At 40.4% G+C, this 72,089-nt stretch overlaps 2 protein-coding genes across 4 annotated transcripts; one reads left to right on the top strand and one right to left on the bottom strand.

The window, feature by feature from the left end:
• The first annotated feature begins 29,263 nt into the window (after nt 1–29,263).
• On the top strand, nt 29,264–33,681 carry LOC128453164 (cytochrome P450 1B1). The gene is made up of 3 exons (XM_053435891.1): nt 29,264–29,600; nt 29,711–30,715; nt 31,288–33,681. Exons 2-3 carry the CDS (start codon nt 29,721–29,723, stop codon nt 31,910–31,912), a joined length of 1,620 nt encoding a protein of 539 aa, XP_053291866.1. The 5' UTR covers nt 29,264–29,600; nt 29,711–29,720; the 3' UTR covers nt 31,913–33,681.
• A 3,001-nt stretch (nt 33,682–36,682) lies between these two features.
• Nucleotides 36,683–69,921, bottom strand: LOC128453165 (regulator of microtubule dynamics protein 2). 3 transcript variants are annotated; one of them, XM_053435892.1, is made up of 11 exons: nt 69,765–69,921; nt 65,557–65,960; nt 56,193–56,373; nt 56,013–56,115; nt 54,584–54,644; nt 45,664–45,739; nt 43,372–43,449; nt 41,511–41,609; nt 40,124–40,177; nt 39,956–40,036; nt 36,683–39,503 (listed from the first exon to the last, which is right to left on the bottom strand). In XM_053435892.1, exons 2-11 carry the CDS (start codon nt 65,949–65,951, stop codon nt 39,450–39,452), a joined length of 1,182 nt encoding a protein of 393 aa, XP_053291867.1. In that variant the 5' UTR covers nt 65,952–65,960; nt 69,765–69,921; the 3' UTR covers nt 36,683–39,449. The 3 variants fall into 3 exon arrangements, with proteins under 3 accessions (XP_053291867.1, XP_053291868.1, XP_053291869.1); XM_053435893.1 differs by lacking the exon at nt 69,765–69,921 and adding an exon at nt 68,639–68,789; XM_053435894.1 differs by lacking the exon at nt 69,765–69,921 and adding an exon at nt 68,744–68,768.
• Between the last annotated feature and the right edge of the window lie 2,168 nt (nt 69,922–72,089).

Below are 72,089 nucleotides of genomic sequence, written 5' to 3'. Positions count from 1 at the left end.
CATGAGGTTAGCATCAGGAGCGGAGGCTGCAGGAGGGACCGTGGAGCTGAGGCACACCTGTACTGCTTCTCTTGAGAAGAACTGAAGGACACAAACAAACCATAGTGTTAAATTATGAAGATGGTTCCCTCTGATTTTTTTTTTTTAAACATAAACGTCAGACAGGCCACTAAAAACTAAAAATGCTGAAGCTAACAGCTACCCAACAGCAAGCTAATGCCTTCCTAAGGCTGCCAGGGAGTAGCAAGAGTAGCATTGTAGCAAGAGAGTGTAGCTAATCACAGCCCTCACAGTTCTTCATCAATGGAGAAGTACCTCGCCATGTTTTCATCTTCAGAGGAGTCATCCAAAGACTGTGCTGCTGTTCCAGAATATGTCAGGCCCGCTGCAGCCTGCTGGGCTTGAACTCTGAGCATGCAGAGTAGGCCCTCACGTCCCCTCTCAGTAAATGCATCAGTACTGCCTGAGAATATATGATAAAAGACAAAAACATCTCAATTGTGCGTTTGTGTGTATGTATACATACACACATACAAGGCTTTCTTTTCTACAGAAATATTTTTCCTGAGTTGATGACTCTGCTTATTGCCATCTAGAATGTGAAACCAAATATATGTTTTGGTGTACCCATACAAGATGTCCAATGTAACACCAATAAAATCCAATCTACTACACTACGGTTTTAATGCCTCTGCAATAGCGAGTCGCCGGAGGCATAACTGCATGTTTTCGGATTGTCTAACTTTGTATTTCTCTTAAAGTAAAAAGGTCAAGGCCACACTGACCTCATCTTATGGTTTCAGTTGTCAAGAGATACAGTGTCATTTATATGAGAGAAAATATGTAGACGGACACTGCACTGGTTAGCGGAGTCATACAACGCAGTGCGGTAATTCTAGTGTAGTTTACCTGTCGTTCACTACTGAACTTCTGACACCCATTACTGGACTGTGTCTTCCTGTAGAGTGGTGATGTTCTCAACGTTCTTTTCACAGTCTGTCAAAACAAAATTAGAGTTACAAATGTTAATGCCCCACAACCCATTGCAGATACGGTTGTATTTGCACACCACATCGGATCAAAACAAAACTGCAGTCTGTGAAACAAGCAGTTTTGGTAGATATAAGGGAAATGCTAATATTTCTGCATGAAACATATTCAGTCCCTTAAGCAAAATAACAATGATGGCAGGCCGCAACCTCGATGCCTTCGTCTGCTTTGCTTACAGACTAGTTTGCGGAGTCTCGTGCAGCCGCCCACTGACCGATACATCATCGCTCTTTTCTGAAACTAATGAAGGCAAATTCACACATGTAGACAGAAATAAACAGTATAAATTAAAAGGTGTAAATATTGCTAACATTATGTTTGATGGGGGTCATCATTATACATAACAGAGGAAAACTTTGCACATGTATTCCTTAAATTTACTTGCCTTCCTGTGGAAAAAGTTGTTTTCCCAGTTAAACAATCACAGCAGGGAAGCATGATTGATCAAAATTCTTTCAGTGTGGTTTTTCTGGTATATAACTTAAAAGTACCTCTTTAATGGTAGGATCATTTCTCTCCCTCATCTTCCTCGTGGTACGTGGATGATGGTAGTGGGCTCAGCCCGGCTTCTCTTTCTCTCCAGGCTGCCCTTCCTGCTCTTCATCAAGCAAAACAAAGTGTTCGGTCCAAGTTGTTGACGTTAATGAAACTCCTGTAGCTTCACTTGGATCCTCCTTGATTAAAAAACAGAACATAGCAATCGTTTTATAAAATGAATCGCAACTCCATAACATGAAAACATTATTGTCATATTGCATACTATACATTAAACCAAATTGATCTGATATTGTGGAGTAATGGTAGACAAATACACTCCTTATCAATCTAAAGCATTCATAAATCAAATTCATGTTTATATTTATATTGTAGCATCCCTCAATGATGAGCTAAGCGTCTTGAACTGGTTTCCACAACCATGTATTCACCTCCCAGGTAGCACAGGCTACGGTGGGCTGAAGCATGTGGCTAACAATGGCGTATTAGCTGATGAACAGCGTCCATAGTGTGGATTGACGGACTCTCTCCGCACTCGGACTGTAAACCTAGATCGTAACGATCTTTAAAAACAATAAACTACTTACCTGACAGAAGGAAGATGACGTCGTGGTCTTCCAAGCGCTCCGTGTTTATGACGCAGCCCCGAGTTAAAGGACTGGTTGTTTACAAATAAGGTTTTTACGACAGCCACACGTCATGTCCGCTCGCGCACTCGGTCCGGTCGCGCACTCGGGCCGGCCTCGGTATGAACAGACTCGCAGGATCCTTCTCATTAGAGATGTAATCTAGCCTCAAATATTACTATTATATAACATGAATAACATTCACGATCACTGAAGGACACCACGCAGGGACTATGATTTAAACACCAAGCTGCGCCGTGGTGGCATGGCAACCATCATAGCAACGATAAAAACATGCGTGATAACTATTAAAATATTTATCATAAGCACGAACTGGCTGAAGACTGTGGAAGCAAAGAGCACATTTCTAGCTAGAAATGGTTTCAGAATGTATTTTTATGCCCAAACTAAGTTACAAAATTATATTTTTATCTGAAAAAACAGGGAATCTCCGCCATGTTTTCCTCTCCGCAGACGGGAGCTTGAGAGTCACGTGACGTGAGAACACGCCAATGCAAAACAATGGGAGGACTAAATGTTACCATCTCACAATCTGAGAGGCCAGATTGTGAGATGGTAACGTTGTTCCAAGTGGACCAACGTTGCCATTGAACGTTTTCTGATGAGACTGGGTTGGCCAGACGACTACAACCCAGTCTCATCAGAAAACGCTGGCACATTGCCCGAGCTTCCTGAGGCCCCCGTCTGTGCACTGATACACCTGAGTTCTGCTGACCGGCCACTGAACCGCTGCAGCAGCAGGGAGGGAGACAAAGTATGTGTGGTCACTGGAGTTTGGCCCTGAGAGCCTGCACTCTGGGAGCTCATCCTGTCTGTTCCAATACACTCCTACAATCCTGTCAGTATCCAGGGGAGGGGGTGTGAATTTGTACTACTCGCACTGTAAGGAAAATCAGTTTATACAGTCACATTAGGGAATTTGTTCAGTTCACTTTTATTGGACCAGCACCAAATGAGGGTGATTCATTCCCTTGTGTTCAGTGTGTGAGCCATAAATGGGTTTTCATGTAGAGAAGAAAAAACCTGTGTTGACTGTGTAGATCCCCTCAATGAACTGAAACACATCTGAACGATTGATATTACCCCTGATCCTCGGCTTCCTAAATCAGAAGAGCTGCCGCTGTAACAAAGACACCAAACTCGTGAAACAAATGTATTTATTTTTTCATATGTTAAGGCTGTACAGAAAAACAAAAACCAGAACGATTTATGACCCTCAAACTGATAACATGTTGATCACCGCCTTCACTGTGATCCTAATTTCTATTTCAGAGAGACATAAATCACGAAAATAAATCAGGGTTTACACTGTACCAACAAAATCCTGTGTAATGTAGACTTTAGGTGATCTATGAGTCTAGCTCTGGCACATCACTGACACTAATTACAATGTCACATGAGAGAGACGTTAACAACAGTGTAGTCTGACAGAAGTACCGGTTAAACATACAACAAATTACTTTTTAAAATACGTTACCACTGTTAATAATTTTGCAGTCTGTTGTCTATTGAGATGAGTTTCCAATGTCAGAAATCTTTTCTGTCATTACTTTTACAGCACTGACACTTATTCACTCTGCATTTTAGGTCATTTTGGTTAAAGGGGTAGTCATAATGTAACTACTTGCCCTTCTTATTATTATTTATGTTCTTTGTTCGGAATGATTTAGTGGTCGGACTCATTGTAACTACATGTTGTAAAGCTCATAAGGAAACTGGAAGCATCAGCAACACCCAACACACTGAGTCTTCGGTGGTCCTGAGCAGAGATGGAGCTCGAGCCCAGAGTAGCTGAACTCCAGATTCATAACGTCACTGTATCCTAAAGGTACAGTTTTCAGGCTGAGTGGACGAGCACAAGATGGGACAGGCTGAGACAGGTGAGTGGAGGAGGCTTTGATGCTTCTCTCTGATACACACAAGGGCAAACCACAACACAGACACAACTTGCTGTTACCATGTTGGTAATAGTGCAGACTGGGAAAAGCAATGTAATCTCCTATCAAAACATATCACGTGTCAGGCTTTTGAGATCCAACATGTATTAATACAAATAGCAAAAGGTAAATTTAAAGGAAGCGTTTTATAGTTTTGAAGAACAAACATTATGTATGAGAATATGAGAATATCTTAACACACCTGGTGTTGTTACACAGGGTCTGAGGCTGAGAGAAAAGGTCAGAAATTATGAAACAGATTTGAATTTAGGAAAAAGACAATTTGTAGCCAACAAGCCTTCAACTTAATTCTGTAGAAAATGATCTACAACTCCTCGTCATTGTGAAGTGACATCATGACTTTGCACAAAACATTTGTCTTCATAAAAGCCTGGAGGGACTTTTTAAAAAGTTGAGAAGCATCAATCATGTGACAGTATCGAGTGTCAGATGATTACTCATACACGGATGCAATCACAGAGCAAAGCTCTTCTTTCAAGTTGTGTTATCTGAAAATATAATGTAATGGTGATTAACAATGTGTCAGCTTATTAAATCATACTACAGAGTGGTTGTTGCCATCCTTAGAGTCATGAATCCTAAAGACGTCGCAATGTATTTTATTGTCAATATCATATTACATGTGATATAAAGTATTTTTTATATGTCTTCAACATTTCCATTTGTTTTTCTTGATTTAAACCAAATTAAATTTTTCTGCCATTCATCTTTACTATTCATATAAGTTATTTTCTCCTATATAGCATTCTTTTTTTGTTCACCTAATCTGACAGAATGTTTTATCATTTTGGGAAACAAGCTTCCTGTGTTCTTGCCAATAGTTTGGAGAGATGATTGATGCACCTTCATGTCTCTGAAGCTAATGTACCATTGCTCAGCAAGTAGACTTGAGACAGAGGGAAGCTTGGCTCTGTCTGAAAAATACCACCTACTCACATTTAACATGTTGTAGCCTGTTTGTTTATTCTGTACGAAGCCAACATGATAAAGCAACGTAATCTCCTATCAAAAATATAGAACATGTCAGACCTTTGAGATCCAACATGGCTGTAATTATAAATAATAAATAATACCAGTAGCAAAATGTTTATGAAGGGTCAACATAGATGATTGCTGAAACTATAAAAACACTGTAACACACCCTGGTGTAGCAACACAGGGACTGTTGGTGAAAGAAAAGGTCAAAAATGACAAAACATCAAGTTGTGATTTATTGGCCATATTGATGGAGGAACATAATAATGACTTATTGACTCTGGTTAAGTTACCAGGCGGCCAACAGAGACTCCAGGACTATTGTATGCCAAGCCAAGCAATAAACCAGTACAATACCAAAACACTTCGATATGTACTCTTTACACTTTTGTCTTTGTATGAATTAGATTAAAACATATATTATGTGTTAACTCTTTAAGCCTGCATGTGTGTCTTTTATTATTATTATTTTATTTTTTTTATCTCTGGTAAAAAAGAGTTGTTTGCTGCTGTTGTCAGTATTGACACCAAGTTTTGCCGGAGCTGCACATTAACTGATTATCATATTATTGATGTGATTGATAACAATTGTAATTTTCTCATAATTTGAAGAGTAATGCATAAGAAATGTAACCATTTGATTTACTTGGTTTAGTAGTTCCATATGATTGGGGTCTTCACAGGGAAGTGAAGTAGCCAAAAACTGAGTAGGAAGTATCGCTAAAAGTTTGTATGGCCAATGCCCAACAAAAATGAATGTGCTGCAGGGTTTCTCACTAATTCAGCTTTAAAATACTCCAAAGGTTTTCCATTGGATTCAACTCAGAGGATGTTCTTGGCCAGGTCACAGTTTCCACTTTTACATATGCTTGTGTGAGTATTGTTTGGGATCATTGCCATGTTGGAAAAAATCCTCTCCTGCCAAGCTTCGTGAGACTGGGAGTCACCTTTTTATTAAATATTTGGATGACAAACTGGTACTCATTGTGCCAGTTATAAATGTCACCTCCCTCCAACACATCAGCAAACTACTCCACCTCCATGTTTCTGGGGTTATACGGTCACTGTGGCGGTCCTGGGCTAGTTTGCACCAAACACTTTTAGTTTTGGTTAAATCTGTGCTCTCAGCACAGCATAAGTCACCAGCAGTCTCTGAAACATCAATTACCACAGACGATCCTTGTGCCATTGCATAAGCTCTTACTTTTAAACTTGCATTTTATGTTCGAGAAACACTGCAGCCATATGGCCATAGGGCTCTTCCTTTTCTCCTACTGCTGCCACTGTGTATCCGCTTGTGTTCAGAAGCCTACTGATGCTCTTGTTCCCTCCCTAGTTGGTGAAGTCTAATAAGGTGGTTTCTTTCTTTGTCAGGCGGTTACTTTCATACAATATGTAGATACGTCTTCATTCAAGAGCGTGTTCTTTTTGTTTGAGAGCAGGACTGATTTCACGTTCAGATTTTGCAATGTTTTACTCAAAACCCTGCGCTTGCACTCAAATATCCCCTGCCTGTGCTCAGATTTGTTCTGCTTGTTGCACTTACATATTTTGTTGCCTGGATAGATTCCTGCCATCCAGCTTTAGGTCTCCCTGCGCTCATGCTGCTTCTGTGCACACAATAATGTTTTTATTTTTCAGCAATGAGTCCATTAAAAAAATATAGTAAGAAAATACAGTATCTGAGTGCTAGCATACAGTTTAAACACAGGCAGGGGATATTTGAGTGCAAGCGCATGGTTTTCAGTGATAGCATTAGAAAAAAGGAATGTGAAATCCTGCTTTCAAAATGAAAGACCACGCTGTTCAATAGAGATAGGAAAAAAAAACATAGGTAGTCCACTAATGAGAAGGTTGGTGGTTTGATCCCCGGTTTCTCCAGCCGACGTTTCCCCTTTGGCAAGACGCTGAATGATTACGTTATGTTGTGTGTGTAGAAGGGCTGTATAAATGTTTGTGTGAATGGGTGGATGTGACTTGTAGTGCAAAGTGCTTTCAGTGGTAAATAAATCACAATATAAATGTAGTCTATCTACCATTTAAACTAGTGATAATGGTTCACAAGTAAACATTTCTTTGTCGTAAGGGGACTGGAAATGTCCCAGAAATGGTAGCCACCAGTCATTTTTAAACTCTGCCCCCGGCCCATGATCTACACTGGATATTCTGGTCTAGGATGAGAAAACAAACCTAATCAAGTCCCCGTCCAGTCCACACACTCACTAATAGGTTCATGCAGGTAGTAAAGAGAACAGATGGTGTAGAGCTGCTGGACTCAGACTGCACCCGGTGCTGACACTTTCCATTCGAAGTTTTTTCTTTTTTCTTTCATCATGGAGGAGTGTTGATGACATAACATGCCCCATGTCAAATGCAGAGGTTTAAAAGAGCCTTCCAGATGGAGGGTCTGGCACTGACGTGGAGGAGACATGAATCCATATGGACTCTGTGTCATTCCTGCCTCTTCTCATATTGTGGGTTCACTGTGAGATCATCCGCCCATCACCACAACAACATTTGGCACGAGAGTCAAGAAGAAGAAACTTAAATTTTTCTCTTTCCATATACAGTAGCATGAAAGAGTAATTTTCAGCCAGCATGTACAGGAATAGATAGGTTTTCCCTAATTGATAACGATTCTGTTTGTCTTGATAATAAATATTGCAAACTAACATGTACAGTATATTCCCTTCATCTTTATCAGTGTATCCACTTTGATAAATACCCAGAGCCTGTCTACTCTTAGACATATATGGTTACATAAATATTTACACCTTGTCTTACAGATGTACAGTAGTTCCCATGCCCATACACTTCCTGTATCTAATGAACGGCTCAGTTTCTGTTCACGGTGCCAAATATTTGTGATCCAGTATTGTACGTGCTACTTGTTCAACTGCCAGCGATAGACTGCCAGAGCTGGTTTGATCATTTTTCAGGATTAAATAGAACACAAGGTTGTTACTCCCTCACAAACACATAGCAACACAGCACAGACTTGCTTTGAACGTGGCATGAATACACAAACACATGTTCACTCAGTGTAAATGATAAGCAATTATGCAAAACTGTGTAAATCTATACTTTCTTATAAAAACAGACTTGTATCAATGTGATATAGTGTCATATTGTTAATTGTTTTTAACATGTTGATGAAACTTCATATTTTCGGTTTATACAAGTGTAAACAAATTCAGAATGGTACAACTTACTAATATGATGTACAAAACAGAGGTTGTGGTAATGTGAAGTATGGAGTCCTGTTTCTTATGCATCCTTCCCCTCATGGGGAGCTGGAAAACTCTGCAATTATTTCTTCTTTTTGCAGTGACTTTATGGCTTATGTCATTTCATAACTGGATCAAGTAGATTTTGTTTCCATAGCAATGGCATAGCACGCTCCAAACTATACTAACATGTTACAACTGCAAACAATTTATAGTCTAGGACATGAATGTCTTCAGATCTAGACAACATAAAGAGATGATACACATTTAACTGCGATTTTAGGGAAACTCTTACATCTACTTGGATGGAAATAATACAAATAACCAAACGAGTTTCAGTAGAGCTGGTAAATTACATTCCACACTGAACATCCTGGGGTCTTTTCTCAAGGCCTTGTGACAGATGATGCCGGATCCCAAATGCTGATATGGGTTGGTGACAGACACCCACCGGGGAGACTGATATCCAGATGCTTCTTTTATCTCACCTGGCTGAGAGGAATTGGACCTCTGACCTGGCCCGCAGAGGCTCAAGGGAACCTTTGTTGTCAGCGTGGCATGGCAGCACCAACGGACAACAAAGGGGCTCTCTCTACTGGGCATCAAACTTCAACTCTTATCAGTAGCATGTGCACTGAGGACAGGTACACCTGTGTGTCTACTCAGTCTGTCCATGATGTGGGTAGAGTTGCAGTGTTTATCTGCAGTTATACGGCTGAGGGAGATCAAATAATCAGCCCTGCTTTGGCCCACTGAGTTTGCACATCACAATATGGTAATAAAAATAAACTCTCAGCCTGTGGCCCTCAAACAGAGGGTGCAGCGAGTCTTTTAGGAAGTAGGTGTACATGGAGGCAGTGAAGAGAACATTATATTTGAAGATATTTAAGTTTATATTATTGGATAATCCTTCTATTGGATAATAAAGGCTATTTATCAATAGTTATTCAGACATGTCAGCATCAGTTGCTCCACATATTTCCCTGCCAATTTCTTTGAATGATAAATAGGTTACTTACACATAGAAGAAGCCGAAGAAGATGTCAACTTAGAAAGACAATGAGATTCATGAGCTGTTGATGATAAGCTGCCAACATGCTGCGAACAAAGACATGTGATATCCTTCTCTAATTAATATACCATGTAATGCCTCCTGCAGGCAGCATACCCAGGTGCTATAAAAGCAAATGAATTGTATTGATGAAAGTAAATAGTAATAGACAACAGCAATGGAACTGTGACCTTTTATCTTGTCATCCAATGGCTCCACCTAAGGCACTTTTCTCTTCGATTAGAAGATGTATTGTGTATCAGGACAGAGGAAAACATCATCCTGTGATGCATCAACATACCAATGAGTGTGATTTCTGAGACCTTGTTTTGAATAGTGTAACCTGAGGGCACATAAAGTACGTGTTAAAAACGATTTTATGACTTAGATCATTTCCCATGACTAAGATAGGTTGAGTAAGCTGCTGCTGATGTGTTGGGACCTGGGTTTATGAAGGCTGGTATGGTGCTCTTGCAAGCTAATGATGACACAGACTATGGTTGCATTCCTGGAATGATTAATGACTCAAACTGCCTCGAAAAGGGAACAGTATGTTTGGAGTACAGATAATTATTGGGTCTTATTGCTTAATCCTGCCGGTGGATTATGGTTCTCATGACATGTGGCTATGTGTTACGCAGTAAATATGTACAGTATGTCGTATCAGCTTGAATCACCATTGCTCTGTCCTTTGTTGTTCCACCAGCAGTATTATGAATAAAACTTTCATCACAGAAACAGGGCTCATGTGTATATACCTTATCTATTGATGGATGTCCACCATATGAAAACCTCCCCCAAAGCCAAACAGTCTTCTTGAATTCATTCAGGCGCCACTAAACTGCACACACTCAGATATCAGACCCATAAATGTCAAGATCATTATCAAGATCCATAAATAATTCCCTGGGAAAACTGTGAAATGTCAAATAAAACCCTAATCCTACAATGTTAAACTTTGAAATATCACACTCATGGGGTATGTCTGTCAATGCAGCAGCACCCTCCGAATAAATCACACGGCAACAACCAAACGGGAGCTGGCAAGAGAACGTGAGTGGGTAAGACACTAAACAATAGTGAATGTCGGGGCATTTGTCACTTGTTGGTGAGAGTTAAAGGAGCCCAACGAATTCAGGACAGATGGGGATCTGGTAAATTATAAACTCCCGCTTGTTGGCAATGTCTTGTGCTGCTCTGCTTGCTTAGCATTGAGGTGTGTAAGGGAAGTTGACGACTTGCTAGTTTATCATCAGAAGCTGGTGAACCCATTTTAATAGAGGTTTGGCAAGTTACATCTTTAACTGCGTTGGCTATTTGCTTGCTGTGTTAGCTTGTATGCTACTGTTCTACTCTGGGTTGAGTCTAGTAAATGTGCAAAAATGTACAGCCAGACCCCAAAAAGTGTGGGCATGAATCTTGAACTCGGTCCAGGAGAAGTTTTTAAGACATAACATAACAAGTGCTATGATGACTCTGACTTTTGTTTGTGGTTTGCAATATTCGACAATATTTTACAGAAGCCAGATGTTAAGTTTCACTTTAGCATTGCTGCTGTACACACTCACTAGTTTTTTCATTAGAAGCAGGTAAACCCATTTCATCAGAGGTTAAGGCAGCAAGTTAGCCACATCAGGGTTAGTCAAGCTCAGACCACAACTCCTATTTAAGACTGCGAATTATGCATCCCACCTGTAAGGGGAGCTGGAGTAGAACTGAGAGCAAAACTTGCATTGTGGCGCTTAGAATTCCTATGATTAGGTCCAGTCCAAATGCATCTCCTGCATATCAGCCTTATTTCAGGCTAAACACAACCCTTTACTAACACCGCAGTGTCATGGAGACACACAATTGACTTCAACAGAATTGGAAACTAGGTTAGAAGATAGAGGACAAGGTATTTCCCCCCAAATCCCTATGAATCCAAAACCAGGAAGCTGCACACGGTTTGATAAAAAGAGACAGACAAAATGGCTCCACAGTGTTGTTTACTGTACCCTGTCCTGACGGTTATTTTCCAACCCAACATCACACAACACAATGGAAGCCACAAGCGAATACATCAGTGTTAAAAATAGAAATGTGGCAGAAATCACGTACTCCACAGGTAGACAATTGTTTTCTTTTCTTTTTTTAGGGATTATGTCAACTGGTGCAGGGGTGGGCGAGATCTGCAGACCGTGAACACATCGAGTTTTGTTTCATCCCTGTTACCCAGGAGGTTTCTTCTCACTCCTTCACACCAGGTTCCAGTCGAGGTGCGTCGCTTTATTTCACAGGGTGCGGTAGAAATTGCTTTAATACACTTAAATGCTTCTAAAAACATACAATCCATGGTGGTGGCATTGATGTATGAGGGAAGAACCACATCTGATTAAAGCGAGCTTCACTCACATCTATTGGCTAACAAGATAAGCGAGGTTTGCAATAAAAATAAAGTGTATTTAACACAAGCAATACTTACTTTGGTTTTCTTTTTGAGCTTTGACCCTGTGTTTTGCATATTTCAATGCTCCTCTGTTATATTTAACCAGCGAGGAAGGGAGAAAAGTAGCACATGTTGACATCAATTAGCAACGAGTAAACAAAGGAAAACAAAGGTTTGTCACTAAGTTCTGCGCTTACACAACACAATGGGAAGCTGTCAGTGCCACCATCAGCAGTGAGATAATTACAGAACACTTATTTTCAGTTGTGCTCAGAGAAGAGGTCTGGCTCGAGTATCAAAGCAAAGATTACACATAAGTGGTGACTCTCAATGAAGCGGCACAAATTTTTGCATTTGGAAAAAAACAAGAAACGAGGCTGGATTATTATTAACCGTGACGTTAACCGAGCGGAGGAATAAGAAATGTCAGCAAATATTTGTCCCAGGGAAACTAGTAAAAGCAGGTGCTGTCTCCTGGAGGCATCATTTGAAATTAATCTGCAAAATTAAGCCAAATAAGAATCATGATGAACTAAATACAGTCCAGTGTCTGTTATCATTACACTCACATCGCATGATTCTGCATCGCATTATGATGGATGGGTGTCTGGCTGCCATTCAAGAAGTTTTTTTCTTGGGGAATTTTTCCTTTTCCAAATCGAGCGTCTAAGGACAGAGATGATGTGATGTTGAGCTTTCTAACTTCAGTCCTTATAACCACAAACTTCAAACCAAATGACAATGCTAATAGATTTACTCAATTACTGTAAGGAAATACAGTTTTAAGGTACTTTACTTTAGCAGTTCCATCTTATGATATTTTGTACTCCTACTTCAATTAATTTCAGATCGAATATTGTATTTTTAGCTCCATCAGATTAATGTCTCCAGTTACTGGTAACATGAAGAACAAAAAAATAAATAATTAAAAATATATAATAAATAAATGAATAAATAATAATAATAATTTTGTGATGATAAAAGAGACTATTTCTGTATTTAAATATCTATATAATTATTTATTTCAATTTATGTTACTTTTGGTTCTACATAGTCACAAGTGAAGGGTTATATAATTTGTGTGGTGAGTTCAGTGACTGGTGGATTCAACTAGGGTGAAACAATTTTTCAGAGATCGGTCAGAATTAACTATTTAAAAAAAAGCTATGGATATACAGAAATCAGATGCATCCTTAAAACTACAGGGTAATATATGGGCATGATGAGGACATTACAAATAGGATGAATTATTACGGATTAAACTATCCTGAACAGAATTTGCTCTACCTTGAATAACAACAAGGTAGAGCAAATTCTACCTTGTTGTAGAATTTGTGGACTCTACCACAGAAAGAGTCCACTCTGTGTAACAAGTGTCTTTACATTTGCTTCTTTAGTTATATGTTCCTGATAATACTTAAAATATTGAATAACACATAACAGATGTCCACCATAGTAAACTTGCTATAACCATAATCTTGCCCTAACCTCAACAACATCATCGTCTTGTTACATTATTGTAGTAAAACAGTTCATGTTAAAGACATTAAAAGCTTCTTTGAATGAAATGTTTAAAGTTCACTGTTGTTTTCAGGTGATGGTTTTATCATGTGCGCTTAACAACTTGCTTTCCTTTTAACCTTTGACCCACCCACTTGCACTCAGATGACAAAAAGCAGCCAGAACCTACTCTCACGATGTGGAGCAGTCAATTGCTCAAGGCAAGTCAACATTAATGTTCAAAATATGATATGCCAAGTCCTTTAAAATCAGTAGTATGTTTACTAACAGTATACAAATATTCAGTCTAAACACCTCCTTCAGAACAAACTGGCTTTCAATCAGCCACAGGGAGGTAGTTGGAACGTTTTCATACATCCAACAAAAGTGAAAGACATTTTGGGACAAATGCATGATCTGTTCATTTTGCCTGTCCCACATCGAAACACCAGGATTTAAACAGTTAATGCCAAATTAATGATTTCAGTCACAATGAAAATAAAATTCTAAAGTGTGTGAGTCAGATGTGCTGGTGTTTGAGGATCAAGCAGCTGCAGGTGTGTCTACACTGTCGAGGGTATCTTAAAACCATCAGTCAGCAAAAAGAGTTGCATGAGGCTTTCACAAATAACTCTTATCCCAACGATCTGTTGCCTTGTAAAACTTAGTGACTGTGTCTTTTTAAATAAATGATGTGATGATCTCATAACTTGGCAAAATGTATTCTTCATTAGTGTGTGGTTTTACAACACTGTCACGATCATTGGATTTTCTCCTTGACTTTCACCTTTATAAGTAACGCTGCCCTGACTCAGACAAACACGCTCCCTGTGAGCGTTGATTTCATTTTTCCTTTGTGCCGTCACCCTCCTGACTGTCCCAGAAACACCCCTCCAGCCCTGTTCCGCTGAGCCGAGCCCTCAGGGCTTTCAGCAAAAATCTTGATATCCATGAAAGCTTTGCATTTATCTGATGCAACAGACTCTTAATAGCTGCGCTGCAAATCCTCCCCTCCCCTGGTGGATCTTTTCGTGAGAAGATGGTGCGGCAGAGAGTTGTCAGGGCAGAGCCGCCGCACGTGATGGCAGTGCTGTAACAATAACTCGTCGACAGCTCATCTTACCCCTGAACACCCTCATCTGCTTCCACCCTAAGCAGCCAAGGACAAGCATATCATGACTCAAACTGGCTGTGAACATTTTGGAAAAGTGGCTGCTAATAACAAAATAAACAGGAAAAAACTAAAGCAAGTCAATGCAAAACCAATGCATTTCAATTTTTCGTCTTCACAAACTTATGTTACTAATACCTGGGGCATTCAGAATGCGTGTGCCTGCAGAGCATTTCTCCCAGCAGGCGTGTTTGCGTGCAAACGTGTGACTGTGAGCCTCAGGAGATTACAGAGCATTGCGTGCTTCTACACTACAACCTGGTCCATCCAGTTTGGTGTGTCCCATTCAGCCTGACAAACACACTCCATTACCTGGTGACAAACAGGAATTTAAACTACTAAGAATGTCAATGAAAAAAAAATAAAACACTCAGACACGCAGGGCTGAACACAGACACTTTTATGAATGGACACATGCCATTCATAAATCCAACTGAATCTGCAGAGAGCATGAGTGCTGGAGAAAACAGGGTCACCTTCATCTCACAAGCTGTTCAAACTGATTATATATAAACACATCAATATACCTGAAGTTGCAAATTTCCCCTCCTAAAAAGTTGCAATACTTGTGCACTGTGAATGCACTTGACAGTAGACTGTGTCTGGTCCATAGCTGCCAATTTAAACACAGGGAGGAAGCGTACGTTCCTGTAGCTTGTAAAAGTTATCTGAGGCTGTCAGTGCACATCAAAGCCCTGCTGACACAGAAGTAATCCAGAGTGACAGGCCAGCCTCGCACCTCTCCGCTAGACTACCAGAGCCATGACAGCACTTCTTCTTTCTGTCCAATCTCAAGTCAGCGAAATGAACGAGCCCAGTGATCCTGGCAGTGCTTTGTACACCTTGTTAGCTCCTTGGCAACCGCCCGGCTTTACTCTGCGAGGGGATATACAGAGCAGAGCAGCATGGGAAAAAAGTTGCAGGAATCTTTGAAAAAAAAGTATCATTCGTCTGGATCAAGTGTCAGAACAACGATTTTCTTTAATCAGGGGTCATACAGGGGCCACAGTTTACACAACCAATTATATGTCCAACATCTGTTCACATGCACATTTAATCCTTGTTTAACATTAGCTCTATAACTTTGAGCGAGGCCACAAATCATGAATATATTTAACAAGTTATTCCTTGTTCAAGCCCATTGTGTTCCTCAAAAAAAACGTAGAGAATAAAAACTCCTAACAAATGTATTTATTGTAAGTAGTGTTAGTAGGTGACTAGTTTACTTAAATTTAAAAAAGACCACTGAGAGGACAGTGACACTTCAGGAGCCAATCAGATTTCAGTTGGGGCCAGTGGCCCTTGGCCCTGCTCCTGTCTGGATCGCACAGTAAGTGGAGGGTTGGCGTTTCTGTTTGAAGGCCTCGGAAGAAAGAGAACACAACACTCTCAGTGGAAGGACCATGATGCATCAGCGCCTTGGAGACCTTATTGTATCAACAGTGAGCAGTTGGAGGTCCGTCTGTCAATTCAGACAAGACAATTAGCGTTCAGTCTGAGTTATTAGAGCATGTCGACCGTTGGAGACACCCAAACAGTGGAGAAGGACTAGCACCTACATCCACTTGACCACAAATGGACCTGTCAACATTTGTATTGTTGGTTCATTTAAAAACAATGACCATTGTACACAAGCGTTCTATTTAGATTGGCCAAAGATGTAAACATGGCTTTGAGCGCAAAGACCACTTTTTTGGAAGATATGATGCCTTGATTTTATAAAAAATCCAGAAATTAGTTTTAAATCAAGTTCCAATTGCCTCTAGAAATATATAGATGTTTACAGCTTAAATTAAACAACTTTGATTCCCCCAAAAAAAGTTATGGAAGTGTGTGGCCTTGTCGACACTACTGCAGATAGTTTTTGGGATATTCTCACCTCCATTTAAAAAAAATACAAAATACAATCCATCCAGACAAGAACACAAAAGCAACTAAAAATACTCAAACAAGCATGCAGGGCCAGTAGGTGGCGATAAAGTCAACATTAGTGATCCATTATATGTCAGAGAAGAACACGTGGTTGAGGCGTGTGTTAGTGAACACCGGTAGCGTGGTGCAGTGATGCTACATTTAGCTACGAACTTGTAATTAGGTCTAGCAGTGCTAGCTAAATGTAGAGAAACAATCGTTGTTTCCTTGTTGTTGTTGTTTCTGGTGCATGCTCATAACAAAAAGCAACAGGGAGAATGTGCAATTAAACTGTGATGTCATAGTTTTTGAAAATCTGAGCTTTATGAAAATCTCTGTTTAAGTGAAAAAGGTTGTTCTACAAAAATTCACATAAGTAGGGTCAGAGTGTGAATTTGGAGTGGCTCAAAATACCATTGGGCTGTATTAAACTGCTGAGTATACTCGTCAAGCACAGTGGGATTATCAAAGCTTTTTCACAAAAATCAGGCGCCTTCTGCAAACAGAGCTGATGAACGCCATCAGAGTGAACCAAATAGTAAACCTGCTATTTTGTGGATTCAAAACAATTAGCTGAAAGATCCTAAAATGGTCCCCTATGGTTGAGGAGGAATCGGGAGTCGGGTTAGTTCAAAACCACATGCAAGGCTTTTCACATTGCACACAATCATTTGATTTTCATTAAAACAAAAAAAACATATTCAAATGCGATTTAATGCAAAATTTTGCAATTTCTCTTTATTTCAAATTAAAGACGTCCCTCTCAAAGTGTAGATAGACTTTTGTTGAGCATTGTTGCACCACTACTGTTGAAAAAATGGTTAATTGCTCATTCCTCCCATGCCCCTAAAATCCTTCGCCGCTTTTCAGATGGATTGTCCAAGTGTTACCCGGACCTCCGCTGTCACCTTTATCTGCAACAGGAGGAGCTGTTACATTCTGAAAATGTTGTGGCAACATGATGAGAACGTCATGCTTGAGAGATCGGTCGCCACGGTCTCATAGGAATTCTTTTTTGTGTGTGTGTGAGACCGTTTCCTCCCATCACAACAGGGGACCTCCTCGCTCTATGGGTTATTTACTTGGAGATGGTTCTTTTGTCATATAGGGGACAAATGACCACTGTCCTTCTACCACACTGATTCCCACATCATCTGGGGCCTAGAGACTGAGTTCGGATTTAAATTGGATTTCAAAGTTCTGCCGCATAATTTATTCAAGTCTCAGATAATGAGCTGGATAAAAATCACATCCATCATTGCTATTAAAACTTTATACTCACTCATTTGTATCTGTTTGCCTTTCTCGTTGATGATGAGTGCTGCCATTAAATGTCAACCTGGAACTAAAATTAACCAGGGCAGACCAATTACATGAAGTTCCACCTCGTACCATTTGTTTTATTTGATTGCATTTCACACATCATTAGGGGAAAGTGTGTCATTCAAAATAAATGACATGCTTATGTGACCTCTACCTCTTCTCCTAATGTCATCAAGCAGTTTCCTCACTCTTATCTGTTGAACTAAACCCGGATTACACAGCACACACTAGTTCTAACCAATGACAGTGATCACAGTTGCTAAATTTAAATCACTATTTCAATAACAAAATAGTGTCCTAAATACTTATAGTGAATTAAAAAAAAATTGTGCTAGTTTTCTTTTCCTCTGTTGATGCTCTGGAGCTACTGCAGAATTATTCCTTGTCAGTAGTGAGTCCTCCTGAAACAGTTCTACAATATACTGTCACTTTTTATTGTTTAGGTGCTGGATGTTGTGTGCAGATCTTTTTATAGCAGTCTATGGTGCAGAGTGAAGATAGAAAAACATTTTGTTTATCCTACCTGGTTTATCTACAATGAAGGTTTTATAGTAATGTTTTTAAAGAAAGAAATTGAATCTGCTTTCTACTATATGTGGTTTGGATATACGTTTGACTGTTAAGTCAGCCAGTTAAGAGGTAAGCAATCGATAATCTTCAGACCTAAGAGCACAACTTTTTTTGTAAATATAAGCTCTGTATTTCAGACCAATGTAAAGAATTGCAGCAGTGAACGTTGTGCTTTAACTTTGAAGACAAATCTCAGTGACCTTTACGTGTGTGTGTGTGTGTGTGTGTGTGTGTGTGTGTGTTTGTGCGGGCATTTCTTATTCTTTTAGCTCAGGTATGTTTTACTGCGCTACTCTCTCTGTATTTCTCCACCCTTCCTTCTCTCAATAGAATCAGATCCGCTGGGATTTTATTTTTCTACAGGGGAATTTAATCACTGGTGGAGGAAGAGGGATGTGGGTGGAGAGGAAGTAGTTTGTTTACACTGTAGGTTATAGAAACATATTATACAGCGGTATTTCTTTCTTGGTCTAGTGGCAGTGGTCTAGTGGCAGAAACTTGGACTATGGGCAGAGAATGTCTCTGGTTCGTCCCTGGTTCGTCTCTGGTTCGACTCCACGGAGAGACAACAAAAGACGAACCTGGATTGATCTGTCCAAAAATCCAAGAGTCTCCCTACCCTGTCTAGTGCCCCTGAGCAAGGCACCTTACTCCCCCAACATCTGCTCCCCGAGTGCCATACATGGTCGCTCACTGCTCTGTGTGTCCTGCACCAGATGGGTCAAAAGCAGAGATTAAATTTCCCTACCTGCATGAGTGTGCCTTTGCATGTCTGTGCATTTGTTTGGGACTAATAAATGCATCTTAATCTTAATCTTAACTTTATGAATGACCACCCATATCTCGCTCTCTGTTTTCTCTGTATCATTTCTCAAATAATTTAGAAATTAGATTTCTCTTTGAATCTGTATCAAAGCATTATACAATCAAATATATATATATGATAATTAAGATTATAAAAGAGGGATGTACAGAATTAATTGTAAGAATTAACATTGAATTTATGGTTGACCTTAATAAGATATTTTAATAGCCAGCCACTGTGGATACATTTTTTATTCATATAAATAAAAGACAGCCCTTTGCAGGCACAAAGTGATCAATTGAAAAACATTAAAAAAAAACTATGAAATAGTCAGAAACAAATCATTAAATCAAGTTACAAATACTACATAAATAAGGTTTTCTAATATTTTACTTGCCTTTTTTTGGTCAAACATATAAACCTGCAGCTTTGCAAGACAACTGGAAAAAACAAAAGGGGAGGAGAAACAGAGAGACATTTCTATTCCTCAATTATGGCCAATTACATCGATCAAAACACCAAAAGATATTCTGTTGCTTTTGCACTGGAGCACAAACTTCAATAGATGATTTTCCCTCATTTTTGTCAACACCACAATCAATCCTGCTTGTCGAGCTAAGCCATAGAAAAGAAAAAGGAAATGAGGTCAAATTTAAAATGACAACAATACCAGTTAAACAAAAACTGCACCAGCCTGACTTAACCTGCCTCCATATGACTCTACTTGATAGAGGGTAACACCGTATGAGCAGCACCCACAGGCCCAAAGGAAATGCCAATGCCCCGATGAAACAATGAGCTCAGAGCCTGAATAGACTCACATATGGGTCTGCAGGGGAGGGGTCTCGTGGGGCTTTTACCTGCAGGACCTATGTCCACTTGATGCCCTCTATGAACTGCACACTGCTGTAAAATGACAGAATTGGTCCAAATGCTACAATGTCCATTGACTTGGATGGATTAGACTACTTTTAAAGCTGGGTTAGGTAACATACATTTCTGCTGTGATTGAGCAACATTACCATAAAAACCTTTCTTGTTTATCAAGAAAAAATTGTCAATGTTCTGTTTCAATCCTTGGGGGAAATCGGGCCGTTAACAGGAGACTTTGCAATGACAACTGACAAAGCAACCTAAAAACAGGGAGACTGTATTACTGAAAAAAAGAGTTGGATATTGGACATGTGTATAGGTCATATATCACGTGAACATATGAAGCGTGCCTGTTCAATGGGGGGGCATCAGGACCAGAAGGCTCCATTAAAAAATTTGCATTGATGGTCCTGGGGATGACACTCAACAATGTACTATTTTTGTAGCTTCTGCAGCTTTAAGTCATTAGATTTTCTTGTAAAAAAAAGCTTTATGGATATAACATTATGCTGTTTAGAAATGATATGCTCTCGCTATATAATCTGTATTAAAGGTGCTTCAACACTTAAAAATGCTGCAGGGATTCAGGATTAAATCGGTACTCATACGATCTGCTTCCTCACACAAAGTATCATAATGTACAAAGTAAAACACAAAAATCCAATGGTGACCTTACCTGCTTCATAGTGATGGTAGGATTTGTTCATAAAATCCCCAAATTCCAAGACACACATGAATAAATCCAGTCGTACTTCCAGCAGATATTTATCCTCAGTGTTCCAATATAACTGTGTTTTTTCAGTGCATCATCAGAACACTACAGGTCCACAGAAATGCATCAAAATTGAGAAGACAGTGGTTCCAGTATTTAGAAGCTTATATTTCCCATTAATTGCAATGATTTTCTGAGTATTTATCATGACTGTTTGGAACTGCGTTGAAACAATACATCCGAGTTGAAGTAAATCCAGTGTCTCTTTTTCCAATGTTGTTATCCAGGAAGTCTGGGGAAAGATTCCCTGAAGACAGAAGAACAGCTGGAGCAGAGAAATTACCTGGACAAGGACTGTTTCCTCGAGAAAGCAGCTCAGATTCCATCGGAGGAGCGATCAGTCCACTGTCCGAATACGTTCTTCCTGATGATGTTCCTCTAAAAACTCCAACACAGCATCTCTGTGACCTGAAAACACTGTCTATTGTAAATAGTTGTCTCCGCGTAAACATTATCCTGTCTGCAACATTCGCTGTCTTGGGTTCCCAAATCAGATCATCCCAGTGTTGTTGCTGGGCATTTTAATACACCCTTTGTTTTCACATGACTGGCAAAATAAGTCACAGTTTACTGCTTCAGAGGACTGATGCTGTGTTTGTTTGGGCTTTTCCAGCCATGAAGACACAAACATAAGACAACAATTTGTAATGTGATACAAAGACCATCGGAGCTGTGTTGAATAACTGGCTCATTACGTGCTTCTATTTATGTTTCGGTCATATAAAGAGATTCTGCGACGACGATGACTAATTATTATCACCGCTCCTGTCCTTGTCATCCAGTTGTAGTTGAAAGTGACCTTTATACATTAATGTCAGTTTGCTTATGTCATGTATAATACTTTTATAATAAAATACCTCAGTGATGTAATCTTTGATTTGGTTTGGATTCACATTTATAACAGAGAAAATTTACAATAAACACTGGGACTGGAGTGAAAAAGAACTGCACACTAGCAAGGCAGCTGCACGACAGCAGCGTGACAAGGATGTCCCATTTTGAAGGCTCCTCCAAATGTGTCCTTTCATTCCATAGGAGCATAGGCTCCAACAAGTGGGTCTTTCCCGGCCCACCCAATCCCAGAATTCCTTTCTCTTCAGTGATGAACTGTTTTCTAAAGAGATAATGACTCCAGCAATCCAATGATGTCCGAAGCTTGAGTATCACAACTCAACCAAACGGTTACAAAGCCAAGGGAGATTAAAATGTCCTTGTCTTCACCAAAATAAGGGGACGAGACAAGGTCATGACGTTGATCACGAACAGCTAATATCCGGTTTGAACTTTGTGATCCATAGAAAACTGTGTCCCCTGAAGCTGCAGGCCCTGAATTGAGACACAGCTAAGGATACAATGCTATTAGGTTGGACGGTGGGAAATGTTGGATCCAGTGTTATGGGTGCTTGACTAATATAAGGGAGAAGAAGCTCTGCTGCTTTTAATTTTAAACAATATGTTAGTCTGTTATGGAAGGACAAAATTAAATTGCTGAAGTCTCCCTTTAAATTAGTCTTCATCTGTTCTTGAAAGGTCTGTGTCCGTGCCACCTTTTGTAATTCAGAACAAGGCTTTGTTGTTACATTGCAAAACAAACAGATTGGATAAGCTAGAGTTCTCCTCCCTCAGATCATTTAAAAAATGTACCCAGGGGCTCTCTGCTGGGCTAATTACTGATCATCATGGGTCTCTCCCATCTGCTTCTCCACTTGTTGGTGCTTTGTTTAATGCAGCAGATATAGGATCTCTCTGCCTGGGACAAGAAGCAGCACCTCGCGTGACTTCCACCTCTGCAGGCTGCAGCCTATCGTGCATGACTGTCTGTCATCATTACTATCTTGTAAAAACACCAAAGACAGGCCCGGGGAGGGGGTCGCAGGGGAGAAGCTTAGCTCCCCTTTGAGCGCTGCTTCACCTTTGACCTCTCACAGGAGGAAAGAGATAAACACAAGGGGGGAGACGACTAAGCTTCAGTGACTTTTAACGACAGAGCTCGTTTGGGTTAGAATAGCACTGCTGTCATCATGACTAGATGAGATTAGGCCTCATCAGGCAGAGGGAAGGAGAAGTTGTAGCCTCTGGTGTTGGGTTTTCCTCTGGACTCATCTGCTTACTGTGTGAGCACCGATGTGTGATTTTACAAATACATGCTTAAAGCTAACATCGGATATGAATAACGATGATTAGGTTCATAGTTTCTTGCAGTGACCATTCATAAGTGCACCACTGCGTGAGATGCAGTTTGGGACAAAACTCACAAAGAGTCAAAATCCCCCCTTTTTTATATCTGAGGTCCTGAACAAACACTTTTACATAATCCTCGGTTCATTCCTCTCACACAGTAATCCCTGAAAAACACCTCTGCCTTCATTAAAAGCTATTCACATTCCATCCACTTGTTATTTTCCATAGACTTCTTCTCAGTCTCTTCAATTAGGCCAATAAAAGCAACGACTGACGACAACAGCTACAAGGACAGAAGCGGGCACGGCTGTTTTAGCTGGCATGGTTTTGAAAAGCGCAGTCATGCGGCGGAACGCGTAATAAGCCTCCCATTCTTTCCAAAGAAGTGCAAACAGTTCAAATGGACACTGCAGACGCCTGAAAAGGTTTTTCCCCCAGTTCCACAAAAAAAAAAAATCGGACATGCTCGCTGATTCCGAATTCGGGGGGAAAATGCCCTTTTAGTGTGAGAATGGAAGAGGAGACGCCTTCACGGGCTGCTGACTACGCTTTGGCAAGGGCCTCCGAAGCACTTGGCCGGAAAAAAATAAGGCCATACAGATAGAGGTACCTCAATGAGCACTCAGTTAGTCTGCAAGGTCATTAAGATACTTGAAACACTCATTAGCATCATTCTCATGAACTTAGATGGAGAGGGCTGTTTTTTTCCGGCACTGGAAGAGAAAGGAAAAAGCACAGGATGTGTGGACTTCTGGGAAATATTGGGGTGGCGGTTGGGGAGGAGGGGTTGTTGGACAGTTTGACATTTGGAGTCACCGGGGTCATTCAGTCGTAATGAGGCGCTCGCGGTCCGACCAAAGTAAAAGGGTTTGCCCCAGCGTTCAACTCTCCCTGACTCGTCGCCAAGCCAGATGACAGTTTGGTTTGGTGGTAGTCAGACCAATCACACGGCGGCAGGTTGATTCATCTCCAATGGAAAGTAATTAACAAGATGGGGCTTAACACACAATCTTGATGTGTGTGTCTCCCTGTTACTGCATGTGGGTGCATGCACTTGTCTATTTGCACATGTTTTCCTAATTGTTACATAAAGACAAACGATAAAACGCACAATTTGTGAGAGTGGATCATGAATATTTGTGGTCTTATCAACAGTGCATTTCAAATTCAGTGTTTGTGTTTCTATTCTTTCATTTGTCGTGCTTGTCTGTCAAGCAGTATTATTTAATTAATGCAAAATGTTGGCAACTTGAGGCTGTAGAACAAAGAAGTGCTCATATGACAAAAGTGGTTTAAGTTATCCTCATGCAGTAATGTGTTGCTGTGTTGAATATTCATAATCAGTCCCCAATGTGTTGCAGCTCTCTAAACTGCCCACTGAAACAAAAGGCTTCCGACTTGCTTTTAGTAACTTTGTGTACTTTTAGTGCCCATAGACATTGAGTTGTATTTTGGTCCTCAAATTCATTTTTATTGATAAGTTGTATCAGTTCTATTTATCATATTAGAAACTTCCTCTTACATCTTCTGCTAATTTAAAACCCACTGGCACATCAGGACTTACACATGTGTTTTAACCAAATCTAGGTGTGTGAGCAGCGCAGTATTCTAAGCCTAACCCTGACAAGCCTGCAGAGGGTAGACCTGTGTTTAGTGAAGATGTCAGAGGCTTTCCCCTCACTTGTCAACCCTGTGATGAAGCACATGTGCGTGACTGCTCGGCACCTTCAGAATAGCCTCGGGCAGTCCCCTCTGTTTTCCCCAGAAGTTCACAGCGTTGAATCAGGCAGTGAGATAAGCACCGTAAGTGCTGTAAAAGGTGCGCAGCTCATACGGGTCCTGTGAAGGCAAATACTAATAATAGAAATACATCAAAGCAATGGCCCATTTTTTTTTATTTTGCTCCTGATGACATCGCTCCCTGACATGGTGCATACTGACTTCTTCTGCACGTAACCACGCTCTGAATGTGAGAAATGTTGTTGGGATCAGGCGTGATCGCTGCCCTGGCAGTTCACAGTGCAACTGTACCTTTATTGTCTGAGCAAATCATCACCTGCACACACCTTCTTGAGCTCCTCCCTGACCTCCATGCTCACTCACACGCAATGAGCAATTGAGCTGTCAGTCAAGTGGGAAGGGAAACTGGTGTTGAAACTGAACCTGCTCAGAGTGAGGAGCTTTTGGGGCCCACAGGCAGAGGCCCGTCGGTTGTGGGCCCCTCCTCCCCGACAGGTCGTTCTGTGGCTGAAGTCGCCGCACTGCACCTTTTAGGCAGATGACGTCAAAGGTTCGGCATCGAAACACAAACAAATGTGGCGCTTCAGGGCTATTTTTAGGAGTTTGACACAGAAACTGCTTAATGGTGATAGATTCTATTCAGGAAACAGCACAGATGTCTATTCCTATTAATGGTTGTATTCTAACAAAGATTAAATTGAAATATTTATATCTCATGCAAATGTATGTTGTAGTGGTCTCCCTGTGCAAGGGTAAGTGGTCTTATGTTTTATCTCCCTCTAAACAGTTGCCAAATCAATACAAAATGTGAAAAAAATAACTTTACGGGGTCGATTTTTGCAATTAAAAAAAGACTAAATATCAGATTTGAAACCCCAAAAAACTGTGAAAATTGAGGAAATGTATCTCTCTCATATTCAGTGTTTATATTCTAATGTCTGGGCGCATGAAAAAAGCTGTTTGCCTTTTACCAAATATAGCACAACCTCCCCTTTGTTGTGTGTGACATTTAATGTCCTGGGATATGGGATATATAAAAATAAACAATAATAACAACAATAATAACAATAAATATACAAATAAAGATATTGTATTTTTAATTTTGTGTTATCAAGAAACAATACAATCAGCCATAGAAAACATTAGTTTCAACAATTACTGTTTTGCTGAATTGTTTTCAGAAGGGATGAGAGTTAAATGCAGCATGCTCTTTATGTGAATAAAAGGCAGGGGGACCTGCTGGGGTCTGGTCTAATAACTGGGTGCTGCCAGAGAAGGAGGCTGGGACCAGTGGTTCATTCACCAGCTTGTCTCCACCCTCACGGCTCCAGTCACTACTGGAATAAATCAAGATCACACACTGTCACCTTGTGAGAGGTTCATCAAGGGGAGGACGACTGGAGGGCCCTGACTCAGTAGGGGAGAGCGGGGGAATGTGGGACACTGGGTGATGTGAAAAAAACCCTGTATCTAGGCAACGGAGCACATTTGTGGTCATGTGACTACAAATGTTGACTACATGAGTTTTTTCACAAAAATGAAAAAATACATGTTGATGAACTTCCAACATATAAAACCATGTGATTGATGCTAGCTGAAGATTAGCCTGAATTGATAAGAGATGTTGTTTTTCTAAAATTGTTGCTTCGGGGTAAAGTGGGACAAATGCTGTGGGGTAAAGTGAGACACTGTCCCACTTTACCCCACCATGAAGGACAAGTTAAGTTTAGTCTTAAACATATTTTAGTGTTATATTACATTATATATGTTTTATTTTTAATGTCATAAACATTGTAGAAAAGCCATCATGCCAAGAAACTACACACCAGGAAGACAACCTGGGGCCAAACACCCCTCGCAGAGATGGAGAGTGCAGCCGCTGAGGTCATGCAAGGAAAGAAGTCCTTAAGAAGAGCTGGAAGGGATAGAAATATTGATAAGACAACCCTCAAAAGATTCATAAAGAAACAAGATAAAGTAAAATCAGTAGCCTGGGGTGCAGTAGCTGAGGTAAAGAGAATATTCACAGATGAGATGGAGGAGGAGCTTGCCAAACACTTGAAACAACTAGCTGACCAGTTCCATGGCCTTGCTCCAGTTAAGTGCCGTGAACTTGCATTTGAATACGCAGAGAAAAACAATATCCCTGTCCCTGCCAATTGGACAGAGAAACAATGTGCAGGTAAGCTAGGGTGTGCAAGAGATCACATGAATCGTAATAATCATAAATGTGCTTAATTGACCAATCCCCATGATTCTGTTACTAGTCCGATATTAGTGGTTGTCAATCTAGCTGTCAGGATTTTAACTATTACAACATGTGTTGTAATGGTAGTTTTAAAGTGGAAAAAGTAGGTAAAGTTGTGTCCCACTTTACCCCGTAGCCGGGGTAAAGTGGGACACAAGACCACTTTTTTTAAAACAATCATATTTTCACTGCCCTTTGTCCTGAAGACATTCTGATCATTTCCATTGCTAGAAAACATCCTGAATTAATGGGAAATGTGTAAATTTTACTGATATATCAGTTTAGCTCTCCTAGAGGGGAGCAAATGTAAAAAATGTCCCACATTACCCCGCTCTCCCCTATATATGTATAAAGCTAATCTGGTTTCTAAATAACATTAACATATATATATTATATTCATTATACTCTGTAGACACTGTAGTCACTCCTTGGGAATCTATTGCAACCTGTTCAGGAAAAAAGGCTATGGCAAAGGTTAATGTTATTTAGAAACCAGACTAGCTAACTTTTACAGTTACGTTTGTATGGGCTATTAGTAAAGCAGGCTACTTGATATTTAAATATACAGTAAGTATACTCAGAGTACTACAGTATTTCTAATGAGTGTCCTATTCTTAGATTCAATTTTTTTTTCTTTTTTTATCATTTTTGTTTACTCCTAAACAAAACATTTATCATCATCAAATAAATTATGTGGCTGTAGTTTCTATTAAAACCTCTATTAAAACCTGGAGGGTCAGAGTGCATCATCACCCTCATCATCTTCGCCGTGTTTATTCGAGCCGCTGTCCGCGGTGCTGAAGCTGGATCCCCGCCCATTCCAGATCTGAGGGGCCCGGGGACCCAGACTTCATCCACAGACCGAATACGAGCCCCCATACAAACCAAGAGAGAAAACTTGGTGTGGAAGCAGAAACACGGACTCGGGCTGTGAAGGTCGTCTACGCAACATTTACTGAAAAGGGGCCGATTATTATCTATCAGCTTTGTTTCTAGACTCGCTCGTGATTTAATGTCATTATTTTCTATTGGAGGAACAACAGACTGAACAGACACAGTTTGTTAATTAGGAGTTAATGAGTGACAACACGGGGTTCGCCTCCTCCTGGTGGTTTGATGGGAAAACGCACCCTCAATTATGATTGAGATAAAGCAACTGCAGCCTGTGGCACCGTAGAGAAAAGCACACAAGCGCGCTCTTCCATTCTTTGCATTAACAAAACGCAGCTTGTGTAGATGTATTTTTTTACCACACAGAGCCCTAGGTGCATGTGATGTATGTCTTCTTATAATATTCATCCACACCTTCCAGTAGCTCGCATCCCCTCTATTTTATCTGAATTTGTGAATTCAGCAGATGTGAATTTACACGTCACATCTGCGTCAAAGCAGATTTTAATACAAGTTAATATTGAAATTTGAGCCGGAAAACCTACAATTTCTGTTAAAAAGGTTGAACTCCGCTGACTGGTACATGTCGGGTATTATTACCTCCCCACAGGCGGCTCCGCATGTTCTCACAAGCACTGTGACTCACAGCCTTTATTGATGGTGAAGACATGTAAAAATGGATATGAACAATTTGAAATAACAGAAATAATAATTATTTAAATTATAGTGATTATCATAGTAACCAGCATTACAATTTGTATTGTTGTTGTTGTTCATGAATGAACCATTTTACATGTACATGTGTGCTACTATACTGATATAGGTATAATCAGCTCCTAAAAATATAAACATAATGATAAAGATTAATTATAATGATAATTATAATAATAATTATAATAATAAAAATAATACATACATTATTATTATTATTATAACGCAAAATATATTTTAACAAACCAACAAATTAAAATATTTGATTTGCAATTTTCCATAAAAAAATGTATTGTCTTCTATGGAAACATGAGTTTCAATAAGGCTTGTTTTCATTAGGGATGAGAGGGAAATTCTTCAGTCTGTGAGGATAAAAGGCAGGGAGACTTCCAGTCCGGACTAATAACTGGGTGCTGCCAGTAATAATAATAATAACGACAATAATCATAATCATTGTTGACAGTTTATACAGATTAAAGCAGCGTTTCCTATTATTTTAAAACATGATTTAAGTTGGACAGCTCTCACAAAAACAGTATATATACAATATATATATATCGTTTTTTTAGTGTGTACAACCGGAGCTTCCATTCACTTTGAGTCCTGTGAGGGAGGGAGACAGCAGGAGAGGGAGGTGGGTGGAGGATGATGAGGGAGGTGGTGATGTTGGGTGTGTGGGGTGACACCCTCCACAGCAGCCCTCCCCACCGTGACAGGGCTCTCTCGGGCACACGCATGGCGCGGACGGGCCGAGATGCTGAGCCTGTGCACGGATAAATGACTTGACTCGGCGCAGTGGGGCTATAAAGCCTGGACCGGCTGCGGACAGCTCACACACCCACACACACACTGTGGATGTTCAACAGGCTGCACACAATCTGAATGACTGTTTTCATCTGGCTGGTTTTCTATCTGTTGCTTTGAGGAGATTTTCAGACTAATAACCAAATATTTTGATGGATAAAATGTAGTCCAATTATCTTCTCTTTATTAATTTTATTTTTGGGAAACGAAATCCCCAGCACATATTTGGGGGGAAATCGCTCAAGCCGATGCATCCAGGACATATCTAGGTAATGAGCTTATTCACCAGAACTGCTTTAAATTATACTGCACAGCCAGAGCTTTACCTTTAATGACCTGCGCATCTAATGTAAATGTTTTTGTGACCACCCCGCTGCAGGATCCCCACCATGGATGTGACACTGGAGGGGATCGACCCTGCGACTCCCAGAGCTTTCTTACTGGCCTGCGTGACTCTGCTCTTCTCCCTCCACCTGTGGCGTTGGCTCGGGCAGCGCTCTGTCCCGGGACCGCCCGGTCCTCTCGCCTGGCCGCTCATCGGCAACGCGGCGCAACTCGGCAAGCTACCGCACCTGTACCTGACGCGCATGGCACAGAAGTACGGCAACGTGTTCCAGATCAAACTGGGCAGCCGCACCGTGGTGGTGCTGAACGGGGACTCCATCAAGCAGGCGCTCGTCAAGCAGGGAACCGACTTTGCCGGGAGACCGGACTTCGCCTCCTTCAAGTACATCTTCGACGGGGACAGCCTCGCGTTTGGCCCCTTCACGGACTGGTGGAAGGTGCACCGCAAAGTGGCGCAGTCCACCGTGCGCACGTTTTCCACCGGGAACACGACCACTAAAAAGACTTTCGAGCATCACGTCCTGTGCGAGTTCAGGGAGCTGCTGCAGCTGTTCGTGGGCAAGACCAAGCAGCACCGCTTCTTCCAGCCCATGACCTATCTGGTGGTGTCCACGGCGAACATCATGAGCGCGGTGTGCTTTGGGAAGAGGTACACGTACGAGGATGAGGAGTTCCGGCAGGTGGTGGGCAGGAACGACCAGTTCACCCAGACCGTGGGCGCAGGGAGCATCGTGGACGTGATGCCCTGGCTCCAGTACTTCCCCAACCCCATCAAAACCATGTTTGACAACTTCAAGAAGCTGAATCTGGAGTTTGGCCAGTTTATCCGTGATAAAGTCATTGAGCACAGGAAAACGATCCAGTCGAGCATCACCAGGGACATGACGGATGCTTTGATTATGGCGTTGGACAAACTGGGAGATAAGACTGAACTCACAGGAGGGAAGGACTACGTGAGCCCCACTATGGGAGATATATTCGGAGCAAGTCAAGACACTCTGTCCACAGCTCTGCAGTGGATCGTCCTCATACTCGTCAAGTAAGTAGCTTTTATTTTATTTCACACAGAACATTTGAATACCCTGAGCATATACTAACCAACATGAAGATAACAGCAGACAGTGAACCCGGCAGCTGAGGCTCCACACCTGAGGAAGCTGGGTTGTGTTATGTAACACTATATGTGGTGGAGCTGAGGCACAGGCAGGTACTGGCAGCAGAACATAAAGAACTGTAACTGCACACCACTGAGAGGGAATGAAGTGCCAAGTCAGCGTTTTCACTATACAAGTATCAAAGAACTTTGCCAGATTTAACATGAGTCCATTTTCTAATCTTGCTTAATTGTTTAATCCCATCAGTGCCCATGGATTGAACAATAAAACCGGCTGCTGTAATTCAACACCAGACTGAGCTTCCTGTTTTAAATGAAGATACAGTAATTCTAGAAGAAGTTGGGCGAGGAACGGGAAATAATTTTGGTTGCACACACAAATTGCGTCCTCAGATAAAATGCCATCATGCTTTTCCCTCTGTTACTACAGTCTTACGTTGCCTTACATGTAACCTCCATCCTCTATAGTCGCTAAAACATGCTCACTGTCTACGCAGGTATCCTGAGATGCAGCTGCGTATCCAGCAGGAGGTGGATAAGGTGGTGGACCGCAGCCGACTCCCCTCCATCGAGGACCAGCTGCAGCTGCCCTACATCATGGCCTTCGTTTATGAGGTGATGCGCTTCACCAGCTTCGTCCCCCTCACCATCCCACACTCCACCATCACCGACACCTCCATCATGGGCTACACCATACCAAAGAACACGGTCATCTTCATCAACCAGTGGTCCATCAACCATGACCCGGCCCTGTGGTCCCACCCGGAGACCTTCAACCCCCAGCGCTTCCTGGACCAGAATGGTGCTCTGAACAAGGACCTGACCAGCAGCGTGCTCATCTTCTCGCTGGGCAAGCGACGGTGCATCGGCGAGGAGCTGTCCAAGCTGCAGCTGTTCCTTTTCACCGCCCTCATCGCCCACCAGTGCCACATCACCGCGGACCCGGCCAGGCCGCTCAAATTAGACTACAACTATGGACTTACTCTGAAACCTCACGCCTTCTCCATAGCAGTATCTCTGCGTGGACATAATATGTCGCTGTTAGACGAGGCTACGAGGGACGTAAGTGCTGAGGAGGTCAAAGGCGAGCCCTCATCAGACTCACCGACAAAAACTGAATAAAATCAAAACATAAGCATTGAAAAACGAAGGCTGAAACAAAAAAGACTTTTGTAGACTCTGTAGCTCATGTTTATGGGCTGAACTGTATTTATAAACTAAAATCTGAGGATAAACTATTGTCCTCGAATGTTATTTTGGATATAACATTGAGTTGAGAGTGATTTAACAGTTGTGATCACCAATTACTGATTTCTAAGTACTGCAGTGCCAGACGGAAACAGATGTGTTTCACAGGAGACATGGCGTGTAGTGTAGACACGCAACGTCTCAGACAGGCAGCAGTTCACCTGGAGTGAATCTCCTCCCACATCAAACGCAATCTGACAAAGCACTTAGGAAACATAGCATCTTCTTTTGATTCATCAAGGCGGAGGACTACAGTCAGCTGCACATCACCGGCAAAACTCAGCCGCGACGCAGGCAAACAGGCCTTACAAGTCCCGACAGCTGCAGGAACGGAAGCCTTGTGATTTTGGTGTGAATGCCATCGCTGAGGAATTTATTGGGGACTTCCTGGTGTTGTTATGCTCTCTCTTAGATGCCGTCAGATAAAAATAAGACTACTTTGAATCTGCAAAATGTAAGCTTCTCATGATTCCTTTATTTTAGCCCCAAGTTTCATTCACTTTTATTCCTGATCCTTTCAAGGCCCTTCACAACAAAAGATTGTAGCATTTGAAGGTTAAACAATCAATACTGGAGTTTTAAGATTTCTATGTCAGGTTAGATGCCAGATCAGTAAGTGAATCTACGTGAACAGGTGAATGTACTCATGTCTACTAACAAACTAATTATATTTCTAGATCTTTTAAAATATATATATATATATATATATATATATATATATATATATATATATATATATATATATATATATATATATATATATATATATATATATAATAAAGCATAGTTACTCAGGATTAAGGCCTGTGAAACTCATCATACTGTTTTAGCCACAATGCTTTGTGCAGTCATGTATTCTACTACTTACTGTAGTCGTTAATTGACAGGAGTGTAAAGGGTACAACAGAGCTACTGCCAGGACTGCTCTGTTGGTGCATGCACCCACAGTATATGGACAGATGAATATTCTATCACTGTTATTTTGGCTCTTTTTGGTTTAACTATTTATTTTTAGGATGCTGTTCTATGGAAAACCTTTTTGCATCATTTAATTTCCATACTCAAGATGCCAGTAACCAAATATTTGGTCTTCGTGTTGTTATATTTACAGAAACATTCATGCATTTGCTGTCTCAGTGAGACCGACGCACTGACTGTAAAGTCTTGGATTCGAGCGTTTGTTAGCTTGGGGACTTCCTGGTGTTGCTAAATTAGGGCCCTTGGCCTTCCGCCAAGGGCCCGATTTCAATTCAATCAAGCTGCAATAAATTCACAATCGTAGATATCAGTTCAATAAATATACCTGATGTTAAAGAAAGTGAAAGAAAATTCCTGGATCCGGGTTACTGTACCTAAGTGTTGGCATACAAATAAAGTTTCAAAAGCTAAAACGCAAGAAATACCTCAAATCCAAACTGTACACTATCTTTACCTCAAATTCTTCTTTTCAAAGAACTAAATTGAGATGAGTGAAAGGTTGAAGGTGACCTATCATTTATTACCGCTCAGTCTGGCATTCAGGTTCTTTAAGCTTTGGACTGCACACATAACTGCAGCTGTGAATTTAGCTCTTCTGAGTATTTCCTCAAGCCACTTGCCTGAAAGTTTGTTTGAAATATTGTAATAAACAGACCCTTTAACTATCCCGGTCTCTCACTGATGTCGTTTATTTCTTTGAATGGTTAAAGGTGAAAAACAGGTCACATAAATACCCATGTGAAATCCCCAAGCACAGAAAATCACCAAGCAGAGAAAATCGTATGCAATAGAATCAGAATCAGCCACCGTATATATATTCCCGTTGTTTTGTTCAAAATCTTTGACACAGATGTGAGGCCGATCAACGCTTCTAACAGTCTCGCTGTGAGCCACTAAATACAAATGCAACTAGCTGTTGGCGTCGTGCCTGGTCAGGTGGGAACAAAGGAGAAGTGTTTGGGAGATCCCTTTCCCTGCAGAGCGTTCTTATCTCACCCTGACAGAACATCCTGTCCTTGATCAGCGAGAGCCAGCCAGCCAGACAACTTTCAGAGTGCGTGACAAATTCAGATAGAACTCCAGCAGATGATTACTGATACAGCTGTAAGCCCCCCCCCCCCCCAGCTTTTTTTTTCTTTTTTACAAATAGAGAATTAAATCTGAAGAATAAATAGTGCCAGTGAAGTCATGTGTGGCAGCATTCCAAGCATAACCTTTAGGAATGGGAAGGAAAACAAGTTTGTTTCTGCACCTTTTGGGTGAAACACGGAGTAGGAGGGTGAGCTGACAGATCATCAAACAGTAATGAGCTAAAAAATACAGAGACGCTGACAATGTCATGGTTAATAGGTCGGATTCAGTGGGATGATGACTTGGGTAATAATTCCAGACAATATCAGGCTTCAGGGGGTGCTGCTTTGGTTGTGTTTCCCTCCTTGTGTTACAGGAGGCTACAGAGGGAAGCAGAAAATACAGCACAAGCTTTCATTCTGCGAATCACCGCATGCTGATTGAAAATGACAAGAGAAGCGCCACGCGTTGCACAGTCAAGCAGGTGCATTGAATAATTTTGGCGGACGTGCATGGTAAGAAGGGCTGTGGTGGAATAAGCCAGCGCTGAGAAAGATAAAATATTGCATGAAGAGGTGGTGAGACAAATCCTGTGTCATTACAGCTTAGACCTGTCAAGAGCACATTAACAAGATTAGTGTGGATCTCTGTATTTAAGCTTGTATCCTGCACTGGCTGAGGATGAAACAAGCTCACATGCAGCACACACTCACAACAAGCTACTTCAGCTGTTGAGCAGGAGTTGTGTAACTTAATCACAGTTGAGCTCAGTGTGTGAATGGAAGGATACATGAAGATCTGATTGAAGGTGAGCAAGATTGTGAAGAGAAGGTTACTGAGAGGCTGATAGGAGCTCAGGCATGAAACCGGAGTTATGAAATGTCAGCACAGGACTGATGAACACTATTCTCACTATGCAAAGAAAATTGTTGAACCAAAAACAAATACTTCACTTGGTGAGACATCAATAAATTTAGTTTCTATTTAAACAAAATGTTAAGTTTTATTAAGATAATTGATTGCTGTCATTTGAAAAACCTTAATTAAGGCCCATTTATGACTTTTTCGGGGTTGGTAAACAATTATATTTGTTCAGTTAAGATAAATCATGAGTAATGTGATTAGCGATGTCGCCTCAGAGGCTCTGGTTTGGCCTTTATGGAGTTTGTGTGTTCGTCCCATGTTTGCATGGGTTTTTCCAGGTATGGCCGCTCCCTCCCACAATTCAAAGACATTTGGATGGATAGGGGCTAGGTTTATTGCAGACTTGACCTTGTGTTATTATTCTGTGATACCAAAGGTCAAAGGTCAAGACAACCCGGACTAAATTGGCTTGACCAGATTGAGAAATTAATATGAAGCTAAAAAGTGTTCTAGACCGAGGCTGAAAAGAGGAGCTGCAGCAAGTCATGAGCACGTGAACCTGCATGTAATATTTTGTAAATTATGAACCTGAATACAATCATATTATGTCTCACTTAAGTATGAATTCTGAAACTTTCAAAGTTACAAAAACAAAGTGTAATGATAAAATTTCCTTCAGTTTGCAGGTCTTACTGCTTCTTACTTTTTACCAAACAAAATCTAACAAGTTTATTATAACTTAAACTTAATATAAAGAATTTGCAGTATGGTATAGAATGATATTAATCTTCTTGTCTACCTCTAGCAAATAACCTAAGTCCCTCAATCAGGCTCTGATTGGAATGACATTAAGACAATTTACTTAACTTTGTTTTTACTGTTTTCTAATCTGTAATATTGTTATTGTCATATTTGTGCTCTACTGTTGTCTAATAATGCTTGATGATCACTGTTTTCTATAAACAATTTATAACTATTATTATTCTACATAATATATATTTTTGCCATTCTTAGGACAAAATACAACACAGTCCATAAGCAACCTAGACTCAGAAAAGTGGCATATAGACAGAAAGCCTTTTTTTTCTGGTAATTGGACATCATGAGAAAATCAAACTCTGATGCAGAGGTCTTGTCTGGTACGCAGAAGCATGCACAGACAATCAAGATGAGATGCAATCAGACTCAGAGACGTACAGTACTTTATGATGCCAGTGAATAAACATAAAAGTTTCCCTCGTATTTAAGAAAAAACTGATTTCGAGTTTTGCAGCTGTGTCAACTGAAAGGTTTGATTGAAGTGCCAATAAAGTCAGTTGTGGGGGGTTGAAGTTTTCATGACTGCATAAACAAACACCCGTGCTCATTTGGGAGGCACCTATTTGGAGTGGCTCTACCAGGGAAACAAATTCTGAAACATGACCAGACTGGTGAGATGCGTTGGCCTGAATCTGATCCAGTAGCTAATTCCCAAATGGCCTGGCACCAATGTGAAGTCTGGGGAAAAAAGCGAAGGGATATGTGAAAACTCCACAAACATTCATACTCCTGCAGGAGCCTGCTCGATACATTTAGTTTTGTTGTGGATTATAAATCAAGATCAAGTTTATAATCAAATTTAAATCGCATTAGATTTAATTAAAAATTACTGATGATAGCATCTTTAGTGAGAGGGTATTCGCACAAACAAGCTCCTGTTTTCAAACAAGCGAGAAAATGAGAATCTGATAATTACAATCAGGACAGCACAGATTTAATTATAGACTCCAGTAACCAGTAATTGTCAGTTACAGCAAAATGTGCATGACTGTACAGTATAATCTATATGTAGTGTAGTGGATTTCAGATAGTCTTCATTAATGTTTTGCTTTGGCATGTGAAAAAAAAAAAAAGGAAATACATTCATATTGCTGTTTGAAAAATCTGTAAAGTGAGAAATTCTTACAATTAGAGTAATCCTTAATTAGAGTCATCTTAAATATAGTAAAGACTTTACAGTGATAGAAAAAGAAGAATCTCCCCCAAAAAATCTCCAAAACAAACAAAACTTAAGGTTTCATACAACATGCATGAAACAAGACTGACAACAAACACTCACTTAATAATATGGAATGACCAACATCAAATATACCACCATTACCTCGGATATTAGTGCTGATATCGAGCCTGGAACGCATCACATCATGCCAAAGCAACAAGTGTGCCTCTTTTTTCATTAGTTTAAAGGAGAATTTCCGGAGTTTTATATCTGGGTGCTATGTTCATGAATGTAGGTTTGTAAACGAATGGTACATTCAAAACTTTTTGTAATCGTTCCAGTAGAATGTCTCTGCTGGCAGCCGCATCTCAACGCAGCGGCTACAATGGAATAGTATGGGGCAACTTCAACAATCCACAAAATGTCTGCTATAGATGTTTTTTTCACCAATAAAATGCTCAAAATGTTGTTCTGGGTCTTTGCTACAAGGGTGGCAACATTACACGTCTCACTTTCCCTAGGTTGGATGGCTGTCCTTACTTGATTGACTATATGCACAAATATCTCCTAAAAATTGAGGAGCTAGCGGCAGCATACAGTGGAGGGTCAACAGCAAGGTTGAGGGGTGAGACTTCCCTTTAAGCGAGACATGTATAATGTTGCCAGAGACTTAATTAGTAAGAATAACACATTTTAAGTGGACATCTGATTAACTGTCACAGTTGCCCCATATGGTCACACTGTAGCCGCTGCTGCTGTGTCATGGTGCTGGTGGAGGGAATCTATAGCACCGATTCCAAAGGTTTTTTAAATTAACACACCCACATTTATAAACACAGCGCCCAGGTGGAAAAAGACCAGAATTTACCATTTAACTTACTCTCACTTTCAATGAGATTTGAATATACATGCAAATCAGTGCGGTTCTTTTTAAACACCCTTGTCTTATATTAGTTATTGATTGAACTAATGAGGCTTCATAATCAAATATTGTCCCTTAATGGAAAAACAATGTGGACTTATCTAGGTTGTTTTCTAAATTAATAGAAACCTGAGCAAAACTTAAATTGAACCTTAACCGGGATAATTAGATGTTGTATATAAACACAGTGAAACAGGAGCCCTCTAAAAACAGACTCTTTTTTTACTTGAGCTCGAGTGGTGTGCTGAAGAAGGCTCTCCTCTTTGTTTTACATAAAACGTTCAAAATCAGAAAAATCTCAATAAAATTGGCTTTAAATTTCACATATTTAAAAATAGAGTGTAAGGGAGCCAGAGCTCAATAGAGGAACATGTAGAAAATTAAAGGATTTAGGTCGTCATGCTAGAAGAAAACCATTCCTGAAATATTTGAACAGAGTCGGAAAGGTATATTATTTAAAAAACCCACTAATGCTGCTTATTGTTTAAAATTCTAAAAACATAAATAGAATCATTCGATAAGCAGTAGATACAATTTTTTTTAGGAATGACATGTCATGTCATAAAAGTCAATTGTGATATATGAATGTCCTACTAAGAGTTCCGTGCAAAATAATTCAATAGGGCTTGGTGACAGATGTGTATAACAGCGGTCCAGGAAAAACATTACAAACCAACCACACACGCATTGCAAATAGTGTTCTTACTTGTCTTCCTGTTTGATCACTTAATAAACTGCAATTAATCCCAGAGTGACATTACTGTCACAGGTACTGAATAGCAGGAGGTAACCCAACTAATGAAACGCTGCCAAAGTCAACAACCACAGAACATCACATCTCATGAAAGAGATCATAAAAGAACATATTCACCTACGTGTTTACCACATGATCAAGTTATTTCAGAACATGCAGGTGTAAGTACAAGTGTCCGGCGAGCTGTGACGCTGGTCTGAACGACAGCAGAGCGAAGAGGGCGAGAGGTCATCCAGTGGTCATGGCCCGCTGAGATCTTTGTCTGGGTGCGCCATTGTCTGATGTGCTTTTGTTATCGAGACTTGAATGTTTAGTGACAGAGAGACAGTGAAAAAAAAGGACAAAAGAGGAAGGAACAACATGTCCCATGGGTCACTTTCCCAAAAAGTGACACATCTTTGTTGTTGTAGAAACTCGCAGGAATCAGACCTCAGAGAGGATATGTACAACAATGTTGCTGAACCAGATAGGAACAGATTTAGAGACTATCAATCAAATAAAATTTACTACTATCCATTCAATCAACAGAAACCCATCTCAAAGGCTTGATGAAGATCCAGAGTGATGCAAGAAATAATTCTCTCACTGATTTAGTACAACCAGGTATGTGATGTTTATATAACTACACAGTGTCTGATTTAAAAGAACACAGGGTGGTTGTGGCTGCACTGGTGATAAAGAGCTACACCACAGCTCCTTCCACTCACAGAGTGAATTAATATAAGGGCCTCAGTACCATTGTGACCACACACAAACCTAAACCTAAACCTAAACCTACACATACACACACACACACGCACACACAGATCCAAAGTCAAAAGGAATGCGCTGCTGAGCAGTGTCATCACACTCCGAGTGCTGGGCGGAGGAACTCCAGATCCTTTTGTGCGTCTTCATCCTGAGGGAAAAAAACATGATTTCAAATATAATGAAATGTAATTGTGACTGATTAAGCAGCCACCCAAACAACTAGTACATTTCTGTTCAGAAAAACCGATGAGCCGATTTTTCTTGAAACGTGTGGACCAAGAAAGAAAGCATTATATTTTTTTCACTTTCAGATTGCAAGATTCGGCTTTTTGTGATATTTTCTCTGATTTCCGAAGGAGTAATTCACACATCTTAATTAGTAACTCAAGCACATTTATGGAACTGATATCTATGAGTGTGTGAAATTTATTGCAACTTGATCATGGGGGACTGTTAGATCTTTGCGGAGGTCTGCGCTCTACTGAGAGACATTCTAGTTCCTAGTTTTTTATGCATTCTTAACAGATGAGAAAAGACATGAGGAAAAATCCCTACGAGACACAAATACAATGTTGCAACATAACAGTGATGGAATCTCACCTCTTTGGAGACAGAATTCATTGAACAAGCCGTTTCACACATCGTCTTGGCTTTTTCTCGCTGCCCCAGGTCTCTGTAACACTGTCAAAGAAAAGACAAAGAAACTGTCAACATGTTGAGTCCCAGCAGGATCCTAGAGAGCCTTGTGACAAAGCTCCAGGTACTGACCTTGGCTAGATATACATAGTTGACTTTCGAATACCCGGGATGGATCTCCTCAGCCTGAATACAAACACAGACAAAAAATGGTTTTGATTCATTATTTAAATATTTTAGCTTTATAGGAATAATGTGTTAAAGGTTATTCGCAAGTAAAAAGCTGGTGGTACATTGAAGCTGGGTTAACGGTTTGTTTGTATATCTGTATCTTCTCTATTTAAATAAAGATAGTGATCTAATGGCTAGCACTAGTATCTGTATCATCATAAGGGACAAAAACCAGAGACATTTTCCCTGACTCATCCTGATGTTCCAACACAACAGTTAGTCAAGTAAAGATAACCAAAGGTTAGGATCCAGGGATCTCCTGCTGTAACCCTGCAGGATGTGTCTGTTAAAAACTCTCCTCCAGTGTCACGAGCAACATGTCATAACAGGACCACTTAAATCAAAACGATGAGTGAGACACACAAGATTTGAATAGGAGAAAACAGGTATATTGGCCACAGGCAGAAACTCCATTTCTCTGCTATATAAACATTGAAAATGTGGGAACTGTGTAAACAAGGGTTTGGTGTTTGGACTCTGGGCACAGGAGCAGCCTGGAGGAAAGTCGCAGAAGTTTGCTGGACAAACAGGACACTGTTTGTTTTTTTAGCTACATCAATTTTACAGCTTATGTTCAGTAATTGCTTTTACAGTTAAAAGTTATTAAAACAGATGATTTATGTCTTAGGTACGTATATTTCTGTTAAATTTGCTCATTGATGTCAATGGAATTTACATGATAACTGCTTGACACACATTGGTTTGCTTTAAGTCAATGTACTCATATTTGTAATTGACATCTTGCTGAATTATCTAACAGTGAGTTTGGATGATTATTATACTGTATGAAAATGCTCTCTTTTTACTAGTATCAGATTTGTTTTATTTATTTTATTTAGTTCTGATGGCATTTTGACGGCATGTTTGATGGAAATAAGTGCCCATAACCAAAAGAACGCCTTGTGTTTGTGTTGTAACTGCGGATTCTTCATGTCATGAGAAAACATGAAACTTATAGAACTGTGTGAAAATAAAAAACAAACATCTGCTGCCCAATCCGAGTGCAGTTATTTACACACGTTTCACGAATGGGCAACTAAAGTCAATCAGTTTAGCAGCTCTCTCAAATCCAGAAGGCTTTGCCACTTCATGCCGTGTTTGTGCAGGTGTGCAGAGGTGAGAAAATAAAAAGGTCTCCCAACACTTACACGATTAATTACAATTCGTACAATTAATGCAAATTTGATGTTGGGTGTTATGGTTGTAAACAAGTGTTCACACGCGGTCAACACGCGGTGACAGAGAAGTCCTGCAGACTGATGAAAAGGGGTAAATTGAGAAACGGTACCTTAAGAAAATTATTGAGTGCATCTTCAATTGTGGCACTTGGAGGTTCTCCGAATAACGTGGCCGCCACTTTCCTTTCAATCCACGACAACTGAGCGACCTGCAAAACAAGCAAACACCTGACAATTACGAACAACCCTGCTAATTAGTCTGACAGTGAATTTACACCAGGATGGATAAAACAAACAAATATGTATTAACTGGCTCCTTCACATACTGGCAGCAACAAAAGCACATTTCTGACCACACCCAGCAGTGATGTCACAGTTGACCCATGAGGAGACCTGCACCCTGCTGCACTAGGGTGACATGTTAAATCACAGGATGTCCGACAAACAAGATTTCAGGTGTTGTCGAGATTCTCTTTAAAACTTTAAAGAGCAGTTGTGAATAACAGTGGTCATCAACTTCAAACAACTCATCACACCTCATTCAATTTCTAACATAAAAGTTGGATTTCACTGCTGCTTCACTTGAAATAAGATGCAACGTGGAGGGCTCGTTTTCTATTGCATTATGTAGGTTTTGGTTTTAATGTATTTAAGCAACCACATGTAGAATAAGAGCTTGAGCAGTTGACAGAACGAAAGTAACCGAGTTTCCTGCCACGACAGATTTTGACACATCATTTTTCTTCTTCGGTATTTCCATGACCACATGTTTTGGGAGTTTCTTTCCTATCTTTATTTAAGAGCATGGTCCTTCGGTTTGAGAAGAGGGCTTAGGACGTTCAGATTTTGCACCTGTCTCGCTCACACTCAGGTATACCCTGCTTGTGCTCAGATTTCCTGCGCTCCGGCTTCAGGTCCTCGTGTTCATGCTGCTTCTGTGCACGTGTGAACCATCTGTTCATAGAGTCTTTTTTCTGTGTTCGGACTTTTTGTGCAAAAACTCCAAAACAATAGAAAACCAGGTGTAGTGATGATGAATGGAACTGTCCAACCTTCGTTTTGGCTACTTTTGCAGAAGCTGGAGCCCCAGAAATCTAAGCACAAGCAGGTTATATTTGAGAAAGAGCACTGCAGAATCTGAAAGTCCTGCTTAAAATTGAAAGACCATGCTCTTTAATTAAGATATGAAAAAAGACCATACACATAAAATGCACACCTTAGAGTTGATAATAACCAGGAGAAGTCTGGGTCAAACATGTAATGTTCCTGCCTCACACCATTCATCAGAGCCATGTCTAATTGTAGGTGTAGCGTTGCTTTGGCGTCATCGCAGGACCTTTCAAATAGAACCTCTGGCTGAAGGCAAACACTAAATCATTGTTGAACATGGGCGCAACACAGAGAAGCCCATAAAACTCAAAGCTGGAAAATATCAGGTGTTACAGCTCTACTTAATTTACACAGTAGCTCACACCTTTTCTGGTTCTAACAGTATAGGTGAGAGTTATATAATTTTATCAGGTCAATCTCCATAATACCCTCCTTCCTTTCCGGAACTTAGTTTGACAACTGGCACCACATTCAGTAATAAATCATTAAATAACAGCAGAATGTCGGTAAACCCCTACCTCTAAATGAAAATAATTCCTCATCATCACTCACTGCATTTAAATAACAGCAAAGATAAAATAACTGACAGACAAAGAAACAATCATGAGCTACTTAAAAAGCAAACAGCTGCACTGAAAGAACATGAAATGAATAGAAACACGGTGGAAGTATGTCCATGGCACGATAACATATCCCAAATCCCGCAGATGGAAAAAAAAAACAGATGGAAACCGAAACAGTTGGGTTAGGTTAAGAATGGGGGTAAACTGTGGGTGGGTTAGCAGAGGGAGGCAGGAGGCCTGGCAGACATGTGAGGAGAGATGGGACAGACGTGTGCTGCGTGTCGGGACGGTCACATACGGAGTAGCACCAGCGGCCCAGCAGGTAGTAGGACAATGGGTCTTGCGGGTTCAGCTCAATGGCTTTATCCAGATGATCCTGGGAGGGGAGGCAGACAGACAGGGAGAAGATTTTCACTGTTGATTCATGACACGGCTGCTGTTTCCACTGCCTTCTGTTCTGACCTGATCTGTCCTGCTTCACCAACCCACAAGTATTTCACAAACACCTCACACACACGCGATCTAGCCGTGCGAGCACACACTCCTGCTGTCACGCAGTCTCCCTCCCTCGTTCTTTTCCCTTCTTCCTCTGTCTGACTCAAGTTTTTTTTAAATATATATTAATATTCACATACACAAAATGTTCCTCTCCCGCCTCTTTCTCCTTCTCTTTAGCCTTTCAAGAGTTTGCAGGTACAGTGTTCGGGGGAAGCTGCTGACAGAAGATAAAATGCTACGTGCTGTTCTTCCAAACACGTCTTATGCAACTGAATGGCTAAAGGAGTGGCTAAGTGACATAAGTAGCTGTTTCCCTCTACTCTTAGTACATGAGAGGAGCAATGTCCAGTATACAGTGCCTTGCATAAGTATTCACCCCCCTTGGACTTTTTCCCATTATGTACTGTTACTAACTGGAATTCAAATAGACTTAAATAAACGTTTTCCCATTTGATCAACAAAACATGCATAGTACTTTGGAGGTGCAAAATACATTTTATTTTGACACAAACAATAATGAGAACAAAAAAGTTGACATCTGTTGGGTGCATAAGTATTCACCCCCCTGTGTCAATACTTGGTAGAACCCCCTTTCGCTGCAATTACAGCTGCAAGTCTTTTGGGGTATGTCTCTACCAGCTTTGCACATCTAGAGATGGAAAGGTTTGTCCATTCTTCTTGGCAAAAAAGATGAAGCTCAGTCAGATTGGATGGAGACCGTCTGTGAACCGCAATCTTCAAGTCTTGCCATAGATTCTCTATTGGATTGAGGTCTGGGCTTTGACTGGGCCATTTTAAGACATTAACATTCTTTAATCCAAACCATTCCTTTGTAGCTCTGGCTGTATGTTTAGGGTCATTGTCCTGCTGGAAGATGAACCTCTGCCCCAGTCTCAAGTCTTTTGCAGACTGCATCAGATTTTCTTCAAGGATTTCCCTGTATTTGGCTCCATCCATCTTTCCCTCTATTCTGACCAGTTTCCCTGTACCTGCTGAAGAGAAGCATCCCCACAGCATGACGCTACCACCACCATGTTTCATTGTTGGGATGGTGTGCTCAGGGTGATGGGCAGTGTTGGGTTTTCGCCACACATAGCGTTTTGCATTGAGGCCAAAAAGTTCAATTTTGGTCTCATCTGACCAGAGCACCCTCTTCCACATGTTTGCTGTGTCTCCCACATGGCTTCTGGCAAACTACAAACGGGATTTTTTATGGATCCCTTTCAACAATGGCTTTCTTCTTGCCACTCTTCCATAAAGGCCAGATTTGTGGAGTAGACGACTAATAGTTGTCCTGTGGACAGATTCTCCCACCTCAGCTGTGGATCTCTGCAACTCCTCCAGAGTAACCATGGGCCTCCTGGTTGCTTCTCTGATTAATTTTCTCCTTGTCCGACTCTTCAGTTTGGGTGGACGGCCTCCTCTTGGTAGGTTTGCGGTTGTGCCATATTCTTTCCATTTTCTTATGATGGATTTTATGGTGCTCAGAGAGATGTTCAAAGCTCTGGATATTTTTTTATAACCTAACCCTGCTTCATATTTCTCCACAACTTTATCCCTGACCTGTTTGGTGAGCTCCTTGGTCTTCATGATGCTGTTTGTTCAGTAATGATCTCCAAAAAACTCTGAGTCCGTCACAGAACAGGTGTATTTATACTGAGATTAAATTGCAGACAGGTGGACCCTATTTACTAAATATGTGACTTGCAAATGTGACTTGTGAATGCAATTGGTCGCACCAGATCTTTGTTAGGGGTTTCACAGTAAAGGGGGTGAATACATATGCACTCAACACTTTTCAGATTTTTATTTGTAAATAATTGTGAAATCCATGTAATATTTCCCCCCACTTCCAAATGATGCACTATTTTGTGTTGGTCCATTACATAAACTCACGATGAAATAAATTTTAATCTGTGGTTATACCATGACAAAATGTAGAAAAGTCCAAAGGGGGTGAATACTTATGCAAGGCACTGTATATACACAGTATGAAGATGAATTTCATTTAACAGTCACACCAAGTTACAGAATGAGAAGTCCAGGACACAACATATGACTAGAGTACTGTCTGTGTTTGACAACAACGTACCTTGAAGATGTATCCGTTCTTTATCTTGTTCTGCACAGTGTCGTATTCCGTCATTATTCCACACATGATGGCATACCTGCGCAGAGAGCACAGTGTTGTTGATAAGGTGTCTTTAGGTTTTAGATTTAGGCCCACTATTACTCTATTTATTGTCCTACAAAAAATATATAAACAGCACCCGAATTAAAGAAAGAAGAGAAAACAACTGAAAGAAAGTGGAAAAAAGTTAAACAAGTTACAGAAAAATAGAGGAAAAAACGCATTGTTTAATTTGCAACCTGTACTTTTGTAATGAGTTGAGTCAAGAACTTTTATATTCTAAATAAACACAGACAAACTTTAGGTAGTAACTATCAACAGAAATTCAGAGTGAGTTATTTATCACAGTCTGAGGTGTAGTTTGCTTTTAATTTATTCTGGCAGGGAGCTTGGCTGTTATATTCCACTGGTGGACTCCTTCACATTCACAGACATGAATACATTCAGAAATGTTATTAGAGACATCAGTGTGCTCTGGTCGTAGTGCTTTGATGGATGGTTGAATTGTGTCTTGAATCCCCTCTGCCCAAACTTTTCCAATATAAGAATTGGTTGGGTTTTGTTGTGAAAGCATAAAAATAGTTGGCAATCTGACGTCCACTTTGTCTTCATGTATTCTGCGCACATCACTATTAATACTTTATTAGCCCCTTTTACTTTGATAGGTCAGAGCCAGTGCCGAAGTATTGGCTCTTGGCCAGAAAAACTTTTTGGTCTTTGACATCAACACTTCTCTGGTCTCGAAGGAAGAACCACTTAAATCAGGGGCTGGATGCTGTATTATCTAGACTAAAAAGACCAAAACGAGCAACCAAAACATTGTGATGCAAAAAATAATTAACCTTAAAACAATTTTTTACGATGGATGCCAAAGCAAGGAACCTTGGCTTCCATGGACAGTATTTAATGGAAGAGACAAACTTTTTGCTTCCCTTTACTGTAGTCCACCATTGTTGACAAGGTTGCTTCAGAGACATATATGATGTGTCTCAATTCAGAGGCAGCATCCTTCAGAGGACACGGTCTACTAAGACCGTGTCCTCCGAACGGAAAAGACACGGTGTGGTCTGCTTATGGCATCACCAGCTGGTTCCAAACCTTACAGCAGTTGCTGAGCAACATAGCTACCGACAATTATTTACATTTTTTTTTTAAAAATATTTTAAAATTAATTCTGACATTTATAAAACAGTCAATGACGGACAATAAACCTTGGGATATGTTGGGCTGAGAAGGATCCACCCTGTTGCTCGGGAGTGGAAGAACCCATCTAATCTGTCTTCAAATGCAGCCTTTAAAGAATGTGGCCCCATGATGGAATGACTTGGCTCCATGGTGGCTGGAGCCCAAGGAAAAGTAGACTGGTTCTTAAAAGATTCGGAAGTGGAAGCAACTCCAAATCCACCCTAGCATCATCATAGCACTAGCACCAGGTTCACCTTTATCAAAAAGTGGTATGTGTGTTGAATGAATAAAGCCCAATACATGGCTCTGAGGATTGACCGTGTGTGCTGTTGTCGTTACATCTGAACAATTAGCGTGTCTCATCCCTTTCTATAAGTGCTGCTTTTTTCCTGTTTCCAAATATGTCTGTTTGGAACAGCTGTAAAAGCCTTTAAGGACGTTGACCACCATGTGTTTGGGATCGAATTTCTTGTACAAAGGCACCGCTGCCCAGCTGGTTCACCAACTTGAATCTTTGACCTTGCTTGACAAGATTCCGTCCGTCCTAATTGTGCCACATCTTTACAATGCAGACAAACTGTCACCTCAACAAAGGTGTGTTTTCATTACATTTATTTGTCTTTTTGCAAAAAATCTACTGAACCGATTTTATTGAAACTTCCATTTCCTTCAACATTGTGAAATGGGGCATTTCTGAGTGAATAATTCAAAGATCTCAATGAAAAAAAACGGGCGTGTTTACAGGACTGAAATTTGAGTTTGTTTCGGATCAGATAAATAAATCCTGATATAGTGAATTTAAATGCAGTTGTTGGACCTTGGGGACTGTTGGCCTTGGCTAGTCTCTTATTATTCTAAGCTGATAATGCGTCCATATGTTATTGAAAACATCGGATCAAACTGAAAGAATTTAAATATTTTGAGCTTTTCTGACAAATGAAAGGTAGTCAGGTGACATTTTGTGTTAGTGGGATAGGAGAGAAAGTTGGCACCACCTTTTAGTCAAACCCTCTTTTCTCCGGTTCACTAACAATGAGTCAACCTAAGCGGCACTGACAAAGAAATAACATTAAACGTTACTTAGGGAGACTCCTCATTAGACATCATCAGCAGAAATAAGCTGCTTCACCTTCTCCTCTCACTCCCTAATTAATACACCGACTAGGACCAATGGGCAGGTGGAGGGGGAAACAAGGAGTGATTTCAGCTTTGGAATCTGTAAGTCAGCATGACGGTGAGGGTATGGAGAGGAGAGAGTTGATCAAAGTCTTTTCACCGCAAGGCTACTTTAATCCTGCTGGTACTTTGTCAAACACCACGGAGCGACATAAACAACCTTTTATTTGAAGGATCAGCCTCTACAAAGGTCATCTGACATGGTGGTGCTGATGGTAGATGGAATCTGCAACTGTGCGTGTGTGTGCTGAGGTGTCTGGTATGTGTGAATGGATAATTTTTTAACTGGGCATGATTTGGAGGTAGGTTACTGTAGTGACTCACTTCTATCTTCTAGTGCAGTGCCTGTTCCAAACCGGCCTGTTTGTGCTGTTTTCTTGGATGGTGGTAAATCTCCAGAGCTACTTATGAATCATTTCTACAATCTCTAGACCCAAGTTGACAACTTTTGAGCTCTCGAACATGTCACATGTCCAGATCTCACCAAATTCTACACTAATTCATTCAGCCCTTAACGATAGAAATGCCAAATGGGAAGCCGATAAGATTAACAGCTCTCGAGATATGTGTTCCCTATACAGACAGAGAGATTTCTGAAATCAGAAAATAGATTGATCCGGATATGGAAGGATAGCACAGACTTCGCACACAAATTACAAAATGAAGAAAAAAAGAAGGAATGGTGAGATATCAAACTATAGTATATTTAGCAAGTGAAGATAATGTAAGACAGTTTTTTCTTTCATTCTGTCAAGTAAGAAATCGTGATTTGCAGTTGACAATGCTCCATCTGGTAGGTAAACAAATCTACACAAGAAAATAAAGAAAACCATACAGATGATTGAGGGGGCTGTAATTGGATGACACAGCATACAACTATCTTTTCGCAAACCCTCATTCATGTGGGTGGTGTGGACAAGTGAACAGTGATAAGACAAGTACTAGCCACATCACTTTTAAGTGCCCCAAATATTCTCTGCAGAGCAAACAAAGGTAGATGAATTGTAAGGAACTGTAACTAAAAAGATCCATGTTTATTTTCTTAAGGTAGTGTAGGGTGCAACCACTCTGCCGCTGGTAGGCGCTCGATGAGTGCAAAGCTCAACAACATCACAGGAGCAGAGATGCTATCTGCCTGCAGTTGTGCTGCCTGGCTTCCACTCAAAACAGACTGTTGGATGTAAAGACTTTGTGTAAATCCATCACCGGTGACTAAATATCTCCCGAGAGGAAATAGAGCCAGGACACTTGGCCACTGCATTTCAATCCAATTTGAAGTGTGAAACTGTAGTTTGAACAGCTAGGGAACATTTGTTCAATTTAAATTGTTTCCTCCATTCAGCAAAGTCGGTCAGTTCACCACTTGGGTCTTGACTGAAGTTCACAGGATGTATACTCCCTTCTGCACATTCTGGCTTTTCCTCTAGTACCACCACATTTTTGGTATTGAGTGAAATATTTTGTACAACGCATTAGCATGAAATTTGGTTATCCATGACGCTCGTCAGAATAAAATGGAAAAAAAATGCACTTTCCATATAGTGTAATCATCAGGTCAAACTATATGTTAGTGCAACACTTTGGTTTAGGGACAATACCAGCAAAACCAATGACAAGTCTGAGCTATGCATTTTGTTTAGTTCTAAATAGCAGGCATTGGCATGCTAGGATTTAAGTGTTGAGGCATGTTAGCATGCTGACATTAGCATTTAGCTTTATACACAGAGCTAGAGATAGACAGAGCTAAAAAAAACAGATGGTGGCCGCTTCTAAATGAGGAGCTTTTTCCATCTCTTTACTCGCTGTTACCAGAATGCAGTGCAGAAAACATGTTAGGCTGTGGGAAACTTTGTTCCAGCATTTAAACAACTTAAATAATTAATAAAAAACATTTAGTTGCGGCTTTATGAAGTATTCTGTTCCAAACTGTACACACCCCATAATTCCCCTAAAAGTGTATAATGAACTACCTTTGCTAAGGCCCAACAGTTCCTTTAAATTCAAATCAGACTGCACCAAATTTCACACACTCATAGATATTAGTTCCCTAGATGCTTTGATTAAATTCCATTTATGATTATTTGCATAAAATTGTAAAACTGTTGAAAATCTTGCCATCTCACAGTGTTGGATCCAACCCCCTGATCTGGATATCCGCACAAAAATGTTATAGGTTCTTCTCTGAAAGACACCACATTAACACAATCGCTAGAGTTTTTTAGTGAAATCTTGCTTATAAAAATGTTTTGAAAACAACAAACATGAAAACCAACCAACAAACAGATGGACAGGGATGAAAACAAAACCTCCAAGGATGGTAAGTAAGGAGTGCAGCTAGCTTTAATCTTACTTGAGCATGTTGAACTAGCATGTTGCTATATGCTGTTGTGATTAAAAGCAATAAATCTCAGCAGTCGTGAGATGAGAATAAGGACAATAGATGCATACCACAGAGGAATAGTAATCATAACTGATATTGAACATTTCCCAGGTGTGGGCTGTGGGAGATATTGTTCAACATGCATGCTACCGCAAGACATATTTCTCCTTCCATCTGATTGGCTCACTGTAACATTATTCAGCATGTGGCAATTCTGGCAGTGTTTACTGAGAAGTATGTAAACCCAAGAGTGCCAGTGGCAGAGCAGCTCCTGATTGGATAAAAACATATAATAGTGTTGGCTCATCTCTGCACCTGGACTTTCCCAAATGGAGTTAGACTGGGTGGAGATGCCAGTTGTTAGAACATCAAAGTAAATCCTCCTCCTGCGTTTCTGTATTCTGTGTCTTTAATTAACAAACATATTAAAGATGAACTTTTCTGCACTCTGCAGGAGATGTTGTTTTTGGTTATGCAACGTATCTTTTGTGTGTAACAGCACCAGGCCTTCAGTAGAGAGGCAGAGATAGGGGCGGAGAGAATTTAGGGGAGGGAGCGAATGAGGAGAACGGATGTGAAGGTGTGTCCAGCCCCAAGGGTCTACCTGCTGTTGTTAATCTTTGCCTTTCTTCTCAGAGGTGAAATACTATCTCTTGACTGTCTAAGGCAAGAAAAAAGGAAATATCAAGAAGAGGAGGAAAGGTAGGTGGCAGCAAAACATGACAAGGGTGGAAGATAAGAGAAGGACAGAACACTTAATTGTGCAATGCTAGTCCTCGTTTTTTGCAGCGGCTCAGTGAAATCCCCCACTCTGCTGGGCAAAAACAAAAGGGCCTAAGTGTCAGCTGCTTAGCGGAAACAGCAGATTGATTTCAGCCTTCAGATCCAAACATAGACAGCTCATTCAAAGGCAGAGAGGGCCAGGCAGGACTCCAAGCTAAAACCTGTACAGAAACAGGAGGAGGAACTTGAGGAATTCAAGGACAACCTCTGTGAGACAATGAGTAGGAGTGTGTGAAGTGCGCTGATACACTTAGCGCATGACAGAATGAGCCGATAGTGTTTTCTTTGGAGGGGAGGTGGGATTTGAGGCTGTGTGTCAAGTGTTCCCACAGCAATGAGCGAAGGGACAGTGAGGGCTAAAGTTTACACACACGCAGGGTTTCCAAAGCTACTAGGAAAACAATGCTGCCACGGCGACACTAGCGGTGACCTTGGTAAACAGAGGCACGAGTTCGAAATTAAAGTTGTCTTTGTAAGGTCAAAGTGACCCCATTCTCCCTCCGTTGACCGGGCTCTGCCACAGGCCGCCTGCTTAATCCATGGGCCTTTGTACCATCAGAGAGGCCCTATGGTCAGGGATTTACACAGGCTGAATGAAAACGCACCTACAAACAAAGCCGGCGATACACGAACAAATCACAGCTCCCAGCCATCAGCCCCTTGAGAGTTTACAAATAGTTCTCACACTCACTGTCACGAAAGCACCTTATATAATCTTACACACAAACGCAGACGCGCACACACACACAAATTAATAAAAGTAATAAGTAATATATCAGCCCCTTTATCAATATTGTTCTTGAAATTACTCAATTTCCTTTAGTGACAAAGTATTGAGAAGCTAAAATCTTCAAACAATTAGTGCATTAATGTCATCTACCAAAAAATTTGTAATGTAATGCAAAGATGCTAATTCAGAATGTATAAGAAGGGATAGATAATCCAGGTCAGGAGATTAAAACCAATAAGGAAGCGCCTGTATTCTCTCAGATGACCTGAAGACCAGACTGACCCTGCTCCTATTCTGAGAACGGCTTGACAACTTGACAGAGACTCATCTGCTGCAATTGGAGTAGCCTGTGAAATGGGACTTTGTCAGAAAGAAATTGTTCTAGATTCGGATATTTTCCGGGACATAGCTACAGCGGTTGTACCTTTCCCAGAGAAACTGTATATTCACCGGTTATCTTTGACTTGCCTGGAAGTGGAACACATACAGCAGAGCAGGTTTGTTGAGACTGTCCTGCTCACCCTACCAGATACTTTGTCACTCAGAGGTCTGAGGGGAAATGCATTAGGTCATAAACAATAATTAGATAATTTGGGTAATTTAAAACCGGTTAAACAAAACAGTTGCACACAACATCAGAGCTAGGCACTGAAAGTCTATGCAAGTAGTTTCAGTGGCAGAACAGAAACTAACTTGCAGTGCATCGAAACAACATCTGTCATATTGTGACAAGCTGGGCGGCATTCGGGAAAACAGGTGACAAGTTTTCTCACGGCATCGGAAGACTAAGTAAACAGTTACCTCAGACATAAACTTCTTTGCAACACTGCCTGGCACCGTCCCCGGTCCCTGCCTCCTCCCTTCTTAAAGTGCGGCTTTACCTACTTTGCCCTGTCCATTCAACTTAGACAGTGTTTCTGCTCGGTTTAAGAATCTTACAAATTCCATTAGTGGATATAGGATTAAGCATTAAGCTTTTTTAAAGCTGTTGCTCTTAATTAACTAAACAAACACGGCCTTCTATTTCACTTGACGTCTCAAGTGCTGAGGTATGTGTATGAGCTAATACTAATTATCCCCTAATGAACAGAGCAAACAGGGCTCCTTGCTCAAGAGGCCCGTTTGGGTCTGTTTGCCAGGAGAAATCTTCACACGCACGTAAACAGAAAGTAGCCACATGATCTCAATTACACAGGACACTAATACAGGGAATGTAATTAACGGTAAAAAATAAGTACACTTTGGAGACCTATCATATAAGCATGCACACAAACCAATAAAATCTGTCCTTATTTCCAGGCCCAACGTTGAACATGAGGTACACAGAGCTACTGCAAGTTAAAGCCGCCTTTCATCATTCTATTGAAGCTGTATTGGGAGCAGACTTTGCAGTTGTCTTCAAACCAGAGCTCAGAGTTGCATCTGGTGCAATCATCATCTCTCTTTTCAAGCCAGGGATTCCATGTTTGATCAGCAATCAAGTTTTGACATAAGCAGTATTTCAGAAGGGGAATGCACCAACGCAAACGGGATTCATCTCACCAGCCCTGATGCACGGCTCCGCACAGATAATTAAAAGCATTATCTGTGCTATGTGTTATGTCACTGAGCAACCGGGGAGACAAATGAGTGGAGAAGAGGCTATCCTCATTTCATTTTCTGAGAATCACTTGAGGCTGCAAAATTTCCCTTAACGTAGCTTTATAAGAAGGTCCTCACATAGAAAGTTGTTATCTGCTGCACTAGCTGCAGCCAAAACAACTTTTACGATAACTTTCTAGTAATTTAAAGTCAGACAATAAAACACTGCCACAAGATTACCACACATTAAATACAAACAAATATTACTAGCGGGACACAGTCTATCACCAGAGTAACACTATATATGTACAGCTGTAAATATGCACAATACAGGAACAGCAACTGCAATAACAGAGGACCATTAATTACACGAGTTATTCCTGTGCAACTGTCAATCTATCTGAACGAAGGTAGCCTAGGCTGTGTTTACATTCCAGGAAGTGGATCTGATGCTATCGGGTGGAAGAGGGGGTGATCTGCAGGACGGAGTAGTTTGGGAGTCAAGCTGCTATTATCTCAGAAATATGCAAGTCTGCAAAGCATTTAGCAATGCTCCCCTGAAAACAACTTTTTCCCTGTTATTTGAGGAAATATGCAACTTTCTTTTCATATTTTGGTCCGTCTTGGTTTGCCCTAAAGTGTAAAGACTATAATGCACATTTAAGTAGTTCCAACATCTACCCATGTGGGCTTTTTCTGAGTTTCCTTTGATTTGTTCCTTTGCTAAACCCCAAGTAATGCACGAGTCCAAGATCCAGTCAAACACGGAACAGTTGCTCCAGGCAGACATATCACTCAAAATCCCGCCCCCCGGACACCTCATGTGGGGAAAGTACCTTTTCTATGCTTTAATTCTGTCTAATTCAAACGTCAGTTATTCCCATAATGGAACTAAATGACAGCAAGTCGCATGCCATCAAAATGTATCATCAAGACTGCTTGATTGATTTGCTTTTGAAATGACAGCTGGAAAGACTTTAGTCAAAAGAAACAAAGCAGCTGTTAAAGGATGAAATGAAGGAGGGAAGGAAACAGCTCGAACCTACCACCGATGACTGTCAGCACATGTGGGGTTCAGGCTCACCGCCTCCTCGCCAACTGTCTTCCCTGAGAGGAAAGGAAAGAAAGACAACAGACAATGATACCCAGCTGAAACACAATTTAAATTCACACAATTCCCCCCGGACATTCTTGTTCACATGACAAAAGAGGAGCGTGGATTAGTGGAGTCAAAGGGTGTGTTGCCTGAGAAAACACAACAGGAAGTATAGTGCATGAATCAAGAAACATCACGAGGCGCTGGATTAAAGCAATCAAAACTCAAGTAATATGAAAATGCAAACCACGAAGAAACAACAGATTTAAATCCTTCATCACCCATTAGGAATTGTCTCACAGCATCTATTAATATCTGGATGAATGTTAAATATGTTGCCCTATTGCTTTGAATGCACATGTCCAACACTTCCAGATGCTTTGACAAAGGTGTCTTTGCAGAAAGCACCTGGCCTGCTCTGCTGAGAGGCTCATTGACAAGGAAGGATCACAGAGAAACAGGTAAATCCAGTCTGAACTTCACAAGTGCAGAATCACAAACCAGCCACTGTTAATGAAATAAAAGCATTAACGTCCACTGCACACAGTAGCGGAACAGAAGACAAGTGTCCAGTCATTGTGACCTAAAGGGTTAGCTAAAAGGGCCTGTGACAGAAATAAGTTTTGTATTCAAGAAGTGGACTTAAAGACTCTATGGTTTATCCAATACCTATTTATGCTGCGTGTCTGGTAAATCTCTGTCTTTTACTGACTGACAAACATAGATTGCGCTACATTTCTCACAACCAACAACTTGTATTACTGACCCCCCAAAATTGCACCTTGTATAGAAAGTTAAAGTTAAAATCTCAACCTGAAATCGATGCACAGTGCTCACAGTTGACCCGCGAATTCACGTGCACTAGGATATAAATTTAAATAATAACTATGATGTAAGGTTTGGCTTTGATTCGACCTTTGACTTGATAATATCAGTCGATAACCAATCATCAGAGGGCAGAAGGTGACTGCTAAAGACTTTTCTCATGGTGGCGTTCATTTTGCAGTACTTTATTTCAATAGTGGTGATATCAGGTAGCCTATATATAGATATCCCACTAGATTTTGAGCTCTCTTTTTACCACATTGACTGTGCAACACGTAAAGATAACACTTGCAGTTAATCATATCTGATCCATTGTGTATTATTAACATGGGTAATGTCTAAGTATGGTCACTTGCCAAATAGTGTTTCTTCCAATTCATTGTGAGTCAGCAACTAAAACCAGCTGACAGAGGTCACCACAGGATTGCATGGATTTTTGTTTCCTTGCGAGACACTGACATTTGAGGTTTGTCTTATAGAGCTGTGGTTGTGACATTATATCACCTCACATCTAGATTGAGACACTTGGTAAATGACATTGTTTGGTAAATTACCAGTTTGTGCAATGGTCTTCTTGTCCTCCAGAGTGGCACTGACGTCATGAACATCAGAGTAAGCTCGGAGCAGCCGCCAGAGAAGCCTCGGGTTCTGTCCAAACTACAGAGTTACAATACAAGTGTTAAAACACAGAAACCTCTATAAACTGGATATATTCGGTTAAAAAGCAATTTAACCTCCTCCTCTTTGTGCTCCAAAAGTATGTTGAGGCTCTCTCGTTTGTCGGATTCAGTGCCATGGTGCAAAGAGTCGATCCTCTCAAGGAGAATCGATAACTTGTCCTCAGGCTGTTCTTCCTCCCTCTGTTCTTCATCACTTATCTCTTCATCCTCAGAGTCTGTCAGAGCAGTCATATACCTGAAAAAAAACAAAAACACAGAGAACGTGTCAATAACAGTAAAAAGGTACAATTTCAGTTAGCCGTTGCAATTTGCTAACTGAGGACTTTGGTGTTTCCAATCAACAGGCCAGCTGGTCACCATCAAATTATTCTCAGAAGCATGAATAAACAGCCTCAATGTTATCAGTTTCTGTAGAAGGTGATGGCATGTGTCCCAGTAAATCAATCCAAAAACCATTTTCTACTTGTGAGGTGGATTTCTTCAGAAGAATCTAAATCGTGTCTTAACGAGCATTATTACAGGTGGTTTTCTGCCAAGTGCTGATTATAAAGGATCAATCTTCACTTCCTGTTCACACACATATTGTTTGTTTACATAGGTGGGAAGCTTAATTGTTTATAAATGCTAGCTGTAAAAAATGTCTTGACGTCTTAACGTGAAAACTTGAAAACGTTTGCATGAAGGGAGATTTGTTTGTCAGGATGAGGCACGCAATGTTCTCATGAGATGTTTTATAAGACCTTTTCAACTATTGTAGTTGTATGAACTAACACCCTCAACTAACACTTAAGAGGCAGCTGTAGAAAAAATAGCCAAACAATATTAATAGTTCACGTTGTAATGAAAGAGATAGAAATGGGTACAAATATGAAAAGCATCAATTAAGTGTTGGCACTGGCTGCATGTGCGTCATTGGTGGTTAAGGGAAAATGTTGGGCTACGAGCCATGGTTCTGGAGGGACGTGTCAGAGCGGGCCAGGGACAGAAAGACTTTAGGCCCAAAAGGTGCCTCGTGCTAAAGGCTCCTACCACCCCACCCACAACACACGCCTCCAACGAAATGCCGAGTACAAGGTAGCCATAAACAGAAATATAATCTTGGTTCTGCGTATCGGTCCCTAAACTGTTCCGAAACCTTAGCCAAAAAAATGCTAAATGTCCACAATCTCATTTCATAGGAAACGCCATTACTGCCACGGTTGCAGTTAGTCGAGCCGCCTGAGCTCTCATTACTTAACTGATGCAACAAAACTTTCAACAAATTAGAAAATATAGAATACATGTAACTGCAATTCATATAACCTCCACCAAGATTTGTTTTTTCATCTGTATTTGTTCGTTTACTAGTTAGCAGGACTATGCAAAAAACACTAGACAGATTACTCTGAAACAAAGGAGGGGATATGAGTCAGAAAATAACTCATTCAATTTATGTACAAATACGGATCAGGGGATGGTTCCAGGAGTTTATTTTCCATGGGTGGGGTATGGGCCACTTGGCGCGGGTTTTTTCTTATTCTTGTATATTGCGAATCCCTGGGAATAAGTCACGAATCTTGATGAAATAAATCAGGCATGTTGAGGGAACTGATATCTATAAGTGTTTGCAATTTGTCACAGCTTGATCGAATATCAGAGGACTGAAAATATGGGCTCTACTGAGTACCATTCTAATAATCAATTATTGAACTTCTGTTACATTACATTTAGCTGACGCTTTTATCCAAAGTGACCTACAATAAGTTTGTTATGTTCTTTCTTCTTTCGAAAGTTAGATATTCAAGCTTTAAAGAGCAGCGTGAAGATAATAGTTCAAATAGTTTAAATATTTTATTGGTTCTTTTCACATTCATTAGCTTAATAGGAAACAGACAAACAGCATACCTGTATGAGATATTAGACTTTCGAAAATCTTTATTTTAATCTCGCCTTTTTACAGTTGTGTTCTCATGACTTACCCATCGAACTTGCAGAAAAAGCTCAAACCATTTATTGCCCATTACACCCCAGCTTAAAAAATGTGAATGGGTGCGCTTTAGTGTTTACTGTGACCTTTTCTTTTCAGTCTGATCGCACCTTATTATAGAGCACTGCCTTGCAATAAATAGACCAGACATTTAACTGTTGCTTGACCGTCACATTACTGAACTTGGCTCATTCATTCATTCATTCATTCATCCCAATTCATTCATCCTTTTGTTCTTTCATTCATGCAGCAGTCTGTTTTCCTTCCCTCGCAGCAGTTATTTACTCAGTAGAGCTGGAGAGACAGGCAGCACTGACTGATCAGCGCATTCCTGTCACGCCATTCCCCGGCTCATGAATGACTTGAGTTGAAAGAATAAAGCCACTAAGGGTCCATTTAGTAGTGCTGTATGTATATCTATGCAGCAACCATTATTAACTTTGCGCTTTAACTCTAACCAGCTGTGAAAAAACAGCTTGATCATTTTCTGTGGGATAATTCATATGGAGAGCAGTATAGAATAAATTATGTTAATAGTGCTAACTCAATGCTAGTCGTTTTTAGTGACATGGTATTTGACATTTCCATCCATTTGTGTTTGAAAGCAGTGTTCAAAGCATTTGTTACTTAAGTGACAAACAATCTGACATTGAATGAATAATTGAATTTATAATGATACTACACAGTTGCCAATTACTTTTTTCACAAATATGAGCAGATGTTTGCTTTTCTTTTTTGTTTTTTCACTGCTAATGAACGTTAAGCTGTTACAGTTGTTTCCATTTTTGAATATTAGTGTGACAATCTTAAAAAGCTTTTTCTACTCACGAAACTGTCTTAAACCAAAAGATGTATATTTAACAAAACATGAGCAAGCTGCTTTCAAACAAACGTTTGGCATGTCTGTATAGTAACTGTCGAAAAAGTACTTATCAAAATTAACTGCAAACAATTCTAACTTGATCAAGTAACCAATCAATAAAGTCATTGTTTCGGCCCTAATTTAATACATTTATTTAGATAGTACCGCTAAACAAGTCAGTAGCCAGTCAGATTATACTTTAGCCTGAGCGTACCCCCACGTTTGGCTTTTAATGTTCTTGCGATTTAAAACACAGAAAGCCTGATGACGCCAAGGTACAACTGAAGATTATTATTTTCATTATAACAACCAATCTGACAGAGCTCCAATATGATGGTTACCCCCCTCTCTCTTCTCTCCCCTCTTTGCCAACCACCTCTCCCCTTATCACCATTGTCTGCGATCACCCCACCGGTCGAGGCAGATGGCCTTCCACACCTAGTCTGGTTCTTTTATTGGTTTATTCCAGTTAATAAGGGATTTGTTTCTCTCCACACCAAGGTGCTTGCTCATTGTGGGAACTGTGGGGTTTCTAAAATATGAAGGTCTCGACCTTTCTATCTTATGATTTGGTGCTTAGAATTGAACTGAATTACTGTGGATGTCGTGAGGAACTTGTTAACCTTGTTTAGATAAGTGCTATACAATACAAGAGCTTCAGCCATTGTTGCGTTTACAAAATGAGATTATAATACCACCTCTGAGCAGCGCAACTTCTTCAGAGCAGACCCAGTGGCACACCATTACATAGGGATTGTATGGGCCTGCTGAGCCAAGGCTAGCTGATTAGCATATTCACTTGGATCAAAGCACAAGTTAACATTAGTGTTACCTTCCACCTCTGGAGACAGCCATTGGAAAGTAAAGGAATGAAGTTTTATGCTGAATTTGTGATATTTAGAAAGGAATGGTGAGTAAACAGTTGGTCATGCTCACATTGGTTATGTAATAATAACAATACTCTATTTCATTGTTAACAGGCTGTGAGCTCAGTTAGTGAGGTCATCCTGTCAGTGTACAGACCCCGAGGGGCATTGGAGAGATCTCTCAATAGGGCTTAGCAAAGGCAGTCTCTGTGGTTACACTGATCAAAACAAACCAGTTACCATCCCAACATCAGCAGGTCTCAGAACATGCAGCCTGGCGCATTAAGTATGTGTAGCTGTGGTGACAGGATCAAAGAAAGCCTTCTCTACAACAATGGCCAATGGCTGATTGACTTACCCAAAAGGCTGGACAGGGTATGAATCTTTAATCTAACTTTCACTTTCCCACTGATCAGTTGCTGAGCCACCTGTTGACAATATGACTGGATTGTTTTTCTAACTATACCTTCCTCTGTTGTTGGATGTCTTACTGATAGAAAATAAAAGTTGTTCATTCATTTCTTACAAATACATGATGATTTTACAAGTCAAGAATGAAGACAGCAATTCATCTTGAATATGAATGCAACCGTTGAGATTTTGTTCAGATGTTGTAATGCTTTGTTCTTAAAATAGAACGAGAAAGACATAATTTTTTTACAAACTTAGGGGCGAGGTCAAATGTTATTTAGTAAAGGGGACATTTTTCATTTTATTTATCATCATACCAGTGGTTTAAAATGGTTTAAACCACCTTGATGACGATACCTTTCAATACAAAAATCTATGGGAAAAATATCATCCAACAACATTTGTTATTGTGAAAGGTCTACCTTACTATTTTTAATAATGCACTATGTTAGAGTTTCCTTGTTCCATTTGAAGCCAGGCAAATCAAGGCAAAATTGGTATTGTACAATAAAATATCCTTACATTAACAATGTATATATGGGAACTGTCAAGAAAAGGTATAATAGTGTCATATTGCAGAGCCAAAAGGTGCCAAGAAAATGTAGTTTTAAATGACATCTTCAGTGCAACATAGCAACGTTCTCATCCTAGATATTTTGCCCTTTTTTCTGTATAGTGGGAGGAAGTGGGGACAAGCTGATTTTTATATACAGACTATGGTGTAGATGAATCAGTTTGTCATAGTTGTTAAGTAGAATACAACTCTGTCATTGATACATGGAATTGATAAGCTCAAATCCATACAATGATGGTTCGGACGATTTAGAACCAGTTCCAAAATGCAAACCAGTTTTCCATTCCCATTAATGATATGTGATCCATTACCAGTATGATAAAATATTGGTTATAGCAAATTTAGTGGGTCAAAATGTTCCAGTTAGTTTAATACAAATGTTTTCTCAAAAATACATTTCAAAGAGAGACTGAAGTTAATACAATTTATAAAGTAACATTGATTTCATAATTTAATCCATTTGTGTTTAGGGCCTAAAATGTTAACAATTGGATTTTCAAATAATTACATGAAGGGCCTTTTGCAGAGGAGGCTATCGAACTATTGAACATGAATAGAAGATGTGGGTGGTCAGAGTCAAACTTGACAGATATAGGTCAGACAAACTGACTTGGACAAAACAAACCAAAAAACGTGTCTGTGCTGTGTAGACATTGTACTCAGAGCTAGGTTCAACAAATGCTTTTGTTTGGCTGTAAGCCTTTCACTGAGGTATGAATCTGAGGATATAAATCAGAATGTCTTAATAACTGACAGCTACAGAGCAACACGTAGAAAGTAGACGAAAGCTTGCAATCACAAATTAGACAATGAGCTCCTTTTTCACTCTCTAAACATGTCTATGTGTGTTGATCAGGCTTGCCCCTAACTAAACTAAACTGCTCCTACTTAAATCAGCTTGAATCAACAACTATCCAGTGCCATAGATGCTATTTTTTTGGAAAAGGAAAAAAAGAACTGGTCGTGTCCTTGAGCTACAGAGATGTGCGGTGAATAATAAACTTAGGGGGAACTGTTCGAGGAATTACAAGTTCCTACAAGACACTTTTAAATGAGGCCTCTGACAGCTTGGCACCCGGACAGGGTGATTGATGTGTCTCCTTATATGCAGAGATGTAGCTCTGAGGAAGCAGTTGTGACATATGAGGAGTCAATGAAGTAAACAGCTGGAACTTAAGTGGATGGGTCAACATTTACATTGTGTCTTGCATTTTCCCATAGTGGTGAATTTTTTTACAGAAGTACTGCATCATGAGTTTTCTTATCAGACAATTTGCGACCACTGGTCCCACTAGAAAAAGCTTTTTTTTTTTTAAATGATCAGCTGCATTAATGCAAATAAAAGCCACATATCAACAGGTGAGAAAACCATTAAGCCAGAAAGCAATTAACTCCACACAGTCATGAAAACATACATCAGCCTATTCATGGTGTGCATATGTCAGGTGCAGCAGCCCAGCTCTCTGTGAACACTCGGTTAAGGCCCTATTCATACTTGTATGATATCCCCTGTGGGAAATCTACTGCTCCACATATGTATATTATGGACATTAGTGATATGTACAATTCACGTTTTTTTAAAACTATTTGTCAAATCACTTGTTCATTGCTACTATGAATATAAGAGATCACAGTTTAAGATATGTTCAACACATCTCTGATGCAGCAAAATCTTTGACTGACATGTTTGCACTCTTACATTTTGCACAAAGCTGAAAATATGCCATTGTTACTCGTTTAAAATATATTATTTGGGCCTAACAAACTTACCATGATCATGTCCCAGTCTTGAGAATTATAGCCATTGCAGAGATATTGTGTGTAGATAGTGTGGAGAGATATTTTGCTCCAACACTTCCAATCAGGCCGAACACACACAAACAGCCCTTTAAAATGGATCTGCGGATTGGGGGTTAACTGGTTCCTCTGGGGGAACGCTACTCATTCCCTGAGGGGCTGGAATTTCTCCATTGCACTATTCCCACTCACCCCTACACCCTCTGCTCATACAAATAACAGAGCGGCAGGAAGGGCTCTTTAATTATGGGAGGTGTGTGCGTGATGCGATTTCTTTTAAAGTATAATAACCCGAGCTGTAATTAAGAGCATTTGATGTAGCCAACGACTGTCACTCTGTGAACCAGAGTGAACCTGTGAACCAAACCTGCTAGAGGGCTGTCTTGCACCTCCATCTGGCCCTTAAGCAAATGAGCAGGGTGATGGTAACATAAGTATAGGCAGGGTGACTTGAAATGTTTACCAGTCATGAAAGAAAAACTCATATGATATGGTGTTATTACCCATCAAGGAACTGTCTGTGTTCTTTTGCCAACAAATGTATAGGACCTGAAATACTTTTATGGTGAGAGCATGACTTCTTTATATGTTATTGTTGACACTACAATGGTGAAATATCATCTTCTGCTGGAGAAGGAAATGAGAACAATTTCTCTCCAGATGATACACTAATGTCCAAGAGACAAATGCCTCGCAAACTAAATAGTAATTATGATACCTTTTTTTCTCCAGTTAGATTTGTTTCTGCCTTCATGCATCTGTTTGAATCTGATTTATCTCGAGAATCTGGAACATTATGCAACAATTGACATTGGCTTCTTGCCTGAAAAAAAAACATGAAAGCAAAACAAAAAAAGAAACACACACAGTCGACCCAACCTCTGCATGGAATGTAATTCATAAAGAACACAGATGCTACAACACACTGGATTGGATTGTTCAGTTGGCCTCATTAATGTGCAGTAGTTGTAAAAATCACTCCAAGGCAACTGATTCATATTTGCAAGGACAGTGACAGAGGTGGGAAGGAGCCCTTCGTATCTGATCTAAGGCTCACTGCACACCTACAAATATAATGTGGTTAGGAAGAGCAGCTGCACGTAGCGTTTTTAAGGCTTCCTGGCATTTCACGTGCTCCACTCCCTTCGGTGGTCCATCAAGGTTAATCACTCAAACGGCAGATACAAATCCCCATCTACCTTGCATAGAACTGCATGTGCTACAACATCCAACTTGATTTGATCCCTGGATTTGTTAGAATTTCTGAGCCACGTGTTGAGAAAACATATAATCGTGTCCAAGGCCTGCTTGAGTGCTTAATCATCATTTCACTGTTGAATTCTGTTTTAATAACATGAGATTCTAAATGGTAGCCCATTCAAAAGGAACACATCTGTTGTTTATGTTACCCAAGGTTGGCACGAGTTCAAGGCATTTAGCTGAGGGTGGAGGCGGATGACTCGGCATGCGGTGCTCGATTAGTCTGCTTTTCTCTGCAGCACCTGAGGCTAATGTACATACTGTCAAAACTATAATTTACTGCATACAATAAGGCAGGCAAGTTCCACTGGTACAGTAGGAAAGTTTTCATCCACACACGAGGTGGAAATTACCATGAACTAAAGCTAATGTTTGTCATCTGTTGAATGTCACCAGGCATTATATAGAGAAATAACAAGGGTCTGCTGTAAGTTGGTGGCCAATGCTGAAATTTATTCTAATATATCGGTCAATATTTACATAAATGTTGATGCTGGTGATCAAAAGAATGAAACAAAGATATGTGAACAAAATCTTAAAGCAATTTGCAGCAACTTTTCCTCAGCTGTAGTTCTGTGTTGACTCTTGAGCAACAGCAGCAGTTTCTAAGTATTGTAAACAGTGAAGTCTGCTGGACAAACCATGTAATGATGACAGTGACTCTTAAGTATTGCCAACAACTTTCATTTACTGTAACATTCATTTGATTGACTGGCTTTCACACCAACTGTTACATATTTGGAATAATATGTTCTCACCACTGGTCTGTCAACCTGGCAGTCTGAATCTAAACTTCTATTTGCCCACAGACTATACTGAGTGTTTGCTGTGGTATCGAACTTGGTGTCATCAATTAGGTAATCTGAATGGTACTAGTAGTAGTAGTAACCACTACCAAACTTCTGCTATTGTGACAGCTCTGATATTTACTATAATAATGTGTAATTACTATTCATCATAGGGGGAAAAAATTATTCTAAAGTCTACTAAAAGGCAGCCACTGATGTGACACAGAACTTATTGATACTGTGCGTGTCCACCAGAGATACAATACACTATGCTGTCATTTTTCAATAATGGGCACAGTCAAAAAGTGACATGACACCAAGGATCCAGATAGACTCACTAGGTATCTTTAAAAAAAAAAAACAGCAACATTTTTACGATAAAAGCCGTCTGTCTATATTATTTATGTATTTAAAACCCACCAGCCATGCTGATGTATTTTTTCTTGTCATGAGTGTGCGCAGTGGCTCCACCAGAATAAGACCCTCGTGTGGTTGCATTATGTAACTGTCACTTTCTATAGTAAAAGGTATTTGTAGAAAAGGGGATGTGCTTTTTCAGGACATCTGAGAAAGAGGAGATGTTTTATGATATGATACTAGTAAAAAGTGCATGTGTACGTGTTTTCTGTAAGAGTCAAAGAATGGATAGAGGTTCTAAGAATGTTTAAATGCTTAGTCAAACCAGGATGAAAATGTGGCAGTATTACTCTTGTGACTAGCTCTGAGGGGATTCAGAAAAACATACTACTCTCATAAAATCTAAAGTGTGTTTGGGTAATTTGAAAGAACTATGCAAGGATACATGTCTGAGAAATTACCGATTATAGATTTTAAAAACAAAGTACTGAAAGTGTTACACGTTCTACGTGATTTAGGACCATTTAAAGTACTCACCCTCCCTCACTCTCTGCCTCTTCTGAGCTCCGAGCCTCAGCTCTGGTGCTACTGATGGCACCCACTGGTCTTTTCCTCCGTGTTGGCGTGGTCCTGTGCAGAGGGCTGGCTCGACGTGCTTCATCACGCCCCGTCAGCTCCTCCTTGACTTGCGCCTGCAGTGTAGGCAGAGCATTCTTCAAAGCCTTCATCTCATCCTTGAGCTCAGATACACACTGGTGAAGGGCCTCAAGGCGATCCAGCACCTCAGCCTGACCCATTGGCAGGGAGTAGGGCCCTGCCCAAGAGGCTCTTCGTCGTGAGCTAAAGCCCTGGTAATACATCACAGCCAAACTGACACCAGCCACTCCAGCCAAAGCTCCCAGAACCAGCACCTTGCCATCTGCCAGAGCCATCCTGGGTCTCTGCAAAGATCATAAAGAAATAAAGTGTTTTAGGTCGTTGATCTCAAAATCATGATTGTCTTCTTTCAATTTGGTGAGGCTGAGAAGAACACATAAAACAGATAATATTTTAACATGGATTTGACAGATAAGACATTTCCGAGGATATAAAAAGAAAAAACTAAATCAAGTGCTGAAAAAATATATCGGGAAAAGAAGCACAGGATTTAAAAAGACATTTAAAAAGACCACCCTCATCTGATTTGACATGGCCCAAAACAAATTAGCACCTTTCCAAGACCTCCCAGAGTACTGTGTTGATATGCACTGACTTTCTCACCAGCTGACTACAGAAGCACATGGGTATTTAGGTATCATAGTGAGTGTTTCACTCTTTTCCCTACAGAAATTACTAACAATAAAGAGTTTAGTTAATTCACGATTTTAGCCATGATTTCTTGAATCACCTGCATGTTATGCAGATCGTGGACCAAAGCCTCAGAGATCAGAGGAAACACTATTCTCTAATTGACTTGTGAACTGTTTAAGTCTTGACTCAAAACAGTCACCAATAAATTGATGGGCAAAATATCGCGGCATCGATGTTGGAAGTAGGGGTGCAGTGGGTATGACTGTCCTATTGATTGTGTCTCTTTTTAAACCGTTTTTTTGTAAAAATAAAGAATTCCTGCTTAAATTTGGATGAGTTTAACTTATTCATTTTATATTTCTCCACAACATGGATAATATATTTTTTTCACAGCCTATGTTGTTGTCAGAAATAATAGCCTGGCTCCATAGCCTATATGCAGTGGTGGGAAAAGTACTGAATACCTTTGCTCAAGCTAAAGTAGCCTACATTTACTCATTATGGCAAATGTAGTCAAGGCTTAAAAAACATTTACAGTTGTTAAAGTGTCTGAATGCGCAAGGGGCCACGCATCAGCTAAGTGAACTGCAGGTGCCATAGCCACAGCTTTCATACAAAAGTGGCGTCTCATTAAAAAATGCTGCAAATATTTGTACCTTTCATGGGTTTTATTTGCTTAACAATTTTTTATTTTGCACATTTTATTAATGGTTTCATGATTGACTAATGCATGCATGACATAAGTTATGACTCTTAGACATGACCTATCACTAAAGATGCTTTGAAATCATCTAAATCTTGCTTTTCTTGTTTTATTGATAGCTCTATAATTACAAAATAATTTTATGACACATTTATTGCATGTGCTGTCACTGTCTTATCTCACTGGAAACTTTACCTTGTCAGAGCCTGTGAGTCTGTGCTCATCGTTCTCTACAAGTCAACATATCTGCTGTCAAAAAAAGCCTTTGTAAGATACCTATACTTTGTGATTTGTAAACAGGATGGTAAAGTTAATAACTCTCATGTTTATCATGGGCATCGCGATAAGCATGACAAACTGGAGAGGCGTTAAATGAGAAGACATAGGATCCACATTTTTAGTTGCATTAACGACAAGATTTCACAACCTCCTCCATGTTAATGTACACTGTAGAAAACTAGTGTCTAAAATGCAACCTTAAGTAAATTCCACTTTATGTATTTAGGATAATTTGTATAGCCTGTAGTAAAAACCTGTTCTGACGATAAATTCATGTTGCACACAGAGAGATACTACATCCACACTGCAGGCAGTCTTAAATACCAATATTTGCTGCTATGTTTCAGGATCCATCGTTTCAACCTTCAAACACAAGTGTACAAAGCTTGAGAATTTCAAGATTCCTGATTACAAGGCAACAAGTTGTGTATAGTGACCATGTCACAACTCAAGGAGAAGGACAGGGATACACCAATGTGCAGCTCCGACAAAAATAAAACACTAATCTCTTATCAGCGTTTATGCATCATGCTGCCTGCTTTCATCCTCCAAATACATTCTCCAATTGTTGTTGATTCAGTCCAAGCGCACACTAACCAGCTGGTCAGTGGTTGGATCCCACTCGCTGAGCCCAAAGATGCCCCTCAGCCTGACACCTGTGCCACTAGTGTGCAATTAATGTGTGATAAAGAGAGCATCGCACATAGACGTACTGTATGAATATGGGTGTTAACGGGTGAAGGGCAAAACGAGGGGTCATCAAGACTAGACATGTACAACAGGAGTTAAATGATGGCTTTTCAGTCCTATTCTGAAAGCTAGTTACAGTAAACATAACATTTAACTGTAGACTGTAGACATTTGAATGTGTCATTGCAAGACAAGAGCTGATAACATTGATGATGGGTCTGTCCTGTGCACCATCGTTGCAAAGTACCAGGGCCCTGAAACTGAAGCAGCTACATGGAACCCATCCTTAGTTCATGTTCTAACGTACACCAGAGCTTTTCAAACGGCAACATATCAAAATGACTGCAGAGAGAGGAAGCCAAAACAAAAACCGTTCACACACTGTTGACAAGCAGCTGCTCTAGGAAGGGCTGCTCTGCCAGCTTAGTGGATCAACACGTCTCTAAGAAGGCGTGTGAGCCAGCAGACACACTTTTTACACCATGACAACAGCGAGAGAGTCATCGTCGGACGCGCGGCTCGAGCATCATCCTCTGGGTAAAGGCTGTCTTCAACAACACGACTGTTTCAATGAGCTGCCAATGACCCTGCTGCTGCCACAACGCCAATGCTCACACCAACACGCTGAGGTTAACACTGAAAAACAAAGTCACTCACCCAGACTATGGACTCAAAACTGTTCTGACACAACACACGAGCACAGAAGCTGTGTACGCGAGCTTGTTCTTTTTAAATAGCAACACAACACACGACGTTAGAGACCTCACTGTGCAGCTAGCAGCCACCTCTGTTGGCTTGACAGCTCTGTCTGGTGCAACCGTCTAATGATTCCGGGGGGGATCAAGCGCCACTATGAGGCGTTCCGGCAAGGGGATCATCTGCCACAAACTGCCGTTCAGTGGAAAACTGACTTTTAATAGTTGTACTAAATATTAAATATATTCAAACTGGAAATAAGGACTTGATTGGTTACGCACATTCATGTCCACAACTGCAAATAGATGATTTTATTATTTTCATGTAACCACACTAAAACAATTATGTAAGTAATGTTATAAGGATATTAGACATACATCTACCAAACTCATCAGACACAATTGTATAACCTATAATCGATGAGTCTCAGTGTCATGCCTGATTATACCATAACATGCATAAACTTATTTAGCCACAAATGTGATTATTCGATGAGCAGGAAAAATAAAATTCCACAAACACCTAGATTTACATGTACTATCCCCAGGGACATAAAGTTTAGTGTGTGCAAGTGATGAAACTTTGATCCTGATTTAGTTTTTTAACTTGTAGATGGACATAAACTGTGTGATACATCTGTAAGAGGCTGCACTATCCCTTTCAGGTGCAGTATTAAGTTGCCAGTGTTACAATAAATTGACTGTAGATGTGTATGAAATCTAGTGGTTTAACACGCTCGGCTCAAACAGAATTATTTTCTTTGAGAGGAGCTCTCATCAGTCTTATCTCCATAAAACGCGAGTGACTTATCTGAGGCCAAAGTTCAAAAAAGATTTACAGCAGTGCAAAGAGTTTGTTCTTAAATGTAACCTGGACATTCAACAAAAAAAAATTCTCTAAAGGGAGTTATATGTTGCAGTTTCCTTTTAAGCAGATAATTCTAATTCTCATGTACATCTGTTGTAGCACCTATGCTTTAGGGTTAGGGTTAACAGCATAATGACATTTTAAATGTTTTATTTTAAATACACTTATTATATGGCTCGTAATCAAAATTCTATGATAAAGAGCTCAAATACTGACTCACCTTTTAAGACTTGCTCCTCTCCCAAGTGTGTCCCTGCAGTGGACTTGGATAGAGCGGGCAACGGGATTTAAGAAGTTAATAAACACATGTATTATCACAGCAACCTTGGACCTGCAGTCAGTGAACACAGGGCTGCCCTGGCAGATTTTTATTCAACTCTTGTTATTCAACACATGACATTTGGCTGCAGAGGAGCATCAGAATGGCTAACTAAATGTATGTTCTGTTTTCCAAATTTGAAATGGTATAATCGGGTCTATATATCTGACGTATTTGTCATTTTATTGTTTATTCTTTTACACATCTATTTCTTTGCAAAAGATTTTTGTCAGATGCTTGAGTTTTTACACTTTCTCTTATTAATCAACAGATTATAACTAAATTGTGATGACGTTTGTCTGTGGAAATTCACAGTCAACTATACATCTATGGTTGTGCCTCTGGGAGGCCATCCCCTGCATTTACAGACTCCTCAAGATACACAAGGAAGGAGCCCCAGTCATGAGGGGGGGTAGAGAACAGAGCCCTGAGCTCCTTCATGGGAGCCACTCTCACTCATTGGTTCAGATACGTGGATGACACCTGGGTTAAAAATTAAAACACACAAAGTGGAAGCCTTCACAAACACATCCATACAGTGGACAGCAACTTCAAGTTCACTATGGAAGTCTGGCCTTCTTGGACTGTGCAGTGAATATTGAAGTTGATGGAAATGTCCACATTTAGGTAAATAGAAAATCTACACACAAGTCAATCTTTACTATTTGACTCACAAAACCCACTGGAGCATAAGTTGGGGTTATCAGAACCCGGCAAAAAGAAGGAACCAACATATATCAAAGCAATTAAAACATTAGGTTATCCCAACTGGGCCTTTGCCAAAATTAAAAAAAAAGAGAAACAGAACAGTGAGGGAGGAAAACAAAGATCATGTTGCTGGAGTATCTGAAAAACTCAGAAGGATTTTTTCTAAGAACACCACATCCCAGTACATATCAAGTCTACAGACACACTGAGGCAAACAACCCCTTCACAAACGCAGGGCACAGCACAGGAGAACCAGCTCCTCCAAATGACCAGGGACATTTATTTTAATTCAACAATGTCCACACTTTGGCCGGGTAAGACAAATGGTTTGAAAGTGGAATGAATGAAGTAATCTACGTCAAACTAGAGAAACCATCTCTGAACAGAGGAGGAGGTTTAAGACACTACCAATCAGCCACATACAATACAGTCTTAACTTTCACCCCCAGGAAGTTTCACTACAATTCACACCTTTGGACCCATGAATCACGACCTACAAGTTAGATACCTGGGACTCCCAGCAGTCGGTTGGCCTCTTGGACGAGAACTGCTACGTCTTAATGAAACTCAACCAAATCCAGTTGACCTGTTTCTAGCACCTGGATAAATTGTGATGAGTAGTTTGGAAAAAATAAGTCTAATAAATATATAAATTGATAAAAACCAAGAGCAGTGACTTTAAAAATGAGTTATTGTCTCTTTCTGCGGTGATCATTTGACTTTGCAGAGGCGTGTGATAGAAGGGTGTACTACCTTGGAAACAGGGGTAACTGGGAGTTCCCTTGCATAATACGATGTGTGGATTGCTACGTGCAGTTTCGGCCCTGCTCTCTGAGCACAGTATTGTTCCGTAACCCACAGCCTGCATTCTGCTTGCACAGAGAACAAAAAGCCCACCTGAAACCTGGAGGCATGGTGGTGTTTAAAAAAAAAAGCTTGGCCAGCGGCTGTGGGTTGGCCCCGCAAACGTAGACATGGCGATAAGGGAGGCGCATCCAGCCGTGGCCTTGCTCCCATCAGGTCAAAGCCATCAGATAAGGAGATATTGTCAACACTGTCGTTTTTATCCACCCACTACACATCTGCTTGAGCTACCATACCGCAGGGGAAGGAATAAAAAGAGCCTCAGTTTTGCCTCTGTGAAGAGAAATAAGCCTATTACAGATGTCAAACAATACATGGGAGAAAAATCAGGGTGAAATAAGGCATCACTATCAGGACTCTACTGACAGACCACAGAGCGTGAAGCCCAATTGTTGCCTGTCAGTAATGCAGGAGTTCATGTATGAGCCGCCTGCCTCAGTGGGACAAAAGCAAACCCTGTTTACAAATAGTTTAAAGATTCATTCAGCCAGAATGATTTGGCAAGTGTTGCATAACAAAATCTCACAGTTTTATTTAACTATATAGGGTTTGTAAAGAACTGGGGTAGTCCAACCCATAGGCCAACAGGCTCTGTTGATGTTTATCTCAGCTTCAGGCACTCGGTGTTCTTATCCTGAGGCCTAACAAGAAAAT

This window comes from Pleuronectes platessa, chromosome 12 (assembly GCF_947347685.1).
Source record: "Pleuronectes platessa chromosome 12, fPlePla1.1, whole genome shotgun sequence".
Classification (NCBI taxonomy): Eukaryota; Metazoa; Chordata; class Actinopteri; order Pleuronectiformes; family Pleuronectidae; genus Pleuronectes; species Pleuronectes platessa.
This window is presented reverse-complemented; position numbering and strand designations above follow the sequence as displayed.

Bases quoted from the DNA above. Each gene is read 5' to 3' on its own strand.
- LOC128453165 (XM_053435892.1), bottom strand. From the start codon at position 65,951: ATGGCTCTGGCAGATGGCAAGGTGCTGGTTCTGGGAGCTTTGGCTGGA. The intron at 56,116-56,192 runs GTTAAATTGCTT...GTAACTCTGTAG, and splicing joins TGGAGCACAAAGAGGAGGAG to TTTGGACAGAACCCGAGGCT. The intron at 40,037-40,123 runs GTCAGTACCTGG...TTTCTTTGACAG, and splicing joins ACTATGTATATCTAGCCAAG to TGTTACAGAGACCTGGGGCA.
- LOC128453164 (XM_053435891.1), top strand. From the start codon at position 29,721: ATGGATGTGACACTGGAGGGGATCGACCCTGCGACTCCCAGAGCTTTC. The intron at 30,716-31,287 runs GTAAGTAGCTTT...CTGTCTACGCAG, and splicing joins ATCGTCCTCATACTCGTCAA to GTATCCTGAGATGCAGCTGC.